Source organism: Phocoena phocoena, chromosome 8, assembly GCF_963924675.1.
Source record: "Phocoena phocoena chromosome 8, mPhoPho1.1, whole genome shotgun sequence".
Taxonomy (NCBI): Eukaryota; Metazoa; Chordata; class Mammalia; order Artiodactyla; family Phocoenidae; genus Phocoena; species Phocoena phocoena.
In genome coordinates, this window is record NC_089226.1 from 97,729,960 (window position 1) to 97,802,048 (window position 72,089).

Sequence of the window (72,089 nt, forward strand, 5' to 3'; positions counted from 1 at the left end):
GCACACCACAACGAAGAGTAGCCCCCGCTTGCCACAGCTAAAGAAAGCCTGCACGCAGCAACGAAGACCCAACACAGCCATTAATTAATTAATTAATTGAAAAAAAAAGAAAAAGAAATGTGTCTTGATGGTGTTGGTAATTACTAGGCTTCTTTTAATCTCCTCAGGGAAGTTGATGCTATATTTATATTCCTGGGAGCTTCCGTTGGGCATGAAAGTTTGATATACTTTATAGAGGAGTATGTGCTTCAAATGAAATAAGAGTCCAGGGACTCTTATTAAGCTTAGATTTTTCTTTAGTTTAGATGTCAGTACCCTGAGCCACCTGTTACAGCTGCAAATTTAGCTTTTTTTTTTTAAGCTGAAAAGAACCAAAAATATAAAAAACAGATGAGACGCTCTTTTTAAGCTGAGAAGAATACACAATTTAAAAAAGAGGTCCTGTGTTGGTTTTCTGATCACACCCTGTGTCGGGTGTGCTCTCATTGGCTGGTGAAGGCTGTGGAAAGCTGACCTCCTGAGCCCATGGTGTGAAGTGACCGCCTGGCACAGCGCCTTCTGCACACGGAGCAGGCCAACGCTAAACCAGTGGTTTTCAACATTTTTTTTTTTAAGCTTGGAAACTATTTCCTTAAATAAAATCTTGCCCAGATGCCCAGTAAGTAAAAAGAACTGAAGAGAGAGGAGCTACAGGGATGCAGCGTCATAGGTACCTTCAAAAACCTCCTGGAGGTTCTCAGCACAGTTTTAGAGAAAACAGAAACCCACAGTAAAGATTTGCTGTATTGTGAGAGAGAGAGGAAAAGAAGGAGGGGGCAGAGAGGAGATAGAAGAGAATTAAGGAGGAAGAAGAAGGCAGAATTTAGAAATGCTGATGGGACAACGTGATGCAGAATTGGTGACTATAGGAAAGGGGAGGTGGACAAGTGGCCAGAAGCCCACAGCCCAGGAACCAAGGATCCTCACTCTCCCTTAAAGCCCCCAAGGTCAAGGCTGTGTTTATCAGCTACCGTTTACTGAGCACATACCATGTGCTTAGCTGTCCTTAATACATCAGGGTGTCCTCACAGTAACCCTGAGGGCTACAGTGGAAGACATGGTAATGCCGAGAAGTTAAGTTTCTTCTGAGCTCCCAGAGTTATTGAGCCATCATGTAGCGGGAACCCAGCAGCCTGATTCCAGAGCACTGTGGTACAGTGGTGTTCATAACAGTTACCCAGATCATTGAGATGGCTGCTTTATTTGTGTTGCGCGTGTCTTTTTTTTTTTTTTTTTTTTTGCGGTACGCGGGCCTTTCACTGCTGTGGCCTCTCCCGTTGCGGAGCACAGGCTCCGGACGCGCAGGCTCAGCGGCCATGGCTCACGGGCCCAGCCGCTCCGTGGCACGCGGGATCCTCCCGGACCGGGGCACGAGCCCGTGTCCCCTGCATCGGCCGGCGGACTCTCAACCGCTGCGCCACCAGGGAAGCCCCTGCACGTGTCTTTTTTAAAGAAACGTGTGACCCGATGTAGAAATCTTTGCATCAAAAACATTTGATGTGAAGAACAGAATTGCAGAATGGACCAGCTCGCCTCAGAGCTGGATGGTGCCTTGCAGTCGTCCAGGCCAGTGTCTTTGAGTTCAGCCACCTCAAGCAGGGTTGTGGAACTGTCTGCAGTGCTGCCTGTGCTTGTATCAATATATGCTTAAAGCTGGAGCCCTGGGCTCTAGTTTCCCTGATGCTACAAGTAGTGCGCATTCTTGAGCAAGTCACCCTGCTGTTCTGAATCTCCATGTTCTTATCTCAAGATTGAAGGGAGTGGATGTCATCTTGGCCAAAATGGTTTGGTTTATGTCACAACCAGTCAAATAATGTGATAGAAAGAAGAGAGGGGGGATAGTAGAGACTGGAAATCTGAAAATTTCCCTTGGGGTTGGAATACAGGGAAGAGGGTCTTCGTTGAAATGTCTTGATACTGTGAAATATTATTTGTATTATCTGGAACTGAGACCTTTAGATGTAGCAAATGATCAGCTTATTCCTGATATCTAAAACAAATATTAAATGCTGCTGTTTAAAAGGGCAATTTAGAAGAGTATCAGATCACTGTTGGAATTAACTGTCATGGAGAACAGTTCAGATCCTAAAAAATTATGGCCCTAAGGTTTATTCTTTTCTCCTTTTTTTCCTGCATAATGATAAGTTTTCTCCCTGCTGTGCAATGATGGAACTGCACCGGACTCTGATATAATGGAAGTATTTTTAGTGGGTCGCATTGAAACATCAATGTCCCCAGTCATTCTTAATGAAAGGTGACTACAAGTATCTTATTCCATCAGTGCCCACTGTGTGTTTTTAAAATAGAGCCTCATCCAGTTTCTGGTCTTCGTGTTGTCTTCGTGGGTGTGACGCACGTTGCTCTTACCTGGAAGAATGATAACATCACTGACACCTGCCGGATGTTCCTTGAAGGAAGCCAGGAGTCGACTCAAAACTTAGCACTCAATATTTCAGACCTGAAGCCGGGGATTCAAAACCACGTCACCCTGTATCTTTCAAATAAGTCACAGAGTGACCCTCTGGTTACAGAAAATAGCTTAGGTGAGTTACAAAAGTGGGCTTCTGATCTGCCTTGCTGGTTTTGACTTTCAGTAACTTATAGTTAAGAAAAATTGTTCTTATAATTTGTACGGAGTTTCGAATTTATAGAGGTCTTCTCCACATTTTAGTTTGACCTCCACGAGTGTGTGAGGAAGGAGGGGAAAATGTTCTTATTTTACAGGTCAGCACAGTGAGTGTTGAAACTTTTTGGAGCCTGGCATCCAGGAAAGTAGCTGGGCCCTTTAGCTTCTTAAACTTTCGGTTGGGGGGCTTCCCTGGTGGCACAGTGGCTGAGAGTCCGCCTGCCGATGGAGGGGACGCGGGTTTGTGTCCCGGTCTGGGAAGATCCCACATACCACAGAGTGGCTGGGCCCGTGAGCCATGGCCGCTGAGCCTGCATGTCCGGAGCCTGTGCTCCGCAACGGGAGAGGCCACGACAGTGAGAGGCCTGCGTACCGCAAACAAAACAAAACAAAACAAAACAAACTTTCGGTTGGATAGATAACAGATGTGTTAACCCAAGTAGGCCCGCTGGAGGAACTTAACCGCATCCATTGAGAAAAGGGCTGCTTATCAGGCAAATCTAGCAGGTGTCTTCTGCATTGACAGTGGAGTAGTCATTTGCAGACTTCATAGGATTTTCAGGGGTAACCCTGTGAATTGAGAACAAGTACTCAATCCCCATTTTACACATAAGGAAACAGATGTACAGAGTAGGTGTCAGGATTCTTGATGGCAGGTGACAGAATCAGACTTGAAATAGCTTAGACTAAAAGAGCAACTGCTTGGCTCGTGTATATTTCCCCACCAGGGGCAGCAAGGCCTTGAAGGAGGAGAGGAGGTGACTCTTGTCTGTCTTTCCTGCTTCTTTCTTTTTACCAACTTTCCCCTGGTTCAGCGGTTCTGCTCGTTTCACCCTCTCTCAGCAGGGGACTGGTCCAGGGAAAGACTTCCTTGAGTGGGCTCTGCTTAGCCAAGTGTGAATCATGAGATTGTCCTGGAAATCCATGTTTGGAGTTGGGTGGGAGACGATGGTTTCTTGAAGGAAGCTGGGGAGAGATGCAAATCGCTGAGTTGGAGAGAGAAGCACAGATATCTGCGGTGCTACCTGGGCTAAAAGTGCAAAGTGCAATACCTGCCCCAAATCGGGACCCTTTCACAGAGAACGAACGTGCGGACACGGTGGAGGGGAAGAGGGGGTGGGATGAATTGGGAGATTGGGATTGACATATCTACATTACCATGTGTAAAACAGATAGCTAGTGGGAACCTGCTGTATAGCGCAGAGGACTCAGCTCCGTGCTCTGTGGTGACATAGATGGGTGGGATGAGGGGGGTGGGGTGGGAGGGAGGTCCAAGAGGGAGGGGATACATGTATACATACAGCTGTTTCACTTTGTAGTACAGCAGAAACTCACACAACACTGTAAAACAACTATACCCCAATTAAAAAAAAGAAAAGGCAAAAAAACTCACCAAACCCCCAAATCAGGGCCCTTTCAGGAGCATGTGTATCTCTGGGGGAGAAAGGGAACAGGTGTTTGTGGAGTCCCAGCTGTGGGTACTGTCTGATGTGTCGTCTTACGGTGGGGAGGGCACCGGCGCTGACAGAAGACAGGGATGCACTTCTGTCGCAGGTAATGTCTTTGCCTTTTGTGTTTGAAACAGATGCCAGCAACACAGACCGCTTTCTGCAGCCACCCAGGAGCCCCACTGCCCCTGGGTACAAATACGGACTTGAATCTGCAGCCCCGTCCTCTGACCCTTCTCTGCCCCAAGACACCACGGAAGTCCTGCTTTTTGGGTTAAAGTCTGACACGTGGTACAAGGCCACTGTTTATCCTCGAGCAGCGAATGGTGTGGAAGGACAGCCCCGCACCACAGAGTTTAAAACAAGTATGTTGAATTTTGTAAAGTGGCTTCAGCCAGAGTTTTCTAGCACAGAGTTTGTCTTCTGTGATTCTGGTTCTGAGTTATCTCTTGCTTCATAAGTAGTTTTGTTGCGGGAGAGAGTTTTCTGGAAGAGGTTTTGGACAGAGCAGATCCAGTGAGTTTCTTCTTAACTCTGTGGCCAAGACCCTTCTTTCCTTGAGCTCATTACAACGTACCTGCTCATTTCCTTGAACAGCTACCATGTGCAGATGCTAGGGGCTACCTCATTCTTTCTTTCATAGCTCTGCATACTGGCCAACGAGACAAACTGGCATAATGTTTTTCTCTTGTAACTTGATATTCATTTTGTCCATGTTGGTTAAGTATTTTCCCCTTGAGAGAAGAAAATGAGTTTCCTTTTTCGGCCTGAACTTGGAAGGCATACTGACCTTCCTGTGATACTTGCTGACATGCACGTTGCTGCTTTCTACCTATAATTTGTCCGCACTCCCACTCTGTAAATTGAACAGTTTTAGAGACTTTTTGGATTGGTGCTGATGAGGGGGTAAAGAATGGTTCCTACCCTCAGGGAATTGCAGTATAGATGGGGAATCAAGGCAAACATACATGGGAAAGCACACGGTCAGGCTCTGTGGGTTCAGGAACAAATGCTGTAGCCTTGCAGCTGTTGGGGGCTTGCTTGCAGGCAACACAGACTGACTCGGGTTATCTTATCCAACAATATCTCTGTTCTATATATGACAGTCTCTTTTCTGTACAGCAGAAGCTAACACCACCATCATATTTGTAAGTCAGATACACTCCAATAAAAATTAAAACAAACAAACAAACCCCCAAAATATATCTGTTCTGAAAGGCTGTCATAGATCCATAGAATGGAGGGAGTAAGGATGGAGGCTGGAGGACCAAGGACAGAAAACAGTCGAGCATCCAGGGAACTCTGGGGGGCTGGTCCGTGCTGGAGCTGGTGACACTCCCTCAGGATCCTAGGGTGGAGAGGGTGTCCTGTTGCTTTCTAGATGGCTGTGCTGGGGAAGGGAGCCGCTGTCCCTCCAGCTTCCACATGGGTGATAGGCACTTCCTCCCTACAAGGGGGATTGGGATGCCTTTTGGAAGAGGGACTTGGATGCTGGACAGGCAGCCCATGGTCACTGGGCACTAGAATGCCCACTAAGTGCTGTGGACATGGGAAGGCTGGAGCCTGATTTTAACATTAAGTCCCAAAGGAAGGCCTCTTCTACAGGGAGGATCTGAACTTTCTTTGAAGGGAGGATAGGATTTGGATAAATGGAGAGGAAGCGGAGGACGTGTCAGCCGAGGCGACGTCATGAGTGAGAGTGCAGGTGATGGATGCTGAGGTACAGAAGTGGAGAGGCACTGGGACTAGGTAACATCTCAGGGACTCTGATGATTCTGGAGGGGTTGATTCATTTCCCAGAGAGATGGTATATGTGTGTTTTGAGAGCTGCTCTCTCTTTTGGAGGGGCTGGGAGGATGTGCTATAGGACACCTGGGGGCAATTTTTGGCTGGGGGAGGAGTGGAGGGAAGGGACTCCTCCAGGGGTGCCATTGACAGTGGTGGGGCTGTCCTACATACAGGATTCTTGTGCAGGGAGGTGAGTGGGGCTGGAATCTGGTCTCTGGGTCTTTCACCAAGCCGCACACCCCGGGGCAGAGCCATCCAGAGGAGGGCCTTTTTGCCTCATCCTGCTAAAAGCGGCCTGTGGAGTAGTGTGGACCTGGGGTTCCCTGCTTTTTAAAGTGATTTGAGTGGAATTAAAGTAATAGCGATTGCATTTTTGGCTTTTGGTCATGTGGATATACACAAAGTCTGGTTGGTGTTGACCTAGTGTTTAATAAATAATAATAATATTATATAATATATACTACTATAATAATTATATTATAGACTTAACCCTCTCTATGTTGTGTGTGTACGTATATGTGTGTGTATACTCATGTGTACACACACACACACACACACACACACACACAGATACACATACATGTATGGTACCAGGCACTTTTCAAGTGACTAATTAGGTGGGATGGAGCTAAGGACACCATCAGAGGTTGTTGAGACGCCTGAGACTAGTCATGATAGGAAATTACATCCAAGGCTGAAGAGTAAGGGGGAGGAGATGGTGTTTCTGGAGCCGAGCGAGGGCTGGGGCAGTGGAGGACACAGCTATGTCAGAACAGGTGACCCAGAGCAGGAGGCGGTGAGGAGAAAGACTCCCAGCTGCTTTCTCCTCCAGCCCCCCAGTAGCGTGCCCCTATCGCTCACTGGTGGAACCTGGTCCCAGGCCACCTGGCAGAGTCTCTTACCCCCCACCCGTGCACCAGTGATGCAAGGTACAGGGCTCAGCCTCCCCGGGGCACAGAGCAGGCAGGAGAAGGACAGAGGGTGGATTGGGAGAGCGGGGTGGGCAGGTGGTGAGTAACTAGCGCTCCTGTGTTACCTTCTGTTGAGATAGGATCATTATCCTGACTTTATAGATGAGGAAACTGAGCTCGGTGATTTTCCTAAGATCCACCTGCCTATTCAAGGAGAGCTGACCTTGGAACCCAGACCTGCCTCATGTGAAAGTCTGTGATCTTTACTTGATCATGTAGAGAGTATAGTGTTCATTCTTGGATGGGTGCATGCTTGAGACCTTTTGGGGTCACCCAGCACCTAGGGGGGCATGTGTAGAGTCCATGTTGTTGTTTGAGGAGTCTGTCGCATCTCTAAGCGTCAGCTCACAAGAAGAGCGTAGAGTAACTATGCAGTTGCAATTGGCCAGGTCGTTTTCTTCACTGAAGATGCTGCCTGACTTTGGCTGGGACCGCCCTACACTCAGGTATGTTGCGTTAAATGGTGGAGAGTAGGAAGGAAGAACCGCTAAGAGTGTTTCTTAGATTAGATGACGTTCCTTGATGACAGCATCTCTCCCTCTCTCTGTCTCTTTCTGTCTGGCTTGGCCATTCTGGTGGTTGTTAACTCCTCTTGTGTCTTTGCAGATTCCAGTCAGGTGTTTGACATCAAAGTTGTGAACATCAGTGCCACAGGCTTGACCCTGACCTGGAAAATCAATGAGAATGAGTCATCTTCTGTCTATACCTACAAGATACAAGTTGCTGGCGAGACAGATCCCTTCAATCTCACTGTCCATGAGACTCGTGCCGTCATCACCCCACTCAACTCGAGCACGTTATACAACATCACGGTGTGGCCTTTCCCTGACAACAGTTCTGAGGGCATACCGGGCTTTCTCCAGGTGTACACCCGTGAGTCCACTCATTGCTTTGCTAACCTTTCTTGCCTGCCTGCTATGCACCAGGCGCAGATACAAGACAAATTCTGTTCCTGCCCTTGAGGAAAGCACAGCTCACCTGTGGGTCCACAGGGACTCTTACCACCTTCAGGATGTGTGATCTTATGACGGTGACCGTTGATTGACCCTGCCCACAGGCCCAGCGTCGCGTGACGGGCTTTCCTTGCATGGTCTCATTTAATGTTCACAAATCTGTGACATGGCACTGGCCTCATTTTATGGATGAGGAAGCCAAGGCCGAGAGAGATGCTATGGGCAGGTGTCAGACCTTGTGAGTGTCAGAGGTGGGATCGGACAGCTGGGCTCTCTCAGCTCTAGCCTGTGCTGGTGACAGCGATTCTAGTGTGCTAGCGACAGGGAGCAAGTTGATACATGGAGACAAAAAGAACCTGGTTATTCATGTCCCTTTGTCCTTTGGATGCTGACGTTATAAGGAAATAGGACACAGCTATGTCTTGTCTTTTCTTTCTTTTGATCCAGCTGTCTCTTAAAGACAAGATGTTAGGCAGCAGATAAAAACCATTCTGTTCCAAGGACGGTCCAATAATTAAAACAATAATGGTGTGCCAGTAGAGTAGTAATGTAATAATATAGTAATATCGGCTTTGCACCGTACCACGAGCTTTACATGTATTGTAGTGGTCTTCACGGTAGGTGTTAGGATGCCTGTCTTACAGATGAAAAGACTATAGCTCAGCACAGCTGAAGAGTTTGCCCAAGACCACAGAGCTGGTAAGCAGCAGGGCAGGGACTTGGACCCAGGGGTGCCTGGCTCTGGACCCAGGGCTCATCCCACCGGAATACTTTATTCGAGTGTCTGTTGCTTTCCAAGAAGCACACCTTAGGCATTCTTACAAATGTCTTCTGACTGGGTCTTTGGAGTAAATGAAATCTGCTTTTCTTTTCTTCACCTGTTACTTTTTTTTTTTTTACTGTTTAATCTCTCTATTAGTTAGGATCAGGTTCATTGTGAGTAACAAATTCCCCAAGTATCCAAGACAGGAGTTTATTTCTCTCTCATTATAAAAGAAGCCCAATGCTAGGCAGGATGGGATGGTTAGCTACCGCTCAGTTGCAAGAAACAGAAACCATGAGCTATTTTAAGCTGAAGAGGATCTTATCTTGGGAACTGAGCGTTTATAGAATCATTGGAAGTGCTGGTGTGTTAGTTTGCTAGGACTGCCATAACAAGTATGGCACATTGGGAGGCTTAAACAATAGAAATCGACTCTCTCACAGTTCTGGAGGCAAGAAGTCTGAGATCAGGTGATTCAGGCTTGGTTTCTTCTGAGACCTCCCGTCCTGGCTTTGTAATGGCCGGCTTCTCCCTGTGTCTTCATGTGATTCTCCTTTGGTCTGTGCATGTCTGTGTCCTAATCTCTCTTTTTTTTAAAAATTTTATTGAAGTATAGTTGATTTACAATGTTGTGTTTAATTTCTGCTGTACAGCAAAGTGATTTAGTTATACATAAATATATTCTTTTTCATATTCTTTTCCATTATGGTTTATCACAGGATATTGAATATAGTTCCCTCTAATCTAATAAGGATACTAGTCATAATGGATTGGATTAGGACCCACCTTAATGGCCTCATTTTACCTTAATCACCTCTTTAAAAATCCTACCTCCAAATATAGTCAGATTCTGAGGTACTGATGGTTAGGACTTCAACATATGAATTTTGGGGGGACACAATTCAACTCATAACATGTGGGGTGCAGCTTTAGGCTGGGATCCAGAAATGACTCCCAGCCTAAGGGTGCAGAACTCCCCATCCAGGGAGTCCCCAACTGTGTCACTGTCGGCAGCCCTGGCTGTAGCTGTTGGCTCCAGGAATGTACTGAGCTGCCGTCCTGGCATCAGGAAGCTGCAGCCACTGCCACATTGTTGGTTCTATAGCCAGGCAGCCTGAGCTGCAGGCATCACACCCACATTCCAGTTACAAGAAGGAGGAAGGATAAAAGGTAACGCTCCATCCTTTAAGGATGCTTCTTAGGAGCCATATGGTCCTTATACTCACATCCCATTGGCCAGAACTTAGCCTAGTAGCAAGGGAGGCTGGGAAATGTAGTTTTTCTTTCCAATAGCCGTGTACACTGCTAAGAATCTGGGGGTGTATGATTAAGGAAAACGGAGGGGGGAATGGATTTTGGGGGTCAACAGCAGCCTCTGCTGCACTTCCTTAAACAGAGACTCTGGAAGGCTAAGTAATGTATACAACATAGGCAGCCAGCAGTGGCCAAGGTCCTCCAGTGCCTGAGCCCTTGACCCATGAGAATTTACGCCTCTTCTCATTTCCTTTGAATGACTTTGTACAACTTAAACACCAGTTTCTGCACTCCTGTGGCCAAGTTTTCTCTTGTTGGTTAGAAACATGAGTTTCTGAGGGGCTTGTGTTGTAGGTGATAATACAAAAAAGAGAAAAAGAGAGGTTGGGTGTCCCAAGTGTACGTTTAATCTCATTGTAAATATTTTGTGAGGTTCAGTCACCCTTGTCTTCTGGAGAAATAGATTCTTAATCTAGTCATTTACTTTCTACCCACAGCCCCCAGTCCAGTTTCTGACTTTCGAGTGACAAGTGTCAGCACAAGGGAAATTGGCTTAGCATGGAATAGCAATGACTCTAATTCCTTTGAGATATATATCACACCGGATGAAGTTGGTCGTCAAACAACGACCGAACAAAGTATTGTCATTGGTGGCTTATCCCCTGGAACCGAGTATCGTTTTGACATATTTCCACAAGGACCAAATGGGACTAAAGGGGATTCCCAAACAGTTTACAGTACAACTGGTAAGCAAATAGGTTGTATTTTCTGAGAAACAGTCATGTTTCTTAAGGGAAATCAGTATAATTTATAAATGTCAAATTTTCCAAATATTGCTTTTCTTTTAATTATCTAAGAAAAACTTTTTAACAAGTTTATAATGACAGCAATGCATATTCATTATATAAAATACAGACAAGCAAAAAGAAAAATCACATGTAAACCAACAACCAGAGATAATAACTAATAGCTTTTGATGCGTGATGTTTTAGAATTTTAAGGTATAGAAAGGTGTGTATGTGTATATATATTTTAACAAATATTAAAATCCTGTACATGTGTTATCTGGTTTTTTTCATTTCAAGTTTATTATGACTATTCTTCCCTATTAGCATAAATATTTCTGCAGGATAATTTTTTTTCTTTATTAAATATCTTTATTGGATATAATTGCTTTACAATGGTGTGTTAATTTCTGCTTTATAACAAAGTGAATCAGTTATACATATACATATGTCCCCATATCTCTTCCCTCTTGTGTCTCCCTCCCTCCCACCCTCCCTATCCCACCCCTCTAGATGGTCACAGAGCACCGAGCTGATCTCCCTGTGCTGTGTGGCTGTTTCCCACTAGCTATCTGTTTTACGTTTGGTAGGTTATATATGTCCATGCCACTCTCTCACTTTGTCCCAGGTTACCCTTCCCACACCCCGTATCCTCAAGTGCATTCTCTGTAGGTCTGTGTCGTTGTTCCCATCTTGCCCCTAGGTTCTTCATGACCATTTTTTTTTCTTTTTTTTTTAGATTTCATATATATGTGTTAGCATACGGTATTTGTTTTTCTCTTTCTGACTTACTTCACTCTGTATGACAGACACTAGGTCTATCCACCTCACTACAAATAACTCAATTTTGTTTCTTTTTATGGCTGAGTAATATTCCATTGTATATATGTGCCACATCTTCTTTATCCATTCATCTGTTGATGGACACTTAGGTTGCTTCCATGTCCTGGCTATTGTAAATAGAGCTGCAATGAACATTTTGGTACCTGACTCTTCTTGAATTATGGTTTTCTCAGGGTACATGCCCAGTAGTGGGATTGCTGGATCGTATGGTAGTTCCATTTTTAGTTTTTTAAGGAACCTCCATACTGTTCTCCATAGTGGCTGTATCAATTTACATTCCCACCAACAGTGCAAGAGGGTTCCCTTTTCTCCACACCCTCTCCAGCAATTATTGTCTGTAGATTTTTTGATGATGGCCATTCTGACTGGTGTGAGGTGATATCTCATTGTAGTTTTGATTTGCATTTCTCTAAAGATTAATGATGTTGAGCATTCTTTCGTGTGTTTGTTGGCAATCTGTATATCTTCTTTGGAGAAATGTCTATTCAGGTCTTCTGCCCATTTTTGGATTGGGTTGTTTGTTTTTCTGACAATGAGCTGCATGAGCTGCTGGTATATTTTGGATATTAATCCTTTGTCAGTTGCTTCATTTGCAAATATTTTCTTCCATTCTGAGGGTTGTCTTCTCTCCTTGTTTATGGTTTCCTTGTCTGTGTAAAACCTTTTAAGTTTCATTAGGTCCCATTTATTTATTTTTGTTTTTATTTCCATTTCTCTAGGAGGTGGGTCAAAAAGGATCTTGCTGTGATTTATGTCATAGAGTGTTCTGCCTACGTTTTCCTCTAAGAGTTTGATAGTGTCTGGCCTTACATTTAGGTCTCTAATCCATTTTGAGTTTATTTTTGTGTATGGTGTTAGGGAGTGTTCTAATTTCATTCTTTTACGTGTAGCTGTCCAGTTTTCCCAGCACCACTTATTGAAGAGGCTGTCTTTTCTCCACTGTATATTCTTTCCTCCTTTATCAAAGATAAGGCGACCATATGTGCGTGGGTTTATCTCTGGGCTTTCTATCCTTTTCCATTGCTCTATATTTCTGTTTTTGTCCCAGTACCATACTGTCTTGATTACTGTTGCTTTGTCTGAAGTCAGGGAGCCTGATTCCTCCAGCTCCGTTTTTCTTTCTCAAGATTGCTTTGGCTATTCGGGGTCTTTTGTGTTTCCATACAAATTGTGAAATTTTTTGTTCTAGTTCTGTGAAAAATGTCATTGGTAGTTTGATAGGGATTGCATTGAATCTGTAGATTGCTTTGGGTAGTAGTCATTTTCACAATGTTGAGTCTTCCAGTCCAAGAACATGGTATATCTCTCCATCTATTTGTAATTTCACTTTCAGATTTTTCATCATTAGTGTATAGGAATGCAAGAGGTTTCTGTGCATTAATTTTGTATCCTGCTACTTTACCAATTCATTGATTAGCTCTAGTAGTTTTCTGGTAGCATCTTTAGGATTCTCTATTTATAGTATCATGTCATCTGCAAACAGTGACAGCTTTACTTCTTCTTTTCTGATTTGAATTCCTTTTATTTCTTTTTCTTCTCTGATTGCTGTGGCTAAAAATTCCAAAACTATGTTGAGTAATAGTGGTGAGAGTGGACACCCTTGTCTTGTTCCTGATCTTAGGGGAAATGGTTTCAGTTTTTCACCATTGAGGATGATGTTGGCTGTGGGTTTGTCATATATAGCCTTTATTATGTTGAGGAAAGTTCCCTCTATGCCTCCTTTCTGGAGGGTTTTTTATAATAAATGGGTGTTGAATTTTGTCCAAAGCTTTCTCTGCATCTATTGAGATAATCATATGGTTTTTCTCTTTCTGTTTGCTAATATGGCTTATCACACTGATTGATTTGCGTATATTGAAGAATCCTTGCATCCCTGAGATAAACCCCACTTGATCATGGTGTATGATCCTTTTAATGTGCTGTTGGATTCTGTTTGCTGGTATTTTGTTGAGGATTTCTGCATCTGTGTTCATCAGTGATATTGGCCTGTAGTTTTCTTTCTTTGTGACATCCTTGTCTGGTTTTGGTATCAGGGTGATGGTGGCCTCATAGAATGAGTTTGGGAGTGTTCCTCCCTCTGCTATATTTTGGAAGAGTTTGAAAAGGAGAGGTTTTCGCTCTTCTCTAAATGTTTAATGGCATTCGCCTGTGAAGCCATCTGGTCCTGGGCTTTTGTTTGTTGGAAGATTTTTAATCACAGTTTGAATTTCAGTGCTTGTGATTGGTCTGTTAATATTTTCTATTTCTTCCTGGTTCAGTCTCGGAAGGTTGTGCATTTCTAAGAATTTGTCCATTTCTTCCAGGTTGTCCATTTTATTGGCATAGAGTTGCTTGTAGTAATCTCTCATGATCTTTTGTATTTCTGCAGTGTCAGTTGTTACTTCTCCTTTTTCATTTCTAATTCTATTGATTTACATCTTCTCCCTTTTTTTCTTGATGAGTCTGGCTAATGGTTTATCAATTTTGTTTATCTTCTCAAAGAACCAGCTTTTAGTTTTATTGATCTTTCCCATCGTTTCCTTAATTTCTTTTTCATTTATTTCTGATCTGATCTTTATGATTTCTTTCCTTCTCTGCAGGATAATTTTAATACCTGCCTGACATTCCATTGTCTAAATCAGGAGTCAGCGGATAAAAATGGCCCATGGGCCAAATCTGGCCCACTGCCTGTTTTTTTATAGAGTTAAGTTTTATTGGAACACAACCATGCTCATTTCTTTATATAAAGTCTATGGCTTCTTTTGTTCTAGAAATGAGTAGTTGCCACAGAGAATAAGTGGCCTGCAAAACCTAAAATATTTACTCTGTGTTCCATATGGAAAAAGTTCGCTGACCCCTTGGTTAGATCAGTGGTCCTCAAAGTGTGGTCCAGGGATCTCTGGGAGTCCCCTAGATTCTTTCAAGGGGGTCTGTAAGGTATTATTATTTTTAAGAATTTATTTATTTAATTTAATTATTTTTGGCTGCGTGGGGTCTCTGTTGCTGCTTGCGGGCTTTCTCTAGTCGTGGTGAGCAGGGGCTACTCTTTGTTGCAGTGTGCGGGCTTCTCATTGCGGTGGCTTCTCTTGTTGCGGAGCACGGACTCTAGGCACATGGGCTTCAGTAGTTGTGGCTCTCGGGCTGTAGAGCGCAGGCTCAGTAGTTGTGGCACACAGGCTTAGTTGCTCCGTGGCATGTGGGATCTTCCCGGACCAGGGCTCGAACCTGTGTCGCCTGCACTGGGAGGCAGATTCTTAACCACTGAACTGCCAGGGAAGCCCTGTGAGGTATTATTACCATAATAATATGGGAATGCTATTTGGCTTCTTCGCTCTCATTCTCTCATGATGAGTGTACAGTGGAGTTTTCTAGATGCTCTATGACATGGGATGAGATCATTTTTCTGTTGGCTAATGGAATGCATGCTTGTGTATTCTTATGTTTTAAATATTTTCCCCATTAAAAATTTTCTATTACAGCATACATAAATGTAACCTAAATAAATAAAAATTCTCTGAGAGCCTTAATAATTTTTAAGAAGATAAAGGGGTGCTGAAACCCTAAAGTTTATAAATATTTAACTACTCCCCTATTGTTGGACAGGTAGATTATTTATAGTCTTTCATAAACAACATTGTGATACAGTAGTTTTGTTAGTTCTATGAGGCCTATTGATATTGATAAAAATATTTCATGAAAACTATTGCTCATTATTGTTTTTAAAATTTGAAATGAAATTTTTGGGAAAGCTTGGAAAACATACAGTATTCCCTGATCTTTGATTGCAAGGGAATTGAAATCTTTTCCACAGAAGGGAGGAATAAAGAAACGAGACTGATTCCTTGAGCCACGTGTGAAGTCATTTGGACTCTTGAGATTCTCCTTGTGTAGGTTTCTTCAACTCTGTTGGTTGGGTTAAGCACTGATAGCTACTAGGAAGATCTACTTCCAAAATATGCGGACTGCTAAAATGCATCCCTCAGATGAAGTGCAGTAATTCCTTTTCAAGTCTGAATTTCAGATTAGACTTTTGAGGTAGGGTCGTAGTATCAACATATATTTTTTTCTTTCTTTTTGAGAATGTTGCTAATGGTAAAGGCATCACCATTGTGGGGTCCCTTTGATATTGTATGACTTGCCAACGGCCAGAATTTAATGTAATAATAACATAATGTACTAGGGGTCTGCAAATGGCTGGGCTGTCATCCTGTATTTAAACATTTTGGACACAACTCCGTGAGGTAGGGACTATTATCATCTCTATTTTATAGGGTAGGAAATGGGGACTCTGTGAACTTAAGTAACTGGCCCAGGGTGGCAAGGTAGTGAACTGGCCTCTGTCTGACTTTGAAGACTGAGGTCTTAACAAGAGTGTGGACTGTACTTTGATATGTTGCAGCTGCAAAAGTAATTTAAGCCTATTCATAAGGAGAAGGCATCTCTTGTACTATTGCCTGTAATTGTCCGGTTGAATGGAAATCAAGAAGAGTTGTAATAAGGTACTAGACTCTTAGGGCATTACCATTCTATTATTGACCAATGTTCATTATTATTGGGGAGAATAAATGTAACAGCATTAAAGGCAATTTTGAAAAAGGGAAACAAATACCGTATGACCCAGCAGTTCCACTCCTACATGTATATATATTTCCAAAGGAATTGAAAGCAGGGCCTTGAACAGTTATCTCCGCACCAATGTTCATAGGAGCATGACTCACGATAGCTAAAAGGTGGAGGCAACCGAGTGTCCATCAACAGAGGAATGGATAGACAAGATGTGGTATATCCATATGATAGAATATTATTTAGCCATAAAAAGGAACGAAGTACTGAGACATGCTAGAGTGTGGATAAATCTTGAAAACATTATGCTACGTGAAAAAAGCTGGACATAGAAGGACAACTACCATATGAATCCACTTATATGAGATGCCTAGAATAGGCATGTTCACAGAGACAGACGGTAGAAGAGAGGGGCTGGGAGGAGGGAAGAAGGAGGGTTGTTGTTTCATGGCAACAGAGTTCGTATTGGGGATGATGAAATGTTTTGGGTACAGATGATGGTGGTGGTGACACAACACTGTGAATGTATTTAATGCTACTGAGTTGTACGCTTACAAATGGTCAAAATGATAAATATTATGTTGTGTGTATTTTACCACCACGAAAAGGCAGGGAGACAAAAAGAACTCCACTCTTCTAACCCAACTGAATTCCTTTTCTGTCTGTGTCCGTGGTCATATATTTAGTTTATATCACCGTAATTATTATATGAATTCTTTTATTTTGTATTTGAACTTTTTCTTTTAACTCCATATATATCATAACTTCCCTCCTGTAGTTGTTATGGTTTTCATGTTTTTAGTGGCTGCAGACTATTTCATTTTGTAGCCAGATCACAGTGTATATATAGCCCTTCCCTTTTTATGGAATATTATTTGTACTATTTTTATGTTTAAGGAAAACTGCTGTCTTTCATGGCCTTCTGTCTGTGGAGTCCCTTTAACATCAGGAATCCAGTGGTAGGGAAAGAAGATTCTCAGTTACCTTCCTTTAAGGAGAACCTGCTTAAAAATTAATTTTTGAGCAGATGGTACATGCATGTGGTGCAAAAATTTTTAAAGTACAAAGGGTTTTACTGTGAAAATGTTCCCCTCTTTTGTCCCCTATCTACTCAACTGGCCTCTTCAGAGGTGACCTTGGTTACTGGGTAAAGAGAGAAAAGTTTCGTAAGCAAGGGCAGAAAAGAGGTCCTGTTATCCAGTTGTTTCTGGGATCTGTGCGTTCATATTGCAGCTGGTTCAGTGTGTAGAGATGAGATGATCCGAGTACAGAACCCAGAGGACTCTGGGTGATATCACTCTGACTCCCAGCTCTGAGCGTGGAGGGCATGTGTGCTTTTTCCCTTCGTCACTCCAGCCTCAAATGCTCCCACTTGGTGGCAGCTCTATTTCAGTTTTGCTCTTCAGTATGCCTGTCTATGTTATAGAAAGATGTTTGCTTTGGAGGGAGTGATTAAAAAAAACCTACTTATTGGGATATAGTACACATACTGAAAAGCACACACATCCTAAATGTATAGTTTGATGAATCTTGACAAACAGCACCCATCTGGTCACTAGAACTCAGATCAAGAAACTGGCCATGATTTCCACCCCAGAAGACCCCTGAAGGGGGCATCTCTATGACAAAAGCAAAAGACCAGAAAACGATAGGATAAGCTGGTAAGTTCATCTGTGTTACAGAAGAGCCAAAATTCTGGAAAGAACTGAGTGTGTGTGTGTTTCTCACCGAAGTTTTAGAGTTTGCCCTGTGTGAACTCATTTGAGGGTTTGATGGCAAAAGAGCAAGTTCTCTTGTCAGACTCTTTGGAATAAAGCTGGACGTTATATGGTCATTAATAGACTTCCTTTTTTCTTCCTTTCCTCTGACCAGACCTCAGTGCAGTGTTTGATATCCGTGTGGTTAATGTCACCACAACCGACATGCAGTTGGCGTGGCAGAATACAGACAATGTTACTGGGTACATCTACTGTGTAGTGATACAGTCTGAGCACAGCTCTAACCAGACAAATAGTTCTCATGAAGCAATCACTCTCGGGGGCCTGATCCCGGGCACCTTATATAACATCACAATCTTCCCAGAAATGAACAATTTCAGGGGGAAACCCAACTCCACTGCACGGTACACACGTAAGTGTCTTAGAACACCCTCCTAAGGGAGTAGTCTCCCTTTCACTTGGAGGATGGGAAGTAAGCATTGGTTAAATGATGGAATAAGAGGCTCTCGTGTTTCTGGGCTCCAGGGAGAACGTGAAACTGTGTAAGCTGAAAACATCGGCCTCAGCAAACGTTCTTCTGTGCTCTTGGGGCACTTGGTGCTGAGCCATATGAACTTGGAATTGTCTTCTGAAGCAGAAAGGGATCCCATAAGCGTGGAAAACATGACTATTCATTCTCTAGTCTGGAATACAGACTAGAGGAGGGTCGCCCTGTCATGTTGGCATTGGAAGATGCAGCCCAAATGAGGCACTTTGCATGCAAAAGTGAGGGAAGTACTTTGGTAATATTTGACCTAAATATATGGTAGAAATGGTAGTTCATAATGCCTTTTTCGTATGTTTTTCTCTTTCGTTAATCATATTTCAAAAACAGATAGAAATTACATCTTGAAAATATATTTCAGATAAATTATTAAAAGAAGCCTGAAAAACTTTCATTCTTTTGAGATTTAATCTGTATAATTATATTCTGAATGTCTTTTTTGGGAAGCATTCCATCTTTCGAGTCCAGCAAACATTAGCTTAATTTATTCTTTCCCTAAGGGAGCCAGGCTATTTTTATTAAATTAAATTTAATTAATTTTCTGGCTATTTTTACATGCAAATAATAAAATGGTTCAAGCTAATCCGTGCTTTTTCTTTTTTTTTTTTTTTTAAAAAAACTAAGGGCCCAGCAATGTGTCCAACATTGAAGTAAGGACCAACACCACAGCAGCAACCTTAAACTGGCAGAACTTTGATGAAGCCTCTTTCAGGTACACCTACCGCCTTCTTATGGAGCAGGATGGAAATGCCAGCAAGGCCACACAGATAGTCACAGGCGTCGGCATCACCTACGCTACAGTCACCGAGTTAACACCTGGCTCCTCATACACCGTAGAGATCTTCACACAGGTGGGGAATGTCACCGAGTCACTGGCACCTGGCTGGCAGTCATTCTGTACAGGTGAGTAGTCCCACGTGCCTCTTGGACTCCTTCTTGTGTGATGCTGGCCTTGCACACAGGTTCTTGAAATAAACTCTAGTTGATTAGCTTTTGTGTGGTGTGTGATAACAGACCCCAAGCTCTCTGAGCATCCTATTAGCTTATTAGTGCTATCTTGCTGCCCGCATCATTTATTCATTCAACAGATATGTATTGAGCATTTACGATATGCCAGGCACTGTTAAAGGACACAGACAAGGCCCTGCCTTTCTGGAACTTTTATTCTGGTAGGGAAGACATAATAAACAAGATAAACAGGTTATTAGTTGATGATTACTAAGGAGGGGGGAATAAACAAGGATGGGGGAAATGAGATATTTATCTTGGGAAGGCTTCATTGAAAAGCTGACTTTTGAGTAAAGACTTGAAGGGTGTAAAGCAGGCCATGTGAATGTTGGGACGTAGAGCATTACAGGCAGAGGGGCAGCCAGTGCTGGGGTGCTGAGCCTGGAGCGTGCCTGCTGTATTGAAGAAAGAGCAGGAGGTCAGGGTGGCAGAGGTGGATCCATGGGAGCAAGAGGGGGAGGGGGAGGAGTTGAGGCCCAAGATGTAAGAGGTGATGGGCCAGGGCATGGATGACGTCCGGGCCTGTAGTTCATAGTTTGGCTTTTACGCTGAAGAAGACGGAAAGGATATTGTTAAAATGGATGCTCAGCTTTTTTGCCTTTCTTGATCCTGAATGTCTCGATGTAAAAGGTGTGATCTTTTAAAGGGAAGAAGAGCCCTGTGTTTAACTGAGGGAACTTTCAGAGAGTAATCGGGGAATGTTTTGTGGACGACTGTGAGTACTTCTGCTGACAGTTTTGATCGTGGGGCCTTTATTTTTTTTGTTTGTTTGTTTGTTGTTTTTTGCGGTACACGGGCCTCTCACTGTTGTGGCCTCTCCCGTTGCGGAGCACAGGCTCCGTGGCCATGGCTCACGGGCCCAGCCGCTCCGCGGCACGTGGGATCTTCCCGGACCGGGGCACGAACCCGTGTCCCCTGCATCGGCAGGCGGACTCTCAACCACTGCGCCACCAGGGAAACCCGATCGTGGGGCCTTTATCACCTCTGTGTCTGTGTAGCACCCTACTCCCTACCCTCTTTGCACCTGCTTCCTCCCTTCCTTAGACCAAGCCATTCAAATGTGTTTAGGCTGATTTGGAAGGGGAACAGCGGTCTCATCGGATCAGCCTCCCTGGTAGTGTAGGAGCTGGAACCTTGATGACCTCTGAGTTTTCACATGGAGTGGCTAAAGGGATCCCTGCAGCTTTGAGTCCCTTCTGCTAACTCAGGCTTCATTCACCAGGTCTAGACTCTGATCTTTGGTATTTGGGTGGCTTCCATTGCTAATGTTTATCTTAGCTACAATTATTGTAGCCTGTAGCAAAAGAAGGATATCTATGAGCCTTTATGAGTGGGGATGGGTGGAACAGGAACAGTGGGAGTAGGTATGCATTGGGCAGGTTACCTTTCCAGGCCTCAGGTGGAGAATGTGGGCGTTGCACTAGGTGACTCTTTAGAATCTTCTCCTGCTTTAAAACACTGCAACATTGAAGTAATGGTAATACTCCTCCCACCCCCGGTACATAAATACAGAGTTTCCCATTTACATCAGTTTTTTGTTGGCCCTGAATAAAACGCCATTGGCCCTCAGATAGGTAGAGACAAATAACACCACATTTTAGAGATGAAGAAACCGATACCGTTTACCATTGATTATTTAGCCTGTTGTATGTGTAGAAAACACGCTGGACTTGGATTTAGAAAACCTGAGATCCAGTTTTGGCTTCGCCACTGACCAGCCATGTCATCTTTAGCAAATTGCTTAATCTCTCTAAGCCTCAGTTGATTCATCTGCAAAATAGGACAATATTAACCCTGCCTCTTCCAGAAGGATTATCAAGTGGGCCCCAAAATGAGGTGCCGCAGGCGAAGAAGTTGCTACTGCCTCCACTGTATTGTCGCTACCTCTCATGGAGCCCTGTGCTCTTCCAGCCTGGACCCTGACAGCCACTGTTTCATTTAATCCTGAGACAGCCCTGCAGTTGAGGCTCAGAACAGTTGGGGGACTGACCCAAGGTCACACAGTTCAGTAAGGCCCTATTCAAGGTCAGCCTCTGCCTCTTCTGTCATGCTCCATGGCTGTCTCCTTATCACCAACGGGCCAGGAACCTCCTGCTCCCCAAGTTTCAGTATTTGCAAAGGCAAAAGTCCAAGAATTGGGCTTCCCTGGTGGCGCAGCGGTTGAGAGTCCGCCTGCCGATGCAGGGGATGCGGGTTCGTCCCCTGGTCCGGGAAGATCCCACATGCTGTGGAGCGGCTGGGCCCGTGAGCCGTGGCCGCTGAGCCTGCACGTCTGGAGCCTGTGCTCCGCAACGGGAGAGGCCACAACAGTGAGAGGCCCACGTACCGCAAAAAAAAAAAAAAAAAAAGTCCAAGAATCTCATGATGTACTGTTCTTGCCTTGCAGACCCTGCACCAGTAACCTCCTTCCACTGTGAAGTGGTCCCCAAAGAGCCAACCTTGGTCCTCAAGTGGGCCTGCCCTTTTGGAATCAACACAGGCTTCGAGCTGGAGGTCAGCCACGGAGACTGGGAGAATATGACGAACCTGGAGAGCTGCTCCTCGGAGAACGGCTCTGAGTACAGGACAGAAGTCACATATTTGAATTTTTCTACCTTGTACAACATCACCGTCACTGCCCGGTCCTGTAACAAGATGGCATCGCCCACCCAAAACACCTGCCTCACTGGCATCACAGGTGGGCTTCAGGGAGGGCAGGGTGGCCAGGTGACATTGTGGTCACCTTGGAAAGCTGACCCAGAGGCTCTGCAAGTGTGGCCTAGAAACCTGTTTCTAAAAAAAATTAATCCAAAAATATTTGTTTTTGTTGGCACGGACTGTTAACCCAATTCTACAGAAATCTAGTCTATATATTCTATAGAATCTGTATAATCTATAGAAATCTAGTGAGAGGGAATATTTTACATTCCAAAAGTTTCCTTCGTTTTACAGAATAATTTGTTGCCACCTTTTCTTTTAAGTAAGTTCCCCTAAAATGTTCAAATATACACAAAAGCAAAGGACAGTATAATGGGATCCACGTACCCATCGTCACTCAGTTGAACATTTGTGAGCATTTGACCAATCTTTTTCGTTTATATCCCCTCCTCCCTTATTGGACTTCTTTGAGACCAGTCCTGGTTATTCTATAGTTTTATCTGTAAGTTTTTCAGTATGTATTGCTGCAAGACAGGGACTCCTGTTCCCTTTCTTTCAAACATAACCACATTACTATTGACATTACCCTTAAAAATTTAACAATACTTTTTTTTTTTGGCCATACTGCATGGTTTGCAAGATCTCATTTCCCTGACCAGGGATTGAACCTGGGCCACAGGAGTGAAAGCCCGGAATCCTAACTTCTAGGCCACCAGGGCACTCCCAACAATCCTTTTTTTTTTCTTTCTTTTTTTTTTTTTTACTATTATCAGATAGATATTCAGTCAAGATTCATATTTCCCTAGAATCTGTATTAATAAGCTCTCCAGCTGTTTTGGGAAATGGGATCATTCACAAGAGATCCCCCTAGTTAATCTTTTCATGACCACCTTTTATTTTGAACTTGGAAAAAATTGCTTCTTTGCTTTTTTTTTTAAATTGAGATATGGTTGATTTACAATATTATATTAGTTTCAGGTGTACAACATAGTGATTCATGATTTTTATAGATATACTGCATTTAAAGTTATTATACGATATTGGCGGTATTCCCTGTGCTGTACAGTATATCTTTGTCACTTATTTATTTCATACATAGTAGTTTGTACCTCTTAACCCCTACCCCTGTCTTGCCCCTCCCCCCTCGCCTCTCCCCACTGGTAACCACCAGTTTGTTTTCTTTATCTATGAGTCTGTATCTGTTTTGTTATATTCATTCTTTGTTCCATTTTTATCTGTCTTTCGCTCCCTGTGTCTTTGCCAAAATTATGTCTTAGGTCAACCTGGTGGAGTTGGTTTTGCTTTGTGCTTTTTGAATCCTGGATATACTATTTCCTTTAGGGTATCAGAATGTTTCCAAACAATTTCTAAAGAATTGGTGGTTGAAATAGTAAGAAGAAAAGGCTTCTTACTTCAGAGACACTGACTTGGAAAATGGCTGAGGGATTCTACTGACAGAGCCTTGGACTTAGGCAGACCTGGGTTTGATTGTAAAGTCTACCTTTTACCAGCTGTGTGATCTCAGAAAAGCTGCTTAACCTCTCTGAGCCTTGTTTTTCTTAGTTGTAAAAAAGGGGAAATAATACCTACCTTCCAGGACTGTTAATACAAATTAGATGAGGTAGTGTAGGTGGAAGATCACTTCAGAGCTGCCATGTATGGCTAGTCAAGTTGTGCACTGCATAGTTCCATGGGACACCATTCATGTAGTCTACTGTGCGCGTGGGACTCCTTGGAGTCGTGTAGTACACAGTTATATAGGATGGCCCTGGGTCACAATCCTTTGTGTTTCTGCAGCACTCTGCAGTGTAATAGAAACAGTGAACCTTGTTGGGTACTTTTTTGTAGTTCTCTGTTTTATGATGTCATCTCAGTGGGTATAAGCCACTGAGGAACATAAACCATATCTGATCCGGTATCTCCAGGGCTGAGCACAGTACCTAGTGAAGGGAAGGAGCTTGTTAGAGTTAGTTGTTTCCGAAGCTGAGCAGCGCGTGGTAGGGTTAGATAGTGACCACTCAGCATTTAGTCCAGGGATCCTCTCACTTTTTAATCTGTAGCTCCCTTTCCTCAGATGAATTTTTATGTACAAATTTAGCAAGCTTTTTAAATGTACAACTTTGATACTTTTTTATTTAACATAAAAGTGGAGCTGCATTTTCTCTGAGAGAGGCAGGAAGTGCTGGTGGGATGGGTAAACCGGGGAGAGTTGGAGCGATGGTCTTTTAGCCAACACTGGTTGGTTGCTTACTGTGTGCCTGGGTGAGGGACACTATGGTGAGCGTGGCCGGCGAGGTCCCTCTAGTGTAGGACTGAGATAAGCAGTGAGAAGGAAAGGATTTCCAGGCTTTGAGGTGGGTGGAGCTGTCTTGGGGCAGGGAGCTGGGGACTCCTCGCTGGCCCGCTAAAAGGCATAGAGCTGTGGACGGAGTGGGAGCTGGTGCTAGGAAGTGTCTGTTGAGGCAGCTGACACTTAGACGATGGACAGCGCCTCCAAGTGGCCACTGCGGTCAGTTACTTGAGAGGTTGCTAAAGGATGGTTTAGAGCTGTGCCTTCCAATAGAAAATCATGTGAGCCTCCTGTATAATAAAAACTTTTCTAGGAGCCCCATTAAGAAACTGTAAAAAGGAGCAGCTGGAAATTCCCTGGTGGTTCAGTGGTTAGAACTCTGTGCTTTCACTTCTGGGGGCCCGGGTTCGATCCCTGGTCGGGGAACTAAGATCCCATAAGCTGGCTGGCATGGCCGGGAAAAAAAAAGAGGAGGAGCTGAAATGAGTTTTGATCTGAGTTTTGATCACATTTTATTTAACTCAGTATATTAAAAATGTTATCATTCCAACATGTAATTTGTATAAAGTGAGTTATTAATGAGATACTTTATGTCCAAACTTGGGCCTGTCACCTTTCAAGCGCTCAGTGGGTACATGTGGTTAGTGGCTGCCATATTGGACAGCATACATTTGGAAAATTGTGTTATGGTCTTTTTTTTTTTTTGGAGTTCAGTTTTCTCAGTCTCCCTGCATCTTGGTTATAATAACAGAAACACTCAAACTGTATGTGGGAGACCAATTTAGGTAGAGAGAGTGTGGAGAGAGATCATCTTGAATTCACCTTTTCCTTCCTTTCGTGTTCATTTAGAGAGTGGCTTCACAAGCTTAGCTTGGGAAAGGCGAGGCACAAGATCATGAATGCCACTCACGGAATGTTCCTGTGTGGGCTTTTCTGGTTTCCGGGAAGAGGGTCAGTTGGATTTCTCTAGGCAGAGTTTTAAACCTACCCCAGCAAAAAACAAGGACTTCGGTGTGAAGGGTGCAGAGCCGGCATGCAGCCAGGTGTCAGGAGAAAGTATGTTCTCTCCATGTCATCTTTCCTTCTTTCTGGGTAACTATCTGCTTCATCATTGTGCTCTGACCAGCCAGTCCTGGGGCCAAGTCCATGTGCCGGCAGATGTCTGCTTTCAGCTCCCAAGTTCTCACCTTGGAGTTCTACCCACACAGTCTGCGTCTTGTTCTCCTTCTTCTGCCCCCATTCTCAAAATAAGGAATCTGGGCTCTCTGGGTCAGGAGGGACTGGGGGAAGATAGAAAAGGCACGTTATCTTCTACAAACAAGGCTGCCAGGAGGCCACCCTGGCAATGTGGCTGGACCCACTGAAGGGGTCATTGTCAGTCAGGCAGGCTCCCCAAGGACTTGCCATCTTTGTTCCCCACCAGTTCCCATCCCTGCCCTTTGCTTCTAGATTTGCTTTGCATGAGCCAAGCACACAGCTTCCAGAGCAAGGGCAGAACTTGAGTGGGGCACTGCAGCAAATCCTCTCCTTCATAATTTTGTTCCTTCTGTGGTTTTAAAAGTTGGGTGATCATGTTTTCTTTTGTTCTGTTTCAGACCCTCCTTCTCCAGATGGATCCCCTAATATTACATCTGTCAGTCACAATTCTGTGAAGGTCAAATTCAGTGGGTTTGAAGCCAGCCACGGACCCATCAAAGCCTACGCTCTCATTCTCACCACTGGGGATGGTAAGGAAGGGGTCATTATGGGTTAAACAGCCAGTGGGTGATGGCGTGACTGGGTGCCATTTTTGTGCCCACTGAAACGCATTCATGAGACAAACACACGTCTGGTTTTATACTGCGACCCACGCTTTGGCACTCACCCCAGGGTGGATGGGTGTAAGCCATTTGCCTGATGAGCTAGGTCAGAGGTTGACAGACTTAGTGTAAAGGGCCAGATAGCAAACATTCTAAGTTTTGCAGGTCCTACAGTCTCCTTCTCAGCTATTCAACTTTGCCGTTGTAGTGTGAAAGCAGCCATAGAAGATACAGAAAGAGTCAGTATGACTGTTCTAGTATTTACCAAAAGGGGTGGCTGGCTGGATTTGGCCCATGGCCGTGACTTTCTTACCTCTGATCTACGTTTTTCATCTCTTTTGCAGCACAGGGTCTTTTAGGTGGCAGAATATTAGTTTTAACCAAGTTTGTGTCACACACACACACACACACACACACACACACACGAACATGCACGCACAAATCATCCTCAAAGGGTGACTTTCTCTTGGAAGAAAAAAGGAAAAGATTTGCATTTGTAGTGGGAACTTGCAAAGAGCGTTGTCATAGCTGAGAGAGGAGGTGGATTAAATGCTGCTTTTCCTTAAAGGGCTCCATTACATTCCCTGGAAGTGAGACGGGAATGATTTGAGGGTGTCTCTGTTAGCTGTGTGTGGGTGCTTTGCCCAAGGTCTGGGTTTAAAGCGGTGAGTTTTGGAAATTCCCTGGCAGTCCAGTGGTTAGGACCCGGTGCTTTCAATACCAGGGGCCCAGGTTCAATCCCCGGTCGGGGAAATAAGATCCCGCAAGCCATGCGGTGTGGCCAAAACAATAAAAAAGTGCAGAGTTTTGCTGTTCCTGGTGATTCTTTAACTGTGAATTATGCAGTGCCACCCTTGCCCAGTCTCACAGCCTGTGATGCTGTCCTCATCTCCCCAAAGAAGACAGAGCTCAAACACACTGTCAGGGCTGCGGGAATCCAGGAAGACAAGGGATTTGCTGGTGTTGAAAACCTGCAGCTACATCTCAAAAAGAGACATTGAGATCTCTCTCTCTCTCTCTCTCTCTTTCTGTCTTTTGTTTGGGGTCTGTTTCAAACACCTAGTCATTTTGCTGTGAAGGTATTCAGCAAATCCCAAGCTCAGACCTTTGCTGAACAGGGGAGATGATATTGCATGTTGACCAGCCTGACCAGTACCAGCCTGTGATGGATGAGATCACACCCTCCGCGTCAGGTGGTCTGGGTTAGAAATACGACTTTACCACGTAGGCAGTGCAGCTTGGGGCCCAGGTCTTTTTACCTTTCTGTGTCTCATTTTCCCACCTGTAAAATGGGGGTAGTAAGCCTATGTGATGAGATTATTGTGGGGATTAAATGAGTTAATGTAAGTAAAGCCCTTAGAACTTAATATAAGGAAAACCTGGCAGAGAGAGCATATGTGAGAGATGGCAGCTGTCACCACCATCACCCTGGTCATTATTTAGAAACGAGGGAGACTTAAATCTCTGCAATCACTTTCTTATGGCTTTCCTTCTGTGTGCCTTTCTTAGCTGTTCATCCGTCAGCAGATGTATTGAGATATACGTACGAAGATTTCAAAAAGGGGGCCTCGGATACCTATGTGACATACCTCATAACAACAGAAGAAAAGGGATGTTCTCAGGGCTTATCTGAAGTCTTGAAATACGAAATCAATGTTGGGAACGAGTCCACCACACACGGCTATTACAACGGGAAGCTGGAACCTCTGGGTTCCTATCGGTAATGCCTTGTGGTTTTTGCCCTTTGGGGGCTGGGCCTCTGAGTGCAAAACTATATGTGCCTGGGCCATCAGACACTTCTCAGCCACCCCTCTTTCCTCTTGTAACCCCACAGGGCTTCTGTGGCTGGCTTCACCAATATTACCTTCAACCCTCACAATGATGGACTCATAGACGGGGCTGAGAGCTACGTGTCCTTCAGTCGCTACTCAGATGCTGTTTTCTTGCCCCAGGATCCAGGTAGAGGAGCATCTTAGCAATGCATTGACTTTTTGCTTCCAGTATCCACAGGAGCATGGGGGTCTGCACACCTCCCTGGGGCCCCCAGGAGGGTAGGAGAGCCTGGTCTGTCCTCTCAGAAGCTGAGATGTCACTGGGCCATCGGGACCCAGCTCAGCTTCCTCTTCTGAGGTCCCCACAGGCCCCGCCCACCACACTCCCTTCTCTGAATTCCAGTTACACTTCCAATCGGCAAACACTGTTTGGTTCTTTTTTCTCAGTGTAGTCATTTGTGTGCCCATGTACCAGACACACATGTGACTTTTAGGGCATGGAACCCTTGAATATTAGGATCAGAAGGAGCCATGGGAATCATCTTGTCCAACTCCCATTTTATTTTATTTTTAAAAAGTTTATTGAGAGAGAGCAGACAGCAGAAGCAAGAAGATCTACAATCCCGCAGCCTGTGGAACAAAAACTACATTCACAGAAAGAGAGACAAGATGAAAAGGCAGAGGGCTATGTACCAGATGATGGAACAAGACAAAACCCCATAAAAACAACTAAAGGAAGTGGAGATAGGCAACCTTCCAGAAAAAGAACTCAGAATAATGATAGTGAAGATGATCCAGGACTCGGAAAAAGAATGGAGGCAAAGATCGAGAAGATGCAAGAAATGTTTAACAAAGACCTAGAAGAATTAAAGAACAAACAAACAGAGATGAACAATACAATAACTGAAATGAAAACTACACTAGAAGGAATCAATAGCAGAATAACTGAGGCAGAAGAACAGATAAGTGACCTGGAAGACAGAATGGTGGAATTCACTACTGCAGAACAGAATAAAGAAAAAAGAATGAAAAGAAATGAAGACGGCCTAAGAGACGTCTGGGACAACATTAAACGCAACAACATTCGCATTATAGGGGTCCCAGGAGGAGAAGAGAGAGAGAAAGGACCAGAGAAAATATTTGAAGAGATTATAGTCGAAAACTTCCCTAACATGGGAAGGGAAATAGCCACCCTAGTCCAGGAAGCACAGAGTCCCATACAGGATAAACCCAAGGGGAAACATGCCAAGACACATAGTAATCAAATTGGCAAAAATTAAAGACAAAGAAAAATATTGAAAGCAGCAAGGGAAAAACGACAGATAACATACAAGGGAACTCCCATAAGGTTAGCAGCTGATTTGTCAGCAGAAACTCTGCAAGCCAGAAGGGATTGGCATGATATACTTAAAGTGATGAAAGGGAAGACCCTACAACGAAGATTACTCTACCCAGCAAGGATCTCATTCAGATTCAATGGAGAAATCAAAAGCTTTACAGACAAGCAAAAGCTAAGAGAATTCAGCACCACAAGACCAGCTCTACAACAAATGCTAAAGGAACTTCTCTAAGTGGGAGACAGAAGAGAAGAAAAGGACCTACAAAAACAAACCCAAAACAATTGAGAAAATGGTCATAGGAACATTCATATTGATAATTACCTTAAACGTGAATGTGTTAAATGCTCCAACCAAAAGACACAGGCTTGCTGAATGGATACAAAAACAAGACCCATATATATGCTGTCTACAAGAGACCCACTTCAGACCTAGGGACACATTCAGACTGAAAGTGAGGGCATGGAAAAAGATACTCCATGCAAATGGAAATCAAAAGAAAGCTGGAGGAGCAATACTCATATCAGATGAAATAGACTTTAAAATAAAGAATGTTACAAGAGACAAGGGCACTACATAATGATCAAGGGATCAATCCAAGAAGAAGATATAACAATTATAAATATATATGCAGCCAACATAGGAACACCTCAATACATAAGGCAACTGCTAACAGCTATAAAAGAAGAAATCAACAGTAACACCGTAATAGTGGGGGACTTTAACACCTCGCTTACACCAATGGACAGATCATCCAAAGTGAAAATAAATAAGGAAACAGAAGCTTAAAATGACACAACAGACCAGATAGATTTAATTGATATTTATAGGACATTCCATCCCAAAACAGCAGATTACACTTTCTTCTCAAGTGCGCATGGAATATTCTCTAGGATAGATCACATCTTGTGTCACCAATTAAGCCTCAGTAAATTTAAGAAAATTGAAATCATATCAAGCATCTTTTCTGACCACAACGCTATGAGATTAGAAATGAATTACAGGGAAAAAAATATTAAAAACACAAACACATGGAGGCTAAACAATACATTACTAAATAACCAGGAGATCACTGAAGAAATCAAAGAGGAAATCAAAAAATACCTAGAGACGAATGACAATGAAAACACGACGATCTGAAACCTATGGGATGCAGCAAAAGCAGTTCTAAGAGAGAAGTTTATAGCTATACAAGCCTACTTCAAGAAACAAGAAAAATCTCAAATAAACAATCTAACCTTACACCTAAAGGAACTAGAGAAAGAAGAACAAACAAAACCCAAAGTTAGCAGAAGGAAAGAAATCATAAAGATCAGAGCAGAAATAAATGAAATAGAAACAAAGAAAACAGTAGCAAAGGTCAGTAAAACTAAGAGCTGGTTCTTTGAGAAGATAAAAAAATTGATAAACCATTAGCCAGACTCATCAAGAAAAAGAGAGAGAGGACTCAAATCAATAAAATTAGAAATGAAAAAGGAGAAGTTACAACGGACACTGTAGAAATACAAAGAAATACAACGGACACCGTAGAAATACAAAGTTACAACGGACACCGTAGAAATACAAAAAATACAACGGACACCATAGAAATAGACTACTACAAGCGACTCCATACCAATAAAATGGACAACCTGGAAAAAATGGACAAATTCTTAGAAGGTATAAACTTCCAAGACTGAACCAGGAAGAAATAGAAAATATGGACAGACCAATCACAAGTAATGAAATTGAAACGGTGATTAAAAATCTTCCAACAAACAAAAGTCCAGGACCAGATGGCTTCACAGGTGAATTCTATCAAACATTTAGAGAAGAGCTTACACCCATCTTTCTCAAACTCTTCCAAAATATTGCAGAGGAAGGAACACTCCTAAACTCATTCTATGAGGCCACCATCACCCTGATACCAAAACGAGACCAAGATACTACAAAAAAAGAAAATTATTGACCAACATCACTGATGAATATAGATGCAAAAATCCTCAACAAAATACTAGCAAACAGAATCCAACAACACATTAAAAGGATCATATACCATGATGAAGTGGGATTTATCCCAGGGATGCAAGGATTCTTCAATATACGCAGATCAAGCAATGTGATACACCATATTAACAAATTGAAGAATAAAAACCATATGATCATCTCAGTAGATGCAGAAAAAGCTTTTGGCAAAATTCAACACTGATTTATGATAAAAACTCTCCAGAAAGTGGGCATAGAGGAAGCCTACCTCAACATAATAGAGGCCATATATGACAAACCCACAGCAAACATCATTCTCAATGGTGAAAAACTGAAAGCATTTCCTCTAAGATCAGGAAGAAGGCAGGGGTGTCCACTCTCACCACTATTATTCAACATAGTTTTGGAAGTCCTAGCCACGGCAGTCAGAGAAGAAAAAGAAATAAAAGGAATCCAAATTGGAAAAGAAGAAGTAAAACTGTCACTGTTTGCAGATGACATGATACTATACATAGAGAATCCTAAAGATGCCACCAGAAAACTACTAGATCTAATCAATGAATTTGGTAAAGTTGCAGGATACAAAATTGATGCACAGAAATCTCTTGCATTCCTATACACTAATGATGAAAAATCTGAAAGTGAAATTAAGAAAACACTGCCATTTACCATTGCAATGAAAAGAATAAAATACCTAGGAATAAACCTACCTAGGGAGACAAAAGACCTGTATGCAGGAAACTATAAGACACTGATGAAAGAAATTAAAGATGATACCAACAGATGGAGAGACATACCATGTTCTTGGATTAGAAGAATCAATATTGTGAAAATGATTATACTATACTACCCAAAGCAATCTACAGATTCAGTGCAATCCCTATCAGATTACCAATGGCATTTTTTATGGAACTAGAACAAAAAATTTTTAATTTGTATGGAGACACAAAAGACCCCGAATAGCCAAAGCAGTCTTGAGGGAAAAAAACGGAGCTGGAAGAATCAGACTCCCTGACTTCAGACTATACTACAAAGCTACAGTAATCAAGAGAATATGGTACTGGCACAAAAACAGAAACATAAATCAATGGAACAAGATAGAAAGCCCAGAGGTAAACCCACGCACCTATGGTCAACTAATCTATGACAAAGGAGGCAAGGATATACAATGGAGAAAAGAGGATATACAATGGAGAAAAGACAGTCTCTTTAATAAGTGGTGCTGGGAAAACTGGACAGGCTACGTGTAAAAGAATGAAATTAGAACACTCCCTAACACCATACACAAAAATAAACTCAAAATGGATTAGAGACCTAAATGTAAGACCGGACACTATAAAACTCTTATTAGAGGAAAACATAGGAAGAACACTCTTTGACATGAATCACAGCAAGATCTTTTTTGATCCATCTCCTAGAGTAATGGAAATAAAAACAAAAATAAACAAATGGGCCCTAATGAAACTTAAAAGCTTTTGCACAGCAAAGGAAACCATAAACAAGATGGAAAGACAACCCTCAGAATGGGAGAAAATATTTGCAAACGAATCAACGGACAAAAGATTAATCTCCAAAATATATAAACAGCTCATGCAGCTCAATATTAAAAAAACAAACAACCCAATCCAAAAATGGGCAGAAGACCTAAATAGACATTTCTCCAAAGAAGACATACAGATGGCCAAGAAGCACATGAAAAGCTGCTCAACATCACTAATAAGAGAAATGAAAATCAAAACTACAATGAGGTATCACCTCATACCAGTGAGATGGGCATCATCAGAAAATCTACAAACAACAAATGCTGGAGAGGGTGTGGAGAAAAGGGAACTCTCCTACACTGTTGGTGGGAATGTAAATTGATACAGCCACTATGGAGAACAGTATGGAGGTTCCTTTAAAAACTAAAATTAGAATTACCGTTTGACCCAGCAATCCCACTACTGGGCATATACCCAGAGAAAACCATAATTGAAAATGACACATGCACCCCAATGTTCACTGCAGCACTATTTACAATAGCCAGGTCATGGAAGCAACCCAAATGTCCACCGACAGACGGATGAATAAAGAAGATGTGGTACATATATACAGTAGAATATTACTCAGCCATAAAAAGGAACGATATTGGGTCATTTGTTGAGACGTGGATGGATCTAGAGACTGTCATACAGAGTGAAGTAAGTCAAAAAGAGAAAAACAAGTATCGTATATTAACACATATATGTGGAACCTAGAAAAATGGTACAGATGAACCGGTTTGCAGGGCAGAAAATGAGACATAGATGTAGAGAACAAATGTATGGACACCAAGCGGGGAAAGCGGTGGGGGGATGGTGGTGGTGGTGTGATGAATTGGGCTATTGGGATTGACATGTATACATTGATGTGTGTAAAATTGATGACTAATAAGAACCTTCTGTATAAAAAAATAAATAAAATAAAATTCAAAAAAAATTTATTGAAATACAGTTGATTTACAATGTTGTGTTAGTTTCTGGTACACAGCCAAGTGATTCAGTTATACACATATATATTCTTTTTCATATTCTTTTCCATTATGGTTTATCACAGGGTATTGAATATAGTTCCCTGTGCTCTACAGTAGGACCTTGTTGTTTATCCATCCTATATGTAATAGTTTTCATCTGCTAATCCCAAACTCCCAGTCCTTCCCTCCCCCACCCTCCCTCCCCGTTGGCAACCACAAGTCTGTTCTCTGTGTCTGTGAGTCTGTTTCTATTTCGTAGATAGGTTCATTTTTGTCATATTTTCAATTCCACATAAAAGTGATATCATATGGCGTGTCTTCCTCTTTCTGACTGACTTCACTTTAGTATGATCTTCTCTAGTTGTCTGTGAACACCTCTTGAAGTGGCTCCCATTTGGACTTTTCCCAGGTGTCATCTGTGGAGCAGTGTTTGGATGTATCTTTGGTGCCTTGGTTATTGTGGCTGTAGGAGGCTTCCTCTTCTGGAGAAAGAAAAGGTGACTATTGCTTATGTTAACAATAATATCCTACTTTTTTTTTTTTTAGTTTTTTTTTTTTTTTTTTGCGGTACGTGGACCTCTCACTGTTGTGGCCTCTCCCATTGCGGAGCACAGGCTCCAGACGCACAGGCTCAGTGGCCATGGCTCACGGGCCCAGCCACTCCACGGCATGTGGGATCTTCCCGGACCGGGGCATGAACCCATGTCCCCTGCATTGGCAGGCTGACTCTCAACCACTGAGCCACCAGGGAAGCCCAATAATATCCTACTTTTAAAGGGAGCTTTGTATTGTGGGTAACCAGACAGTCACACAGATGGAAGGGATAGTATAGTGAGCCCCCAGGTCCCCATCATCCAGAGTCTTCACTGTCTGGCCAGTCTTATTTCATCTCAGTCTCTGAGCTGGAGGGTTTTCTTTTATTTATTTATTTATTAAAAAAATTTTTTGTTAAGCATTTATTATTTTTTTAAATATATTTATTTATTTGGTTGCACCGGGTCTTAGTTGTGGCAGGCGGGCTCCTTAGTTGCGGCTTCAGGGCACATTAGTTGTGGCATGCATGTGGGATCTAGTTTCCTGACGGGGAGTTGAACCCAGGCCCCCTGCATTGGGAGCTCAGAGTCTTAACCACTGGACCACCAGGGAAGTCCCTGTGAGCTGGAGGGTTTTAAAGCATTAGGTCATGATAAACACTGCAACAGAATGGGCTGCTTTCAAACAGGCGTTCTAGTTCACAAACCAGAGTGTTAAGAGATGGCGTTTTAGAGTCAGCTAAGTTTGAACACATGCTCTGTCTCTGACTGGCAGTTAGGGAGCTTGGCTTTAAGGTCTTGGTTAATCTATGATACGGGGATGATAACAGTGCCTAACTTGTGCCGCCTAGGAGCATTAAATGAAAAAAAGTGCTTTGACAGTATCTTATACCTCTTATGATATTATTATTTTATCTGTACAGTTACTCTTTGGGGTAGTTAAATAGTAAAAATAGCAACTCTGTCTTGAGCACTTACTGTGTGCCTGGACTTGTGCTTTTCATGAATTCTGTCATGCATGAGGCCCTATGAGGCAGGCCTCCCAAGCCCCATTGCAAGGATGCAGAAGCTGAGTGTAGGAGGTGTGGAAATGGACTTGGACCTGGACTTTGCTTTTCATTGCACACCCTCCTGCCTGACCATGCAGGGTGTGAAGCCTGTGTATCAGCTGGGATTTATTCACTGTTATCGGGTGCTGCCAGCCAGGGGATTTCATCCGGGCCCAGGGTTTCTAATGCATCCTACACCTGGTCTTCTGCCACCGCCTTGCTCTCGTGGGTTGACAGGCAGTGCCCGTATTACATCTTTTTGCATTAGATTCTGATTTTTTTTTTCGAGGGAGGGGTCAAAAACAGCTTTATTGTTTCTTATTAAAAGAAAAGTTTTACATATTTACGGCAAAAAGTTAAAAAACAGAAAAGAAGGGCAAAGAAAAGAAATAATCCATAATCACACCCATACAAAACTACTCTTAACATCGATGTGATTACAAAACTCACACAAATACACACACGCATCCCCACAAACAGAATCATATTATACATATTTTCTGGCCTGCTTTGTTCACAAGACATCGTGGACGGCTTCAGATCTTCTTCATCTTAAGTGGCTGTTGAGTATTCAGCTGTATAGAAATTATTCAACCAAATTCCTGATGTTTTCAGGTATTTTGTTAGTTTGTTTGTTTGCCACAGTTGCTTATCCTTGTGTGTAAATCTGGGCATATTCATGATTACTCCCTTAGGCTAAATTCCAAGCTGGGAAATTGCTGGGTCAGTGGGTATGCATGTTATCAATTTTGATACGTGCTGCGAAATTGCCTTCCAGAAAGTTTTTTTCTTTTAACGCCAGCATGGGGTTTAGCCAGCAGTACAGAAGAGTGCCAGGTGCCCGACCACCTTGCCGACACTGGGTGTATTTTCTGGTTTATTACATTAACTTTATCAGAAAGCCTTTCTCAAAGCCGAAACCAAAACCAAAGCCAAACGAATAACAAACCAAGAAAACAAAAACCAGAGCACTAAAGAATGAGTGTGGCTTTACGCTGGGGTGGTGCAGCTGGTGTGTATTTACCCAGAGGAATTCCTACACATTGCTTGAGTAAGATTCTTCAATACTTTTAGATGGTATAAAAGAGAGTAACTTGGGCTTCCCTGGTGGCGCAGTGGTTGAGAGTCCGCCTGCCGATGCAGGGGACGCGGGTTCGTGCCCCGGTCCGGGAGGATCCCGCATGCCGCGGAGCGGCTGGGCCCGTGAGCCATGGCCGCTGAGCCTGCGCGTCCGGAGCCTGTGCTCCGCAACGGGGAGAGGCCACAACAGTGAGAGGCCCGCATACCGCAAAAAAAAAAAAAAAAGAGGCTTATACTCAGCATTTGCTGCTTAGACCGTTAAGTCTAGTATTTGTGAGCAGGAAGTAATGCTGTGTATGAACTAATGCTCAGCGAAAAGGCATTTTGTAGATACGCAAAGGGGACAAAGCACAGAATTAAGCTGTTTTGATCTAATGGGTCTTTCTTTTTCTTTCAAAACAGGAAAGATGCCAAGAACAATGACGTGTCCTTTTCTCAAATTAAGTAAGTCTCTAGAGTTGTGCGTCTTAATGCATTGAATCCCTCAATCTGTTCAGTGCCTATTTTGAGGTTTTTTGTTTGTTTGTTTGTTTTTGATGGAAACTGTTGCCACTTTTCCCGATCGACAGGTTTGGACCTAATCCTCCAGAAGTCCTTATTAGCCTTGTTATTCTGCGAGGAACCTATGTTTCCTAGTCTCCTGAAGCTAGCTTCCTTGCCATGTTGTACAATGGCAAGGGGAGCCATACTTTTGCCATATAGTCTACCCACAAATATATATTTTGTGATTCAAAAAAGGTTATGAAGATCTAGGAGGAGAGAACTTGCTCAAAGTCCCAAAACCAATCAGTTATATAACAGGGTCTAGAAGTCAGATTTCCTGATTCATATTTCATTGTTTTGTAAATAACATAGTGCCACCACCTGCCACCGCCCGCCCGCCCGCCTCTTGTACTACAGGTTTTCTTTGGGAAGATGTTTGCTATCATCTCCAGAGTCATGGTTGAGTCATTTTTTTCTAACTGCTTATTGTTTTTCTTTCCTTTTCTATGATGAAGACCTAAAAAGTGAGTAAACTCTCCACTTTTTAAAAAAATAACTTGTATTTTTCTATTTTGAGTGTGAACTTGGTTGAATGCAAAAAATCCTGTTTTGTTTTCCTAGATCCAAGTTAATCAAAGTGGAGAATTTTGAGGCCTACTTTAAGAAACAGCAAGCTGACTCCAACTGTGGATTTGCAGAAGAATATGAAGTATGTGGCTATAAATGTTGTGTTTTTAATTGCTCTACGTTTGTCCCGAAAGTTGGAAAACTGCCTGTTTCCGTTTTATGGTGAAGCTTTGGGTGAGAGGCAGCCCTCTTTGAGGGGAGAGAGAAGCTCTTGCATGTCCCCTGGGGGCCCCTCTGAAACCTCTTGGGGAGGATCCCTCCTTGCTTCATCCAGCTTCTGGAAGCCCCAAGCATTCTTGACTTGTGGCCATAGAACCTCCATCTTCATATGTCTCCCTTGTGTGTCTGTATCTCAGTGCTTTTTCTCCTCTTATAAAGGCACCAGTGATATTGCGTTAAGGGCCCTGCCCTACTGCAGTATGACCTCATCTTATCTTGAGTACATCTGCAAAAGCTGTATTTTCAACTCAGATTTCATTCACAGGTACCAGGGGTTAGAACTTCTGCATATCTGTTTGAGGGACACAATGTTACCCATAACATCTCTGCATTCCCACTCTGTTCTGTCCTACTCTCTGAGTAGTATAACATTTGAACACTGAATAAATGAACAACTCATATGTTCTGTTTTTAGGATCTGAAGCTTGTTGGAATTGGTCTACCTAAGTACGCAGCTGAACTGGCTGAGAATAGAGGAAAAAATCGCTATAATAATGTTCTACCCTGTAAGTTGTTTTTTCCACATTACTTTCCCTTTTTTCCATCACTGGCATCACATCTCTAACAGTAGAGGGGAGAAGAATCCAGATACGAACTAACCACTTCCATAGCCATTCCTTAGTCACCTTCTGTGTGCATATGCCATTGAATTCCGTCCTCACAATAGCCTTATGAAATAGGTAGTAGATGAGGAAAATGAGGCACAGAGTGGCTAGGTGATTTGTCCAGAGTCACACAGATAGTCATGGTGGGACCAGACTTGGACCGAGTCTGTCAGTTTCATTCAGGGAAAAGGCCAGAGTCTGTGCTTTGAACCCCTTTATTCCCACAGCTCTTCTATTTCAGTTAGTATAGCTCTGGAATGAAAGAGAGCAGGATGAGGGCAGGCAGGGAGTAATGCTTTCTGTTTGTCCAGACACGTCTCTGGTCGGCTGAGTACATTGCACGGCTAAATGTGAATTACATTTGGGTTCATTCCTGTCTTTTTTTTTTGTTTTTTTAAATTGTCTGTTTTACTTGAAGTTGTGTTTTTCTTTCCTGGCCTGAAATGTTAACTTCTGTTTAGATTCAGGATTTTCTAGCTCCTCCCTTCGTTCTCTTCATTCCTCGCCACCCCTCCAGCACTTATATTGACAGCAGACATTGACTCACGCGTGTGCTGAGAGAAACGCTTTTAAAACTAGGTTGTCGGGATCTGCCTCAGCTCTGCGCTTTGAGGGTTAACACAGGATTATTGGCCCGTTCTTGTGGATGTCTGTGGAGATTTTCAGATCCAGAGTTTGGCTGTTGTTTTTATTGGGAAGATTTCAGGCTGACACTCATGTTGGTAACCGGGTTTAGAATTGTTGTTTTTTTGTTCAGGGGAGGGTGAGATAGTGGATAGTCAAAGACAGGGAAACATAGGAGCTGCTGCTTATAGCTCAGGCTGATCGTTGAGATTTTAAGGATATTATTTCATTTCTGGAGTTGGACAATTTTGTGTGTGTGTTTTTTGAGATGACAGTATATAGGAAACATGAGAATTTTATGCTTTACGTCCTTCCACTTATAGTAGTCTTTTTTAAAAAAATTGTTCTTTTCCATCATGGTTTATTATAGGATATTGAATATAGTTCAGTATAACTGTGTTATACAGAACCATGTTGTTTATCTGTTTAAATCTGCTAATCCCAAACTCCTAATTTATCCCCCCACTCCCTTTCCCCTTTGATAACTATATGTTTGTTTTCTATGCCTGTGAGTCTGTTTCTGTTTTGTAAATAAGTTCATTTGTGTCATATCTTAGATTCCACATATGCCACTTACAATAGTCTTATGCATTCAGTTTATTCTTGCATTTGGGACTGTCTTTTTATAACAATTTTTTTTTATGAGAATAGAGAAAGTGTGAAAGTCTTAACTGAGTATCTACCCTGCTATAGTGGAAAGGGCACTGGATTTGAATTCTGACTGCCATTCACCAGATGAAAGTGCTTGGAAAAATCACTTAATCTCTCTGACCCTCAGTTTCCTCCTCTTTAAAATGGGCGCAGAAGCTTGTAGTGTGGTTATAAGGAATAAATAACATTGCTGAGGGCCTTCCCTGGCTCATGGCACTCACCCAAGAATGCTAATAGTTGGTTTCTCCTGAGAAGGCGGTCTGGAGTGGTTAAGACCTTGGGACCTGTTGCCAGGCTGCCCGGGTTCTAACTGTGGCTCTGCCACTGACTAGCTCTGCCCAGGTGATCATGTAACTTGTCTGTGCCATAGTCACATCTGGTGACTGTGGGAATGAAATAAGGTCGTGGATGTAAAACGCCAAGCCATGCAGCTTCAAGGTGTGATGGAGCCCCTGTGTTGCCACACAGGGTTGGGTTGCCACACACAAGGTTGGGTTCTGCACCCATTTCTCGCATCAGAACAGGTTATCATGCAAACGAAAGGCCATTGCTTATGAATGCAAATAAACTTTATGGTGCTTTTGAGCCCAGGGCCTCACCCATGGGACATTCTCCTAAATATCTGTTAGATAAATGAAAACGACAGTTTTTTCTCTTGTATTCAACTCAACTCACACCTTTGCTTCTATTCTAACATGGAACTCTTTTCTTTGAATGTCACAGATGATATCTCCCGTGTCAAACTTTCAGTCCATGCCCATTCAACTGATGACTACATCAATGCCAACTACATGCCTGTAAGTGGAGAGCAGGGCCCATAGTGCTGGCTGGTTAGGAGGAGGTCCTCCTGCTGTCCGTCTCTTTGAGGTTGAATACGTGCTGCTTTCCATTTTTAGGGCTACCATTCCAAGAAAGATTTTATTGCCACACAAGGACCTTTACCCAACACTTTGAAAGATTTTTGGCGTATGGTTTGGGAGAAAAATGTCTATGCCATTGTCATGTTGACCAAATGTGTTGAGCAGGGAAGGGTAAGTATCTTTTATTTTTATTATTATTCAGTTCAATTCGTTCGTTCATATTTACTGTGGTGGGAGGGTATCTTAAAAATGATTTGTCCTTTTTTAAAAATACACTCCCCCAAATATTAGCACCTCTGTTCTTAGAAGTGTGTTTTCTGACTTTTTCTCCTCTAAGAGGAAAGTTTTAGAAAAATGTTTAAAAACTCTATGTTATCATTGCTTTCCTTTGTGGACAGAGAGCAATGTTCTCTAGTCATTAAGTCACTGCTGCTGGCATTAATGAGCAGCAGGGGCTGGGTTAGTGAGGCGGAAGAAGTCACGTGCAGCTCCGTTGTTCATCAGCTCTGTGGATGAGTGCAAGCCGACCTGCCTCCGAGCAGCCAGCTCTACCTGTGACATGACCAATTTGACCAACCCAGTGATTTTCAAACTTAGTCTACAGCATTGCGACCCTTTCTTTATGCAAAATTTCTGATGTATCCCAAGAGAAGTCTCAGCAGTTCTCTCTCCCTTCTGATGGCCTGGAATCCTCCCAGCCACTTCCATCCAAGATAAGATTTCTTCTAGTAATAAAATCCCATCTTTCCATAAGTGGACCAAGGAGAATTGAAAAACATGGGCTAAATTCAGAAAGTCTGTGCCTGAGGAATAGGACCTAATGTGCTTTGTGAATTTTTTCATGTAGGTTTGTTACTTAAAGAATAGGATAGGAGGGCTTCCCTGGTGGCGCAGTGGTTGAGAGTCCGCCTGCCGATGTAGGGGACGCGGGTTCGTGCCCCGGTCTGGGAGGATCCCACGTGCCGCGGAGCGGCTGGGCCCGTGAGCCATGGCCGCTGAGCCTGCGCGTCCGGAGCCTGTGCTCCGCAACGGGAGAGGCCACAACAGTGAGAGGCCCGCGTACCGCGGGAGAAAAAAAAAAAAAAGGATAGGAGTCAAGTCCCTTTTCTTTTTGGGTTATGCTAGTTCCCCAACCAGGGATTGAACCTGTGTCCCCTGCATTGGAAGGGCAGAATCTTAACCGCTGGACCACCAAGGAAGTCCCAAGGAGTCAAGTCCCTAAGCCAGTGGTTCTGAAACTTTAACGTGCATCAGAGTCACCTGCAGGGTGGCTCCGCCTCCAGAGTTTCTAATTCAGAGGGTCTGTGCTGGACCTCCGAGTTGCATTTCTGACAGTTCCCGCTGCTGCCGCTCCAGGATGCATGCTTTGAGTAGCACTGTCCCGGAGATAGTGCCAACCTGTCAGGCATCATTTCTTTTTTTTTTCTTTTTTTAATAGTAGAGCTTTTATCTATTTAATTTTTGGCTGCGTTGGGTCTTCGTTGCTGCACGCAGGCTTTCTCTAGTTGTGGCGAGCGGGCTCTAGAGCCCAGGCTCAATAGTTGTGACGCACGGGCATAGTTGCTCCGCGGCATGTGGGATCTTCCCGGACCAGGGCTTGAACCCGTGTCCCCTGCATTGGCAGACGGATTCTTAACCACTGCGCCACCAGGGAAGTCCCTGGGCATCATTTCTTTTAATGTTCTGTTCTTTCACTTTAATTTAGCAGATGTTTATCCAGCCCCAAGTATGTGTAAGGTCCTGTGCTAGGGGCTGGGGTTGGAGGAAGGAAAGGTAACAAAGAACAGTTAAGAGGTGGTTCCCTTCATATTATTTGTGACACAGAAGGTTGGGCTCTGCACCCATTTCTCGCATTAGAACAGGTTATCATGCAAACGAAAGGCCATTGCTTATGAATGCAAGTAAACTTTATGGTGCTGTTGAGCCTGGGGCCTCACCCATGGGTCGTTCTCCTAAATATCTGTTAGATAAATGAAAATGACATAGTTAAATTAACAAAGAACAAGAAGATGAATTTAATGGGTCCTTGTTCATCATCAGGCGGGAGAGAAGTGGATGTTACTGACCCTGGGTGACAGGGGAAGAGAGCCAGTGTATTTTCTGCACTAGATTCTCCATATATGTTATTTTTTCCTATAACAACCCTGTGAGGTGTTATTATTTTATAGATGGGGAAAATGAAGCTTAGAGTTTAAGAACTTGCCCACAAGGTAGTAACATAAATCCAGCGGGTAAGAGACAACCTGGGCAAAACCTCCATGTCAGTGTGTGTCCCAGTCCTGTGTTCTATCTTGGAGCAGTGGTCCAGAAGCCGGGATCTTTTAAAAAATACTGATCCCTGGGTCAGAGTCAGCATCTCTGGAGGTGGGAAGCAGGCATCTGTTTTTAAAGCAAAACAAACCTCTGAGGTGAGTCAGATATCAGTCAGGGTTAGAAACCATTACAGGAGAGCACACTTTGGAAAGTTTAGAGAGAGAGTGTGTGTATATATGTGTGTGTGTGTTTTCAGTCAGTCTTGAGGTAGTCTCAGAGAGCAGTTGTTTCCTGATTTTTATTTCTGTTCACATCTGCCATTGACTTTATAAAAATCAAAGACCCCCAAATGATTTAATCTGATTCTCTTTACTGGTGTCCATATTTGTATTGCAATTAGTGTGTATCTAAAAGTATTGGGGAAAGTTCTCATTTCTTCTGCTGCTTAGGGTTATAGGTCAGTCAGAGAAGTTTAGTTCAGGGAGCAGTTAGTGGAATGGCTGCCGTAGGCCTGGGGGAGCTGGGTGGGCGTGGTGTCCCCTGTGAAGGAACAGCTGCTGCTTAGTTCTGAGTCCGTTTTTGTGCAGAAATGGGGGCTCAGTGTTGGCTAGATCTTCTGATTTTTCAAGAGAAGCTAGAAATCTGGATTTTTATGGGAAAACTCCCAAATTTAAAAAAGTTGGCAGGAATCGTAAATTTTAAAAAACCCAAAATTCCAAGGGTCAGACAGAACCCACCTAAGGGATGGATTCAGACCCCGGGCGATGCTAGTTTTCAATATCTGGTCTCCTTGTGAGGCTTTCGTGATGGTAGGTGGTTTGATCTGAGTCTTTGTATAAAAACACATTTTATTCTAGACCAAATGTGAGGAGTACTGGCCCTCCAAGCAGGCTCAGGACTATGGGGACATAACGGTCGCAATGACGTCAGAAATTGTTCTACCAGAATGGACCATCAGAGACTTCACAGTGCAAAATGTAAGTAAGAGGTCAAGAAGGATAAGTCTCATATAACATTAACATATATAAACCTTTGGTTGGTACTTTTTAGGTTGGTATTAACCAATTTTTTTATGCATCAGAATTATATTTTTGCTTTTTTCTTTACAGAATAAAACAATCCATATCTGCATATACTCTAAGGCAGCCCTTTGGCTTTGCTTTCTTAAAGAGAATTTCCTAAGTTGTTCTTAAATAAAGTGAATCTTGAGAGCATGGCTCAGTATCTGTACTCCTTTCCTTTCACTTCCACGTGACCTGCTCATAGAATTTTTGTTACAAATCAAGGCCGTTTTGGATTATTTGGTTGGAAATATGACATCAGGAGTGGCCATCTGCTGTTGGAATAGTTTATAATGACAGTTACAATAATAGGATTCCAGGACATATACACATGGCCTCCCTTCCCCCCAAATGTTATGAAAACAAATGCAGTTAAATTATGTAGGCATTCTGGGAAGTCAGTTTATGTGTCCTTTTAATTTTTTAAAGGATGTTTAAAAATAGAATCAGTGTCATGAGCAACACTGAAATCTTTTGATGGCTGCATAAATCAATATAGCCCTCTGCAGTTTGTATCAAAGGCATAAAAATCTCCGTCCCCCTTTGATCTGGTGGTCCCAAGTTTGAGAATCTGCCCTAAAGGAATAATCTGAAATATAGGAGAAGGCTTATTATTCATAAAGATGTATCTGAGTATTATTTATAATGGGGGGAAAATTTGGAAACTGTGCAAATATCTAGCTTTTGGAGTATAGATAATGAAACTATAGGTTATCTAGTCACTGTATCATTATTCAGCTATTAGAAATGATGGCTATGGAGACTGCATAATTACCATGAGGAGAAGTTAGAGTGTAATTAAGGGAAATATACTAGGAGACAAAATTTTATGCACATCATGAATAGTGCATAAAAGAAAAACCTGGAAGTAGATTTAGTAGAGCTGCATTTATGAGGGGCTGGTGGGCTGGTTTCCAGTTTATGAGAATTATCCTTGAAGATTTCATAAGTCATTTCATGCTACACTGTTGTAGTATATTAACTCTTTGCTAATTGCTGTGTCTCAAAGGCTCTGGCCTTTGAAAATAAGTAAATAATTTGAAAATAAGTAAATAATTCATACTTATTTCAATTCCTCTCCTGGAGATGCCGTCAAAGCAGTTAACCATGTATTGAATGGGTCACATAAATAATGCAGTTCACCATAGCTGAGAATCCCTTAAAATGTCATACTTATTTCTATAGATTTCACCCATTTTAAACAGACTGGCTTATCCTTGATTGCTTTCCCTGCTTGGAGTCTGCCCTTGTGGAGGAGAATTGTGGGTAGAATTGTCCACATCATTAAAAAATTTACTATTATTATTCTTTTTATTAACTAAACTCCAGACTTTCTTCTAATTTCATAGTTTTCCACTAAAGCCCTTTCCAGTCCAGGATCCAATCTAGGATACCACATGGCATTTAGTAAAATATTATTTTTAATTGTACAAAATGCATGAATATATTTTCCCTTTAAAAAGTGGGAACATAACTGATAGGGCTGAAAGTGTCCTTTGCCTGCCACCTCTAACCTGAGCCTCTTTGCTCTTCAGTGGAGATAATACTGAAAGTCTGACCTTCCCCTCAGCTCTCTCCTTCTCCCCTCTTTTCTCTCATGGCTGGTTTCTTTCTTTGGATGAGTACTTATAATTAAATCTGTGAATGTTATGTTCCTGCGTGACGGGACGTCACAGTACCCTCCTCCCTCACTGCCCTTTTCTCTTACTGTCTTCCACATTTTGAATAATGTGAAGGTACTGCTTTTATAATGTATATACATTAACAACAACAACAAAAAGCTTCCAAGGGTAGCTGTCATAAAGAAGACGGAAATGCCAGCAGTCCAGATGTAGGTACACGCAGGTGAGGCCGGTGCCCAGGTGCAGGCATAGTGAGTACAGTTGAATCAGGAATGGGAATGGCCCAGCCTGGGTGGAGTTCTGATAATTAAAGGTATGTGCTTTGGTCCATGTAGGAAACCAGTCTGCATAATAACTAACTCTGTTATAATAAGCTTCACTTTCTATTGTCTATCTGAAGTCGAAATAGATGCCCTTTCTCAAACCCCTACAGTTCTAAGTATTGACTTGGCGCTTGCCAGTTGCCTATCACCTTATTAAATTCTTTGTAAGACGTGAATTATGAGGCACTTCTTGCCCCGAAGGCACTGACTATCGTAGTTGTATTTGTACAGATTTATTTTTGGTCAGTGACATTTCCAGGTGGGCTCGAGGGGTGGGGTTTATGAATCTCTAAGGACGTGTAGGTGTAAGAATGTGAGCACATTATTGGCAGGAGGCTGGATTGGAAGGGGAAGATTCTGAACTCAAAATCGAAGGATGAGAGACTTCTGCCTCTGAGCTGAGTGTTAAGAGAAGTTGTTTCACTTCTTGGAACCCTTCTCCTCCTTCTTGAAAGGGGGATAATAAACCCTCCTGCTTGGCACGTTATGAGGATTTGATGAGTACGTCGAAGTCCCCGCAAGCACTTTATCAGCTGTTGTACCAACGTACCATTCTAATTTGTGGTCATAACCACTTCTGCTGAGCTGCCTTTCAGCTGAGCCGTGCAGTTCTGTCTTCAGGTACTGCTTGATCTAGCTTGCCTTTCTCTCTGGATCTTACAACTTTTCTTGGCTTTTAGATCCAGACAAGTGAGAGTCACACTCTGCGTCAGTTCCATTTCACCTCCTGGCCTGACCATGGCGTTCCCGACACCACTGACCTGCTCATCAACTTCCGGTACCTTGTTCGTGACTACATGAAGCAGAGTCCTCCTGAGTCACCGATTCTGGTGCACTGCAGGTATGCAGATGGCTGTCCATGTGTGACAGATTTCAAACGTACTTATACGTATGGACACTTTTGAAAAAAAAAAAAAAAACCCTAAGAGGGAATGCAATAGGTATTTACAAATTCAAGAAAGGTTTGGATAAGGGACCAATGAGGAATTAGGGCTTATTCCCTAAGCCTTCGACTTCAGAACGGGGGTTGGCAAACTATAGCCTGTGGGTCAGATGTGGTCACCTGCCTGTATTTAAAAAAAAAAATCATAATATATTTAAATTTCTTTCTTATTTATAATATTTTGTTTTGAAGTATTTCAACCTTACAAAAGTATGGAGAATAATAACAATTTAATCAGGCACAGCATGGTGCCATATATGTTTCTTTTTGTTAATGATACATTACAGATATAATTGAAGTCTCTGCTTACTAGTCTCCTATCCCGTTCGCCTTCTTACATAGGTGAATGTGGTCCTAAAGTTGATCTGTATCCTTCCCTTCTGTGCTCTTCTATTTTATTACATATGTACGTAACTCTACGGTTTTATATACTTTAAACTTTGACCAGATTTTATAATGTATACATCGTTCTGCAACCTGTTTTGTTTAGCATTTTGGTTTGCTATTTAGCAATGTTGAAACACATAACTCTGGTTCATTTTATTTATTTAAAAATATTCTTTCCACATGTAAAAACTGCATGTAAATTAATGAATACACCGTAATGAATACAGCAGTGAGGAGTTTGGAGATGAGTATACCTCTGTGAAACCATCACCGCAGTCTATTTGGCTGTCTGTTTTTGTAAATACAGTATTATTGGAACACAGCCATGTCCATGTGGTTACATATTGTCTATAGTTACTTTTATGCTGTAGTGGCAGAAAGAGTTGATTTGCAAAGTCTGCGAAGCTGACGATATTTACTCTCTGGCCCTTAACAGAAAAAGTTTGCCACCCTCTCCTCCGGAACAATAGGAAATTAGCTTTGAAGCTGAAGGAATTGATTTTAGGACAGAAGAAGGGAGGGACTTTGTTGCCCTCTGGGGAATAAATTGATGGAATTTGCCAACCTAGATACAGTGGCGACTTCAATGGGACTGAGATTCAAGATGCTCTAGCAAGGTGTTTTATTTGTGGCATTTGACATGAAAGTCACTTTAGGACTTGGGCCCCAGTTCTAAGCTAGTACAGTCTGACTTGAAAGGTTTCAATTGAACCAATTGGTAATGGTCCTGGGCTTGACCCTCAAAGCCTGATAGTGGAGGAGAGTAAGATATATGTATAAATGGGGAAATGGGAGTTTTACAGTAGAGATAACCCATGCTGACATGCTCATTTCATTTCCCCTTTTTTTCAGTGCTGGGGTGGGAAGGACGGGCACTTTCATTGCCATCGATCGTCTTATCTATCAGATAGAGGACGAGAACACTGTGGATGTGTACGGGATTGTGTACGACCTTCGAATGCACAGGCCTTTAATGGTGCAGACAGAGGTGAGCCCAATGTCTGTGTCTGACAATTCCCCCTTCCCATCTGTGTTTAAAAGATGGCATCATGTCACACACTTGTGTTAAAATATCCCACCCTTCCAGATCTTTCTGGCTCTTGGCTGTGAGGTGGATTTCTTTCAAGGCCTAAAAGTGATGTGGGATTGAACTCCCCCACGATACCCGACGCAGCGACATAGTTGTCCTGATAGCAGCAATGGAGCTACAAACCGAGACAATATCAGGATTCCTCACCTTGCTGCCACTGACTCACCAGATAATCTTAGCAAGTCTCTGAACTTTGGCTTCCGGGTTTTAAACTCATAAAACTGGTCTTTTCAACTCTTGATTTCTAAGAAGGTCTGACCATTCTTAAAATAAGCTAATGAAAGGGACTTATCAAATATTAATGATACGAAATAGGATAACGCCGCTTTAAGCTTTAACACAGCAATATATCCTTACCCTGCCTTGTAAATGTTAAAGAACATCAGTCATCATGGCTGCGGGAGGATGGTGACCAATCGGGAACATGCATGCTTAATATCTACAGTGTCATTTATGTAAAACTGTCGGGTTTGGCTTTCCCTGAAATGTTCCTGATGAACTATGTGTTCAAGGCATGTTCTCAACACGTGTATTGGGAAATAGCCTTCCTCAAAGCTGTCGGGATGAACGCTCCCTGGCCAGGATAGAGCAGAATATTAATCTTGTATCAGGCCGTCACCCTGAACCAATTCAGAGCTCTATGAGTATGTGCTGTGTTTCTGAGTCCAGCAGGGAATGTTCTGGAGGCCTGGGTGCATTGTGTGCTTTGGGGTGGCGCAGCATGGCTGTGGTGGGAAGAGCGGAAGTCACCTCCTGCGTTGGTGGGGACAGAGATCTCCTATTTTCTGCTGTAATTAATAGATAGAGTCGTCGTTATCAATCTTTTATCTGCTTTTGAGAAACACAGAAATCTTATACCTGCTTACAAATGTTCTCATCCCTTTTTAAAATATTTTGAAAATAATATAACTTTGTTCATTTCAAAAAAATTTAACAGTGCAGGATTATACAGAGGACATTTTTCTCTTTTACTTTTTCTTCCCCAAATCCACTCCCTAGAGGTAGCTAGTGTTTACAGCTTGCATATATCTTTACAGGCTTCTTTATGTACCTCTGTTAAAAAAATGTATACACGTACACACACACACAGAGCATATTTTAAAAATTGGATCTTATTTTGTAGGTAATGCTGCCCTGTGATGTTTTTCTCCTCTAACAGCATTATGGATATCTTTCAGCATATACCCTTTCTTCCTCTTTTTTTTGCGGTACGCGGGCCTCTCGCTGTTGCGGCCTCTCCCATTGCGGAGCACAGGCTCCGGACGCGCAGGCTCAGCGGCCATGGCTCACGGGCCCAGCCGCTCCGCGGCACGTGGGATCTTCCCGGACTGGGGCACGAACCCGCGTTCCCTACATCGGCAGGCGGACTCTCAACCACTGCACCACCAGGGCCTTTCTTCCTCTTTTTAATGGCTACCTGCAGATTCCGATGTGCTTGCCTGAAGCATGGGGACCTTCAGGTCTACCCCAATCATTACCCCTGTCTCTACACCCCCTTCAGGATGGGGACCCCCAACTCGGTCCTGATCATCCCCCTTTAACCCACCCCCTCTGCTGAGAATCACAGCTTATTCATTCTCCACATCCTCCCTAGCCAAGAAAACCCTGCTGGACTTTTTAGTGCATTATTTCCTCCACGTTCTTTCTTTGCCCTTCCCCAAGATTCTGGTACTATTCCTTGGTGCAGGGAGGTGCGGGGAGTGCACCGCTCTCATTGAGAACCATTAATGATGAGAACCTTGCTGTCAGTGGTTTCAGATTTCACCACTATGTTATTACCCCTTGACCTACGTGAACTTGGAGTGTTCACTGCGGGTTGGGTGGGGTTGGAGGGCGGTAATCTGTTTGAAAAAAACCTTGGGTGCGCATCTTCAGGACCTGTGCTCATTTGTTTTCTCTCTTTCTTCTTCTAACAGGACCAGTATGTTTTCCTCAATCAGTGTGTTTTGGATATTATCAGATCCCAGAAGGACTCGAAAGTAGATCTCATCTACCAGAACACAACTGCAATGACAATCTACGAAAACCTTGCACCAGTGACCGCGTTCGGAAAGACAAATGGTTACATTGCCTGAATTCCAAAGGAAAACCTTTCTGGAGTTAACTAGACCGTCACACCCACAGCAAAGGAAGATGCCCCGATGTGACATGTTTTTTATATGTCTAGTATCCTAATTCTTTGTTCCGTTTTGTTAGAACTAATTTGAGAGTGTGAAGCTACACATGTAAAACATGACAAATGAGAAGTTGGGGCTGTCAGGGGCTGTGGATGGGTAGTGAGCAAATCAACTATGTTTCTGATTATCAGTGGGATGAGTTCGCTTTTTTTTTTTTTCTTGAGAATTACAGAACACCAGGAAAAGTGAGCTATGATTTTTTTTTCTTTTACAAGACGTTCTTTTTTAAAAAGACTATTTTATATGATTCACATGCTAAAGCCAGGATTGTGTTAGGTTGAATATATTTTAAGTATCAGAGGTCTATTTTTACCTACTGTATCTTGGAATCTAGCTGATGGAAAATACATAATAGTGGACGATTATCATGTAGGGAGGGCTACATGGTACCCCCCCTGCCTGGGTTTTCTATTTGAACATGTGCCTTTTCTGAATTATGCTTCCACAGGTAAAACTCAGTAGATCTCTATTTTTGTATTGAATCTCATAATTGGACTATGTGGAATATTTAAACAGTAGTTTAGTATCAGAGGTTCAGCCTTCTTAGTAACATTCCTGTTCTCATTTGATTAGAGGAGATCCTCCCCAACTTCCTCCATCCCCTGTTTTGTGCTCTATTCTTTCTGCCCTTTTCCCCTCCTATTTTTCCCCAAAGACACTTCTGATGGCCACATCTTCTGCCCATTGGCTGGGCAAGAGTGGAAACTAAATTATCACCGTGAGAATTTCGGGGTGGGGGAAGGTCGGGGGGAAGCAGAGGAACCCTTCAGTGACACAATAATCTTTTATTGTCCCCCTTTGATCTTTTTTCTCATTTCTGTGTGTGGTAAGAAGGATTATTTAAAGGTGCAATATGTGACTTAGTAATTCATGATGCTGTAGGTTTTTAGTAACGTTTTACTCAGGTTGGCATTTTATGTGTCTCTGTGTGTCCGTGTACGTGTGTGTGTTTTTAAAAGCGTGGCAATCTGCGAACACTTCCGTGTGAAAACAGTGTCAGATGAATCCCTCCTTCCGTAGAGTCTACTGGCTTTAGTCTGTATCTGCAGTGACACATACCCGTATCTGCTGTATATATATATACTAAACTCTTAAAACAGTCATTCCTTGGAACTGAGGTGTACAAAGTTCAAATTTGTATCAAAGATGTAATTATTATTTTTAAAACTTCTTTTCACTATACTGCTGCTGTAATTACTTTGATTTTTTTTTAAAGTGTAGATTGATTTTTGTTGTTGTTGTTTTTGGCTTTCAGGTATGTGTATCCACCGAGAATTTCAGAATCTATGTGGATTTATTTTATTGGTACATAATCTGTAAACTTCTCAAGGCATTAACATGAAAGGATTTGTTTCTTTTTATTTTATATTGTGGCTCAGGTTATATTTTGAAGATGTGTTGAGTTTCTCCTCCAATAGGCAGTGAAGTGTACAAGGTCTTATGAAGGAATGACCAAGTCCCTGGAGTCCTGTGGCCTTTTCCCACAGTCATAAATCCTGCTGTAAACATAGGACGATGTGTCCTATTGAAAACGGGAGTGGCGTGCCCTGGTCACCGTGGATCTGTGGGATCCTGTCTCCTGACCCTGCCATGCTCCTTAACTCACCGGCACTTTGATCACTGACTGGACAGTTGGGTATCTTAGGGTCACGAAGGGGGAACCACCGCGTACAGAAAGCCCTTGATTCGGTTCAGAGGTCGGGTGCTGCACGTCTTTTGTCTCCCTCTCCCTTTGAGGTACTGAAAGGAATAAAGGAGAAGTGGTAACGGTGTCGTGTTTTGAGAGAACCTTACTTCCCAAATGGAGATTGCACTTTTTGCTGAATCCTTTGCTCTCTTTGGTAGAAAGCAGTTTGTTCAGTATCAGGCCCTTCGAGGAGTGGGCTGGCCTGGCCAGGCCAGGCCAGGCTGGGTCCTCCTCTTCGGCTCTGAAGGTCTGCATCAGGGAAGCCGTGCTGTCCCGGGGTGTTGAGTGAAGCTGGGTTTGGGCGATTGCTTCCAAGCCTTCACACTTGGAAGGCTGCCCCTTGCACGCAGATCTTGGAGGGTTCCGTAACTTCTTCGGTGGTCCCTGTTCAGGTAGCAGTTCTGTGGGTCACACCCCTTCCTACTCCAATCTGTCAGGAAACCACGGTGATGGGTGCCAGTGTACCAAATCCCATGTAGATGTACGCCCTGCCCACATCACTGCCGCTGCCGTGGAGAAGTCGGAGGGAAGGACTTAACTCGAAAAATTCCTTTAAAAGATGAAAGCAACAATAATCATAAACATATTGTGTCAAAATGCAAAACCCAGAAATCTTCCTCCCTTCCGCCCGGGATGATCTTGGGAAATGGGCAGCAGCCACTCTCAGACGTCATTCCCAATCCTGGGAGGAAGGCTTGTGGTGGAGAGGCCTGGATTCCAAATGGGCGGGTCACACGAAGGTCACGATGCTTCTCTGCATCCTGAAGAGACCTGGCGGTGGGCCAAGGGTGGGGGGGCGGTGCTGGTGAGGGTATTTATAGCACAGTGAAAAGGGAAGATTAATGTGTAAATATAAAGGACACCCGGGCTGGGGGTTGGTCCCAGAAAAGAGAAAGTGCTTTTGAGTTCCTGCCCCCAGCCCTTCCAGGAGCAATGGAACAGTGAACAATGAACCAAACTTTGAGGAGTCCAGTGGAATCGTGGGGATGGTGTGATCGCCCTTGCTTAGTATTTGACAGTTGCATACAGAAAACCAGCCAGGATGGGATGAGTTAGTTTGGGGGATCTGGGCCATTGATATCTTCTCCCAAGAGCAAGGACGTTTTGTCTGCAAAGTTAAATCTCATGATGATTGGCACCAGTAGGAAGTGACATTTGGGTCTGTTCCCTGTGGCCATGTAACAGCCATTAGATTTTGGCATAATTGACTCCGCTGGATTTGGGCGTCACCAAGTCATAGGCTCCCGGGTTTGGGGCCAACTATGCAGACGATTCATGTTTGCTTTTCATCTGGGATGAAAAAGCCTGGTTTTCTTTTGAAATGCTTGATTGCACTCGCTGAGCTAACAAGTCTCGGTGACTGATGTCGATTTGCCTCCAAAGTCCAAGTTCTGAGTTTTCAGACTATGTGTAGCAGTCGAGTATTTAACATACTGTAGCTTTTTTTCCCTTGGGGACACCTATGAATAGGATATGTTGATGTGGACTCTAAAGCTGTAATTTTCTTGTAACAATTTTGGAATGATGCATATTTCTAATGTTTGTTATACTTGTACAGAGTATTGCTGTTGGTTGCTTTTCTTTGGTTTGTTTTTTAAGGAAAAAAATGGCCTGAAAATAAATTTTTTTAAGAGACATAAATACCAAATATAAAAAATGTCAACACATCATGCCTCTGTTTGACTCTCCCCCTCCTTGCTTTACGTCCACATCATTTCACTTATGGAGCCGTTTAGTCTCCTGCATTCAGCTGGGGTATCCTTAACAAAAACACGTTTCCCTTGGGATTTTCCCACATCGTTTTGGTTTGCCAGGGCTGCTGTAACAAAGTACAACAGACTGGGGGGCTTAAACAACAGAAATTTATCATCTCGCAGTTCTGGAGGTTAGAAGTCTGAGATCAAGGTGTCATCGGGTTAGTTTCCTGCGAGGCCTCTCTCCTTGGCTGGTGGACGACCATCTCCCCCTTTGTCTTCACATGGTCGTCCCTCTGTATGTCCTAATCGCTTCTTATAAGGACAGCAGTCACAGTGGATTACAGCGCACTCTAATGACCTCATTTTACCTTACTTACCTCTTGAAAGAGTCTGTCTCCAAATACAGTTGCATTCAGAGGCACTGGGCATTAGGACTTTAACATATGAACTTTGGGGGCACATAATTCAGCCCAAAACACACATGGAGGGTGGTGAAGTGGAGACCTGGGGGAAGTGAGTATGCAGCTAAGGTGTGGCTGCCTGCGCTCACAGAGGGTCGGACGTGGGTCTGCAGGTGGACAGACACCTATGCCTTAGGCAAGCCTCCAGAATTTTTAGAGGGTTTTCTGGTTGATGGATTTGGGGAATCTCAGAATTGCTGGGAGACTGTGGTAGTTTGGGTACGTTTTCTTTCATCTCGCTCCCTTATGCCTGATGCAAACTCTAAGTAGACGGAGATGATTCTAAGATCTCTCTTATTCCTCTTGCCCGAAGCAAATTAATCCATTCAACAGTGATGTACTGATTACCTGCTATACACCAGCCGCTATACACACCTTGGTGGCTGAGGGTTCTACTGTGAACAAAATGGACAGAAATCTCTGCCCTCATGGAACTTACATCCTGATAAGAGGAAGCAGACAAACAACATACATAAATAAAATCTTTAGTTTGTTAGATGATGAAAATAAGGAGAAAAACAGCATTTCACACCCAGATGCACCAACTGGCTTTCACACACAAGGCAGTGCAGCTACATCGTGTCAAGGAGAAAGTGTCGCAACACGCTGTCCACTCGACCCCTGACTTATTTACTGTTTGGACGGCGGCAGTGCCCACTCCTCGGGTCCATCAGGGACACAAAGGGTGAACGCAGCACAGGTCCTGCCCGTAAGAAGTGGACAGTCTAGAGGGAGTGGCCAGGGGCACGTGTGATGCAAACACACCACAAACCCCACGAAATACTGGCGGCGATAAAGGAACAGGTGACAGGGGTCCCAGGAGCGTAAGTGGGGGTGGCATGTGAGGCAGGTCTTAAGCAGGATTTTAGTTGGAGGATATAAGGGGGGAGGCAGGGGTGAATGTGCCCTGTTGGAGGATGGTGAGGGCTTCAGGATGAGGGCGTGCAGGGAGGGGTGAGGTGAGGTGAGCTGAGGTTGTACCTGATGACCCTGGCAGGGAAGAGCCCTAGGATTGTAAGCCTGGTTGATTAAAACCGTCTCACCTTTAAGACGTGGGGGGGGGGGGGGGGGGTGTACGTAAGTAAACTAACACACAGACATATACACACACAGTTTTGCCCTCTCTATTTTCTTTGCATGGAAACTGCACGGTGGTCACAAGGGTGAGTGACCACAATAGGATGGGAGGAAGGGCACCACCAGACCCTTGACTGGTTAGTGGGAGTAAAGGCTATACTTTCTTGCACAGAATAGGCCACACTGTGGCACGTTCAGCGGGAGACACGTTTGCCCGGGGCTCCAGGTCCCCCTAGGTTCTCAGTGGTCATTGCCATCGGGCAGAGCACGCGGGATCCTGTCAGATCTTTCATTTCCCTTTTTGCTGATCGCACCCTCTCAATCCCTTTCTCTCTTTCCCCACCTCTTCCCTTTCTTTCTCATTTCTCATCCTCCTTGCCTGTCCCAACCATCTGGAGACTACAACTAAATGCTGGCCTGCTTGCCAAGTCAAAATAACTACTGACAATTCCAGCACATTCCTGAGTTGTTTATTTGAAATACTGGGCGAAATCAGGTCCGTTTTCCAGGCATGGATTCCCATAGTATGTCCAGGTCTGCCCGAGATCCCTTGCTGTAATTACTTTCCTGATTAGGCAAAAAGCACAGATCTGGAGCATACGACAATGGAATTATTCCAGACATGATTACTTGCCTCATTGAGGATAGAAAATATTTTGCTTTTAAAGAGATGCTTCCAGATATATGGTGGTAGGAAGGATGGTGCGGGTCCAGAAGCTTGGAGGCCTGAGCTTTAGTTCTCCCCCTGCCCAAACTGACTGAGTGGAAATCACAGAACTTTTCTACTTTTGATAAGCATCTTTAAAAAACAAACTTTTTATTTTAATTGGAGTATAGTTGATTAACAATGTTGTGTTAGTTTCAGGTGTACAGCAAAGGGATTCAGTTTTACATATACAAGTATCTATTCTTTTTCAAATTCTTTTCCCATTTAGGGATTGAGCAGAGTTCCCTGTGCTATACAATAGGTCCTTGTTGGTCATGCATTTAAAATATAGCAGTGTGTACATGTCAATCCCAAACTCCCTAACTATCTTCCCCCACCCCCCGCGCTTCCCCCCTGGTCACCATATGTTCGTTCTCTTAAAAAAACAAAACGAAAAAGATGATAAGCAGTAGATGACAGAGAGCTGAAGTTTGCCCGAGGTGTCTGGAATGCAGCGTCTGTGGCTTGTTGAATACACAGCCCTGAGTGCCTGAGAGGAGTTGGGTGCTGGTGGATGTCTTCTTGTTAAAGCTGAGGAAGTTTAGACACTCAGTTCCCTAAGAGGCCATCTTCCCACAAGTGTTTTGAATGGTCATCTGACCATTACAAGTTCAACTGGGAAGGGCCCATCTTCATGTCCCAGCAGAGAGGGGCCTTGAGGGTAAGTTCAGGAAGAAAGAAGATGGCAGGTAGGAGTGTGGTTATACTTTTGATGCTGTAACATGCTGAGACACTCAGCGTACTGCCTGGGATATATTAAACACTCAGTAAGTGTAGCTATTTATTTATCGACTTAAATTTGTATTGATCATGTCCTACAGGCTGGCAGTGGGCCCTCGGTGTGTACATTTGTGAACAAAACAGGCATGATCCCTGTCCTTGTGGAATTTAAGGGCCTATGGGAGAGACAGGAAATTAAGAAGGAATTGAACCCGTATTCTATCGTCACAGTGCAGCTGGAGTGAGAGGCCAGCCGCGGAGGGAGTGGGCAGGAGGGGCAGTGTGCCAAGACCCTGAGGCAGGAATGAAGCTGGCACTTCTGAATAGCAGTGAGAAGGCTGTGGTCTTTAGGGCCTCGCTGGTGAGGAAGCTAAGGGCACAATATGAAGCCGGAGACAGTCGGGAGTGAGTCGGGCTGCGTGAGCCGCGTCGGGAGGTGGGAAGTTAGCCTACAAGCCGTGGGAGGCCATCAGAGTTTCCACAACAGAGTGTGCTGATGTGCCGGTCACTGCATGGAGAATGGGTTGTAGGAGGGGAGCCTGGAAGCAGGGGAGCCTGTTAGAGGCTCTGCCTTAGGGATGGTTTTGGAAATAGTTGATGGTCACTTGTGAGGGAAGTGGCAGTGAATTTGGAGAGATGGGTAGATCTGAGACATGTGATGATGGTGGCCTGATGCATTCCCTCTCCTTTGTTTTGGACTTAAGACAAGGCCGCCCTGCAATTTGCTTTGGCCCATAGATGTGAACAGAAGTACTCATTCCAAATCTAGTCCATATGAGATTTTGCTTGATTTTGTTCTCTCTCTTCATTGCCATGAAAATAACCTCCCCTGGGCAGCTGCTCCAAGAGCCTGGGCCCCAGAATGAATAGAGCTGCCCAGCCAAGCCCGCCAAGACTCTACCTTGGAGCAGAGCTACATGGCCTAGCCCCGTCTCGGTCAGCTGGCTCCTAAGTGATCCATGAGGATAATTTATTCCATGAGAATCTATGACTTTGGGGTCATTTGTTATGTGGCATTTTTGTGGCAATTACTAACTAAAACACAGCCCCATAACTAGTAATAGGCAGAACTGGAATTTGAATCAACTCCAAAGTTTGGTTCTTAGTCATCTCTTTCAACAGTAGATGATTTCGTTTAAAATGTAGTCAGTTTCTTAGCACAGGCAATTAGGAACAGAACCTGGAGGTATCTGACATGTGAGAGAAAACAGTAAGAATCTGCCTACATCTCTATCCTAGAGGCCTTCACTAAAGATAATGTTATAGTTAGTTACGCTGGGCTTTTTTTTTTTTTTTGGCCACACCACGTGGCACGCAGGATCTTAGTTCCCTGACCAGGGATGAAACCCGTGCCCCCTGCAGTGGCAGCGTGGAGTCTTAACCACTGTACCACCAGGGAAGGCCCTCTGCTAGGCTTCTTTCTGGGCTGGGGGAACAAATCCACATTCTTCATGCTTTAATTCAGGCCAACCTTGTCCCAGAACTTTATGCATATACTGTTGGTTTGGTCCAGGCAGGAAGGTACGAGCAACCTTCACATTCTCTCAGTGGCCTGTTGTTAACTGGATACTGTTCAAAAACCAGGCTAAACTGCAAAACGGGCCAGCATTCAAGTGTTGCCTTCTTCTAGCACTTAATTTGATAAAGAACACCCAGGTGTAGCCTAGAATCTGCGGTGTCATGGTGTTACTGAACTCAGGTTCAGCTGCTCATCCCTCAAGAATCCAATACTGAGAAATAGGTGCTGGGTAAAAGGAAAGACAGTTTTATTGAGGAAGCTGGCAATGCTGGGTAGAAGGTGGACTCGTGTCCCAAAGAACCAACTCCCTGTTGCCAACTGGGGGCAAGAGCTTTTAAGGGGGAGTTTCCAGGGTGTATAGGCAGGGGATGGGGGGCCAACGTGCAGAACAGCACAGTCAGCTCTGACAATCATCTAGACATTGGTCATATGGCAGTTTTTGATCAATGGCATCTTGATTGTTTTAAGTACAGTCAATCTTCAGTTCCAGGGCTGGCTTGTTCCCATTTCCTTGAGGCCAGTTCTCGGAGTTGTGCAGATGGAGCTCTTATGTCATGGCTACAGTCTGGGCATCAAGTAGTTAACTTCGTTTACCAGGTGGGGGTTTTAATATCTGCAAAACAACTCAAAGAATATGGCTCAGAATATTCTCTACATCCCTTGAGGAGGAGCTAAATGTCCTTGACTTTGTTTCATGGCTAAACTATCATTATTTTGTCTTGTTTGGCTGTTGTTCTTTGCTTCTGCCTTTTCTCACTTTTCTGATTAAATTTATTCTTTGGGTAAAGTTTTTCTACAGACAAGAGGCAGGCAGAGGACATGGGTGGGTGCGGGGGGAGTTGGGGAGGTCTGACCTAGGAAGACTCCATAGGGTCCCGCTCAGCTACAATGGGAAATAAAAATCAAGTGATCACCTGGGCTGCTATAACATGTAAAGCTGAAGTGAGAAAAACAATTTATAGATCTATAAGAAAATAATTCTAGTAAACAATTAGGTAAGCACGTAAGAAGACAAGAAAGACAACTCCAGAATAATGTAACCGTGGGGTCCTGAGTGGCTTTTATTTTCACTTTCCTAAACTTTCTAATTTTCCCCAATGAGTATGGAGTACTTGTTGAGACTAATTAAAACTTCAGCATTTTTCTTCTTGACTCAAAAAAATAAGCTGCAACATATTTCAAAATATATTTGTCCAGCTTTACAAAGTTCTTTAAAATGAGCACAAGGCTTTTTGGAGTGCCTTTCAGCTGCAGTTTGTTAAAAGTGAAAGTTAAGTTTCTGGATATTAGATTCTGAGCCGTTCAGCTGGAGGAAACAGGGGCCCACCTTGTTGCTCCTGGCTGAGCGTGGCTCTGCCAGGGTGGAAGGCCTGGTCGGCATCTGGGGAAACAGAAGGAGGAAGCAGGGAGAAAAGAGGATTAGCCCTGGTCCTCCAAGTTCTTACAGCCCTTCCGTCCCTTCTGGGATCCCACAGCTCCCCTCGCGGATGAATGTGGAGGATCCCTGGGCCCTCTGAAGAAAAACACGAGACCCTAGGCTTTACCCCCGAAAACGATGGTTATATCCTATCTATCTCGCTTTCCCGCAGGCAGCTGAGACCTTTGGACTCACGCGTTCGCAGCTGTCAGCCGACAGCAGTGATTCTGGATGCCACCAATAGATGGCGCCAGAGGACTGTGCTGAGAAAGCAACTCCTGGTCAGGCTGTGAGAGGGCAACGGAGGAAAAGATTAGAAAAGGAAATCAGAGAGCTGGATCTGAAGCGAGCGTAGGTCATGTTGTCCCCGAGGGTGTGCTAGCAGCTACCACCTTGGTGGGAAGCTGGGCTGGAGGTGGAGGAGCTAGAGTCAGAGCCAGGTGTGAGGCAGGAGTTCTCGGGTGCTCACTGGCAGTCGCACGCTATCGGGGGTGCAGGTAGGGACCAAGGTGTTGGAGCAGAAACCCTGAGGATCAGGTCTGACCTGGTTCCATTCCAAGTGAGTGCACACTCCTTGGCCATGGCACTTCCACCCTAGTGAAAAACAGCACGTGGAGTGAGAGTGGCTACAGTGGCCTCCTAGTGCGTGTTGGGCTGCATACTGGAGCAGCCGTGAGAGACCAGCCAGAGTCCCAGGCAGTTTTCAGTCTGCTTTCTCTGTGCTGTTCCCAGGAGTAAGCAAGCGCCTGTGCACGCTCTTTACGAATGAAGTCTCGGTTTCCTACAGCCCTCCTGTAAGTCCCACTGGTTTTAAAATCACCTAACACATATATATGGAATCTAAGAAAAAAAAAATGTCATGAAGAACCTAGGGGTAAGACGGGAATAAACACTCAGACCCACTAGAGAATGGACTTGAGGATATGGGGAGGGGGAAGGGTAAGTTGGGACAAAGTGAGAGAGTGGCATGGACACTACCAAACGTAAAACAGATAGCTAGTGGGAAGCAGCCGCATAGCACAGGGAGATCAGCTCGGTGCTTTGTGACCACCTAGAGGGGTGGGATAGGGAGGGTGGGAGGGAGGGAGATGCAAGAGGGAAGAGAGGGCTTCCCTGGTGGCGCAGTTGTTGAGAATCTGCCTGCTAATGCAGGGGACACGGGTTCGAGCCCTGGTCTGGGAAGTTCCCACATGCCGCGGAGCAATTAGCCCCGTGAGCCACAACTACTGAGCCTGCGCGTCTGGAGGCTCCGCAACAAGAGAGGCCACGATAGTGAGAGGCCCGCGCACTGCGATGAAGAGTGGCCCCCGCTCAACACAACTAGAGAAAGCCCTCGCACAGAAACGAAGACCCAACACAGCCAAAAATAAATAAATAAATAAAATTAAAAAAAAAAAAAAAGAGGGAAGAGATATGGGAACATATGTATATGTATAACTGATTCACTTTGCTATACAGCAGAAACTAACACACCATTGTAAAGCAATTATACTCCAATAAAGATGTTAAAAAAAAAATCAGCTAAGGGCACTCATCTTCTGTGCCCAATATGTGGGTAGAACCCTCACTCCCCAGGGAGGGTCTGCAAGACTGTGATATCCCCCTCCTCTTCTGTGTCCCCCTGCTAAGGCATGGGTCCCGACCTGATCACCTCCTATACCTAACTCCGTATCAATCTTTCTTTTTTAAAATTTATTTATTTATTTTTACATCTTTATTGGAGTATAATTGCTTTACAATGGTGTGTTAGTTTCTGCTTTATAACAAAGTGAATCAGTTATACATATACATATGTTCCCATATCTCTTCCCTCTTGCGTCTCCCTCCCTCCCACCGTCCCTATCCCGCGGCTCCAGGTGGTCTTTCTTTACAGTCTTGTAATTATTGTTAATATATCCTTGTGAAATTGGTGACAAAGTTGGTTGAAAAGGTCATTTTGGCAATGTCAAAGAGGAGATTTGGTGGAAAGAAGATATAGTTTAACCGGATATTTCCTAGTATCTTTTGGTCTTTATCTTTCAGTCATGACCAAAGGTAGATTTCCCCAATATGTAGTTTGTCAACTGACATAATTTAAAAACAAAAGTTACTGATGATGATGATAAAAAAAAAAGAAAAGGAACTCAGAGGTTGATAGGAGATGCTTAAAAATCAACAGCAGGGCTAAGGAAGTGCCCTTTCCAGCAGCCAGTAGCTTTTTTCCTTATAATTTAGCATATATGTTTATGGTAAAAAAAATTTAGATATGAAAAAGAAGGAAAAAAAAAATCCCATGTGGTCTTCCCACCAACAAGATGGCCCCCAATGCCACTTGGTATCCAACCCACCGTTTTCCTCTCCCACATTGTGGTCTGTGTGAGCAATAGAATTCGGCAGAAGTGATGGTATGTTACTTCCAAGATTAGGTTGTAAAAGACTCTGCAGCTTTTCTGTCTGTCTGTCTGTCTGTCTCTGTCTCTCATGAACAACCAACCCTACAAGAGGCCCACGTGGTGAGGAACTGAACCTCCTGCCAGCAGCCAAGTGATCTTGGAAGCAGAGTCTCCAACCACAGTCAATCCTCAGATGACTGCAGCCCCAAGCCAACAGCTTGTCTGCAATCTCCTGGGAGACCTTGAGCCAGAACTACCCAGCTAAGCCACTCCCAGCTTCCTGATCCTGAGACACTGTTTTAGGCTTTGGAGTCGGATGGACCTGATTTGTGTCCTAGCTGGCCACCTACTAGTTGTGATACTGCAGACAAGCCACTCCACATCTTTGAACCTCTTCATCTGTAAAATGAGAAGAGTAGTATTTACTCACAGCTTCAAGTAACATAATGTGTGCAAAATTCAAGACGCTGCTTCTTTATGTAGGTAGAGGCAGAAGGTTTCCTTGGAGTAGATGTCTTTGTTCTAAGTTAATTGAGTGCCCTGATTAAGTACGCAGATGTAGTGTGTATAGGCACTTCTTATTATTACGTTTTTCCTGAGGGAAAGCAAAACCTGCTTCTCCCCTTGGTTTGCACAATTTTCATACAAATCGTTCAAGGGGATTTCTGGGAAGGAAAGGGTTGGCCCCTCCCCCAACTTTTGGTCTCTGAGGTTTGCAATTAAGGAAACCTGTTTTGGTGGTTCGGGGTTTTGGCAGACATTGACCATAATCCATAGCAGACATTGGCCAAATCCATTTGGCAGACATTGGCAGACATTGACCATAATCCATAAGCATAAAAGAATATTAAAAGCACGGAGAGGGAGCCCACCATGAGGGGAAGGGGGACCTGTGTTGGTGAAGCAGGTTCAGCACTGGGCTTTGGGTAGCAGGCTTGGTTTTGCGCAGCACGTGCCTGGGGCTGGAAGCCCCTCTCGGTCCAGCCATTCTAGTCCATTGTGTTTTGGGGAGTACTAGCTGAGCGTGTGGCAGTGGGCAAAGATAACTATGACCTTGGAGCTGAAGGATGGAGCCACGCTATGGCACGGCAGGGCTCCAGACCTGCAGCCGCAATGCAGCAGTCAGCACACACCCATCAGATCATGCAGGACCAGTTCCATGGCTATTACCAAAGACAACGCCGGGTCAGAGCTTTAGTTCTTCCTCCCTGCATGGCCCTTGGAAGCAGGAGTCCTTTGCCCTGAATGTCCTTGGACACTTTGGTTTGAGATGGGGTCCAGCATCATGTGAGAGATGAAGGACTTCTGCTATCAAGGCAGAGGTAGCCTCGAGCCATTCGTTGGGTAAAATAAAAGGTGTGATTTAAGTTGTATTTTCCAGTTGGCGAAATAGATTGGCTGAGTTGGGTAAGCTAACTGGTCTTATAACAAACAACTCTCAGATCTCAGTGGTTTAATACCTATGACACAGTTTAATGTGGCTGGCACCATTCAAGGACCTAGGCTAGCACAGGCTTCACCACCTTTAACCCAAACCTGTCAAGGTCATCCAGAGTGCCACCATCCAGGTAGCAGATGAGGAAGAGAAAGTGGAAGACAGTGGGTGGGAGGTTTCTACAGGCCAGGTTTGTAAGTGACATATATCACTTTCACCCACCTTCCGTTGGTGGGGGAATAGCATTTGGCCATGTACCCTGGCAGAAGAGAGCTGTGGATCTTGGTGAGCGCTGGCGTTCGGTGCCACATCGGTCTGACCAATGGATAAAGTGCTCAGCCCAGCGCCTGGCACCTAGTAGGTATTCCATAAATGATGGTCTCCTCCTTCCTTCCAGAGCCACCTGTCTGGGGAAGGGGCAGACGGGAAAGAAATGGCTTCTGTCCTCCTGCATTGGCATGGTGACCCAGCTGCTTCTAAAATGTATGGTTTTGTGGACCTAACAGGGATACCGGGAGATGCTGTGTCCTGGGTTTGGTCCACAGTATGGTTACAGGAGTTGGGAACTGTGAGCTCATTAGCGACTTGCACATGGAGTGGGGATGTGTTCTTGTAGCATCCAGTCATGCCTTTAATTACTTACCTGAAGCTTCTGGGGAATCGAGGTGAAAGAAATTCTTAGCTCTGAAGAACCCCCAAGGGATGACACTAATTGCTGCTTTGCAAACTTTTCCTAACTCTTTGCCTCAGCTCCCGACACCTGCGGTATCATCGTGCCATAAAGCCGGAGCGTGGCCTCCAGAAAGTGGAGGACTGACTGATCATCCAACTCACAGAACAGAAAAATAATTGTCTCTTTTTCTTCCTTTGATGATTATTGTGGCAGCAGAGAACTTTTCCTATTAAATGTGAAGAGGCCAGCATAGGAGTTGTGGAGCGTTAGTGGAAAGAGTTGAGAATACATGAATTTGATCAACACTTTTTTTTTTTTACATCTATGCTATTATATTACACATACTGTTTTTCAACTTTTTAAAAAAATTAAATATTTTGGAGCTCTTTCAGCATCAGTGTAGGTAGATGTACTCATCTCTGTTAGGTCTAGTTGCCATAGCAAAATATCAGAGTGGGTGGCTTAAACAACAAGAATTTATTTCTCATAGTTCTGGAGGCTAGAAGGCCAAGATCAAGGTGCTGGTGGATTTGGTTCCCTGGTGAGGTCACTCTTCCTGGCTTTCAGAGGTTGCCTTCTGGCTGTGTCCTGATATGGGAGAGAGAGAGAGACAGAGACAGAGACAGAGAGAGACAGAGAGAGACAGAGAGACAGAGAGACAGAGAGAGGGAGAGGGAGAGAGAGAGAGAGACAGAGAGAGAGAGACAGAGAGAGAGAGAGACAGAGACAGAGAGAGGGAGAGGGAGAGAGAGAGAGAGAGACAGAGAGAGAGAGACAGAGAGAGAGAGCTATTCTTCTTCTTATAAAGCTGCTAATCCCATCATGAGGATTCTACCCTCATGACCTCCTCTAACTCTAATTACCTCCCAAAGGCTCCATCTCAAAATACCATTACATTAGGGATTAGGGCTTCAACATATGAAATTTTGGCAGACAAAATTCAGTCCATAGCACCATTCTTTTTTCTTTCTTTTTCTTTCTGTACGCGGGCCTCTCACGGTTGTGGCCTCTCCCATTGCGGAGCACAGGCTCCAGATGCGCAGGCTCAGAGGCCATGACTCACGGGCCCAGCCGCTCCACGGCATGTGGGATCTTCCCAGACCGGGGCATGAATCCGTGTCCCCTGCATCGGCAGGCAGACTCTCAACCACTGTGCCACCAGGGAAGCCCTTTATTTTCTATTTTTTATTTCAGCTTTACTGAGATATGATTGACAAATGAAATTGTAAGATAATTAAAGTGTACATGGTGGTGATTTGACATACATATACATTATAAAAGGATTCCCCCATCTAGTTAATTGACACATCCATCCCCTTGCAAACTCACATATTTATCTTTTTTTTTTTTTCTTTTTGGTGAGAACATTTAAGTCCTACTCTCTTAGTGAATGTCAATTATACAATACGATGTTGTCAACAATAATCACCATGCTATACATTAAATCCTCAGACCTTATTCATCGTATAGCTGAAAGTTTGTACCCTTTTACCAACCTCTCCCTATTCCCCTCCCCACCCCCAATGCCTGGAAACAGCTTTTCTACACTGTTTCTGAGTCTGACCTTTTATTTTAGATTCCACATATTAACCTCTTTATTCCTATATCATGATGTGTTTTTTCTCTTGTTACATTCTTTGACTTAAAGTCTATTTTTTTCTGATATAAGAATAGCAACCCCTTTTCCTCTTTTGGTTTCCATTTGCCTGGAATATCTATTTCCATCCCTTCACTTTCAGTCTATGCCTTAAACTTGAAGAATACAGGTTGCATATAGCTGGGGCTTGTTTTCTTAATTCACTGAGCCACTCTATGTCCTTTGATTGGAGAATTTCGTTCATTCACATTTAAGGTAATTATTAATTGGTATGGACTTACTATTGCCATTTTGATAATTATTTTCTGGCTGTTTATAATTCCTTTGTTTCTTTCTTCTTCTCTTGCTCTCTTCCTTTGTGATTTGATGATTTTCTGTAGTGGTATGCCTAGATTCCATTCTTTTTTATCTTTTGTATATCTACTATAGCTTTTTGCTTTGTGTTTACCTTGAGGCATACATAAAACATATATATAATAGTCTATTTTAAGCTGATAACAACTTAAGTTCAAATGCATACTAAAGCTCTACATTTTTACTACTCCCCTCCATTTATGTTTTTGATATCACAATTTACATCTTTTTACCATGTGTGTCTGTTAACAAATTATTGTAGTTATAGTTATTTTTAATACTTTTATTTTCGAGCCATCATACTAGAGTTATAAATGATTTACTCACTACTCTTACAACATTGGAGTATTCTGAATTTAACTATATATCTACCTTTATCAGTGAGATTTATATTTTCATATGCTTTGCTGGTACTAATTAGAGTCCTTTCACTTGAGCTTGAAGAATTCCCTTTAACATTTCTTATAGGGCTGGTCTAGTGGTGATCAATTCCTTCAACTTTTGCTTGTCTGGAAAATTCTTCATCTCTCCATCTGTTGTGTAAGACAACTTTGCTAGGTAGAATATTCTTAGGTGGCATTTTTTTTCCTTTGGCACTTTGAATATATCATGTCGCTTCCTTTAGGCCTGCAAAGTTTCTGCTGAAAAATCTGCTGATAGTCTTATTGGGGTTCCCTTGTACATAAGAAATTGTTTTTCTCTTGCTGCCTTTAAAATAAATAAATAAAAAAGTTTATTTATTTATTTATTTATTTCTGGCTGTGTTGGGTCTCCGTTGCTGTGCTCAGACTTTCTCTAGGTGCGGTGAGCAGGGGCTACTCTTTGTTGTGGTGCATGGGCTTCTCACTGTGGTGGTTTCTCTTGTTGTGGAGCATGGGCTCTAGGGGCATGGGCTTCAGTAGTTGTGGCACACGGGTTCAGTAGTTCTGGTGCACAGGCTCTAGAGAGCAGGCTCAGTAGTTGTGGCACATGGGTTTAGTTGCTCCGCAGGCTAGAGGAAGGATTCCAAAATGGCACTTGCCAGCACCAGTGTCCTCATGGTAGAACAGGCTCCCTGACATGGCTGCTGCTAGTGCCTGTCTCCCCAGGGTGAGCTCCAGTTCCCTCTGCCTCTCTGGGAGGTTCTCCAAGATCAGCAGGTGCCTTTGATCCAGGCTCCTTCCAAATTACTGCTTATGCCCTGGGTCTTGGGTCATGTGAGATTTTGTGTTCACTCTTTAAGAAGTGAAGTCTCTGTTTCCTATAGCCCTCTGGCTCTCCTGAAATTAATCCCCACTGGGCTTCAAAACCACATCTTGGGCTTCTCTGGTGGCGCAGTGGTTGAGAGTCCGCCTGCCGATGCAGGGAACACGGGTTCGTGCCCCGGTCCGGGAAGATCCCACATGCCGCGGAGCGGCTGGGCCCGTGAGCCATGGCCGCTGAGCCTGCGCGTCCGGAGCCTGTGCTCCGCAACGGGAGAGGCCACGGCAGTGAGAGGCCCGCGTACCGCAAAAAACAAACCAAAAAAACAGATCTTGCGGGGGCTTGTCATCATCCTGGTGCAGTCATCTTTTGTTTGGATGAAGCTTATCATGTAGTAGATTCCTCGTAAAGGATACTTATGTACAGTATTTACTGAGTTATTGCATAATTAAAACTGTTTTTATAGTTTTGTTTATTGAAGAACTACTTGGCTGGGTGTAAGATTCTGGTTTATACTTTCTTGATTTTCTTTAAAATGTTGCTACACCGTTGCCTCGCTCTGCATGCTGTTTTTGGGGAGTTGAGCACCCCTGGAATTCTCCTGCTTTTGTAAGTTATTTCATCATTTTGCCTAGAATTCTTGAAGATTTCTTTATCTTTAATATCTCATAGATTTACTAGAGTATGACTTGGGGTTGATTGTTCTATGTCATTTTTTCCTGGTATCCAGTGTATCCTTTTAATGTGTACATTCACGTATTTTAAGAACTTATGGAGTATTTTTTTTTGTATTTAATTAATTAATTAATTAATTTTGGCTGTGTTGTGTCTTTGTTGCTGCCCCCAGGCTTTCTCTAGTTGTGGTGAGCGGGGGTTACACTTCGTTGCAGTGCACGGGCTTCTCAGTGTGGTGGCTTCTCTTGTTGCGGAGCACGGGCTCTAGCCGCATGGGCTTCAGTAGTTGTGGCACGTGGGCTCAGGAGTTGTGGCACACGGGCCTAGTTGCTCCGTGGCATGTGGGACCTTTCTGGACCAGGGCTCGAACCTGTGTGCCCTGCACTGGCAGGCGGATTCTTAACCACCTTAAGCCCTTATGGAGTATTTTTGGATTATAGGGGTTTTTTTGGCCATGCCACATGGCTTGTGGGATCTTAGTTCCCCAGCCAGGGATTGAACTGGGGACCTCGGCAGTAAGAGTGTGGAGTCCTAATCACTGGGCCACCAGAGAATTCCCTGGATTATAGTTTTAAATATTGGTTCTATTCCATTGTTTTAATCTTATTTATTTAGGGACATCAAGAATATATGTTGGGCTTCCTTGGTCTAACTTCTATTTCTACCTCTTTCTTGGTCTAACTTTTATTTCTACCTCCTCTCTGACACTTTTTCTTCTTCTTTAAATCTTGTTTTTTTTCCTTTGGTTGATTATCTGATTTACTCTCATGCCTTTTATTCTATTTTCATTTGACTATTCTCCTTTTTGTACTTTAATTTTCATTACTGACAAGATTTTGTCCTTTTATTTTTTTCCTGAGTTTAATCAACTCTCATTTCACCCACTCACTTAAAAAATCTTTTTCTGGTCTTAGTTTTTGTATTTCTGACTCAGTGTTTTATTTTCATACCCATAACTGTTTGAGTATATTTAGTTTGGCTTTGAGTACTATGTTGCAGATATCTTTCACTTTGGGGTTGCACTTTTAATGGAGAATTTTTGGCATTTTCATCAGCAGAAGTACTTTGATTCACATTTTCAGATTTCTTATGGTACTTTTGTTTAGATATAGCTTTTTTCTTCTATTCCTATGAATTCTGTGGACATGGGTTGATTGCAAGAGTGTTATAGCTCCTGCTCTTCTAGTTGCATGTTTACACTGTAGGCAGAAAGAAGGAAGGGAGAAGAGTAAAGGGTGATGAGCGAGGTGCTAATTGGGCTCACCAATTAAGTTTGAGCTCTTTAAAGAAATTTCCAAAAGTTACCTTTGCTTACATTTTATTGACCAGACTTGGATCATATGGCCACGTCTAGCTGCAAGGGAGTCTGGGAAAGTGACTATTTTCCTCTGGGCAGGATTAGAAAGGAGTAAAGGAAATAAAGTATTAGGAGTATCTGTCACCAAAAAGGAGGAAGAAATGTTTTTATCACTTTGTTTCATAAAAGAAATATTTGTAATTATTTTTGGTGCTACTGATTTGATTTTTTAAAATAATTTTTATTGGAGTAGAGTTGATTTACAATGTCATGTTAGTTTCAGGTGTACAGCAAAGTGAATCAGTTATACATATACAAATATCCACTCTTTTTTAGATTCTTTTCCCATATAGGTCATTACAAAGTACTGAGTAGAGTTCCCTGTGCTATACAGTAGGTCCTTATTAGTTATCTATTTTATATAGAGTAGTGTGTATATGTCAATCCCAATCTCCCAATTTATCCCTCCTCCCTTTTCCCCCTGGTAACCATAAGTTTGTTTTCTACATCTGTGACTCTATTTTTATCTCTTGTAAATCAGTTCATTTCTACCATTTTTTTTTAGATTCCACATATAAGTGATCATATGATTTGATTTTTAATTTAGTGTTACTCCCCCTATAAAATTTGATGCAAAGACCTATACATTAAACTGAGTAATAGTCCTACTACATAATTCAAAAATCCTAATTAACATTTATGGGACACTTACCATGTATCAAGCATTGTGTTAGATAAACTTTTTTTTTTTTTTTTGCGGTACATGGGCCTCTCACTGCTGTGGCCTCTCCCACTGCGGAGCACAAGCTCCGGACACGCAGGCCCAGTGGCCATGGCTCACGGGCCCAGCTGCTCCGTGGCATGTGGCATCCTCCCAGACCGGGGCATGAACCCGTGTTCCCTGCATCGGCAGGTGGACTCTCAACCACTGCACCACCAGGGAAGCCCCTAGATAAACATTTTAACACAGGTTATTCCATTCCACATTCTAACAATCTTGAAGGTATATATTATTATCTCCATTCAACAGATGAGAAACTGAGACAAAAAGCTGTTAACTAAGTTGTCTAAAGTTACAAGGCTACTAAGTGGTAGAAATAGAATCTGAAACCATTATTTTTTCCTGATGCAGTCTCTCCATTATTCTATGTTTTCTTTTATTTTTAATTTTTCTTATGCTATGTTTTCTTTTAAAACTCAACATGTTTTGAAGCTTATTTTTAGTCATGACAATATAGTGTCTCAGTGCTATTAATTTTTTCCAGAAGTTTCCTTTCCTCATGGGTATGGAAGTCATCCCATATGGCACCTGCAATATTCCTCCAAGAACTGGCACCTACTTTTCAATGTGTAATTAAAGTTAGAGAATGATGCAGCTCAGAGAATTCATGAGACTATTGGGGTTGATATTATTACCAGTCTGCAATTACCAGAAACAGGTATGGGTAGTAGGAAACTGTCAATCGTGTGAACTTATAATGAAGAATCCTATGAGATTTTAACCTGTTTCCTTCCTGAGTTTGCATAGTATAGTCTTCAAATCTGGAGTTTATATTTACGATGTCTCTGGGAGTCACAAATTTCTCTGTTTCCTTTTTCCCACAGCTGTTTTTATTTGATTTTGTAGAAGAGTTTCCTGAATCTTAGGAATAATTTATTTTTAAAAAAGATTTGTTCATATAAATATTATAGATATTTCAGAAACACTTGGAAGCTACCAAGAATAAAGAATTCTTAACACACATAACACAATTCGCAGAGATAAACATGAATATGAATATGAGTATATTAATTGAGTTTAAATACATCTTCACTTTTGGACTTTGGTATTTTCATTTCCCTGGTCTCAGTTTTGTCACAACATTTTCTGGGGGGACTTGCATTGGGAGGATAGCATTGGGTAACCTTGCATAAGTAGTAGGCTTCTCTCAGACTCAGAATTCCAACAGTAAGAGGAAAATAATACTATTGTACCAGTTATAACACTTTATGATTCAACCGACAGAAAATCCTATTCCATGTATTTAAAAAAGTAATGGAATTCATTATCTCATGTAACTGAAGACATCCAGAGGCAAGTGAGGCTCCAAGTGAGACTTGATACCGTGGCTCAGATATTACCACAACCCATGAAAGCTCACGATTCCTCTTTGTCACAAAGTTGCTGCTGCAGTTCTAGACCTCACAGACACACCCACTCAAAACTATTTAAAGCAAATGTTTCTGTCTCTTCTGATATGTTCTGCCCAAGATAGAGTACACTTCTTTCCTGTGACCCCCCTCCACCCCCGAACTAATATTGTAGTCAAGGGGTGGTTTATGTACATCTGCTTAAATCAATCAAAACCTGCCTCTAGGTGATCAACATCATCGAAATTACATGGCTGGGATTGGGGTGGTGTGGTTTCTCCAAAGCAAAATCTGGGTAGTTTTGACATGACTGGAGGAAAATAGATGCTGGGGAGGAAACAAAAAAGGCTCAAAAAGAAAATTTGCCCTGTAGGATTGTTGTGACTATTAGAGACAATGGCTACAAAATGTCTGGTATAGTGCCTGGCGCATGGTAGGTACTTAATAAATGGCAATTATTATTATTGTGATCACGATCACCATCATGGCTTGTGTGGTGCTTAAGTCTAAGTGACCTTGAAGCATAGACTGTTAGAGTGAGAAGGGACGTGAAAGATAATCTAGTCCACTTCGGTCATCTTATGTCTGTAGAACTGCAAACCATAGAGATGAAGGAACTTGCCTAAAGTCATCCAGTTTGCAGCCCCTTCCCCTGGGCCAGTCCTTTTTCTCTTCTCCTTTTGGACTCATACTCTCATGGTAACTCAGAAAATTGGGGTGAAAAACTCTCTTAATGTCATGTTTTTAGCTTCCCTCTTTCAGAGCATAATTACTGGATGTTTGTTAACTTCTAGAAGTTCTCTACATTAATTGGCACACATTTTGAACTTTTTCCTAAGTCTGTTTCTTGGAAAAGTTTCAGCCTAGAGACAAAACATCATGAGGAATTTGGTCCCTTGATCACAGCATGGGGTTCAATTTATTTTAAAT

At 43.2% G+C, this 72,089-nt stretch overlaps 1 protein-coding gene across 1 annotated transcript; it reads left to right on the forward strand.

Annotated features, from left to right (window-relative positions):
* The first annotated feature begins 1,558 nt into the window (after nucleotides 1-1,558).
* On the forward strand, nucleotides 1,559-50,058 carry PTPRJ (protein tyrosine phosphatase receptor type J). Its single transcript, XM_065882435.1, has 22 exons — nucleotides 1,559-1,586; nucleotides 2,346-2,582; nucleotides 4,251-4,478; nucleotides 7,479-7,745; nucleotides 10,340-10,588; nucleotides 17,885-18,142; nucleotides 18,899-19,177; nucleotides 21,669-21,959; nucleotides 25,805-25,936; nucleotides 27,518-27,728; nucleotides 27,843-27,967; nucleotides 33,983-34,070; nucleotides 36,638-36,679; nucleotides 37,234-37,242; nucleotides 37,340-37,427; nucleotides 37,980-38,070; nucleotides 40,168-40,241; nucleotides 40,341-40,475; nucleotides 43,415-43,534; nucleotides 46,244-46,404; nucleotides 47,746-47,881; nucleotides 49,900-50,058. The coding sequence occupies exons 1-22, from the start codon at nucleotides 1,559-1,561 to the stop codon at nucleotides 50,056-50,058; spliced, it is 3,408 nt and encodes a 1,135-aa protein (XP_065738507.1).
* Nucleotides 50,059-72,089: the final 22,031 nt, after the last annotated feature.

Coding starts and splice junctions, on each gene's coding strand:
- PTPRJ (XM_065882435.1), top strand. CDS start 1,559: ATGGACCAGCTCGCCTCAGAGCTGGATG. Junction 18,143..18,898: donor CTCCACTGCACGGTACACAC/GTAAGTGTCTTA, acceptor AAAAAAACTAAG/GGCCCAGCAATGTGTCCAAC. Junction 46,405..47,745: donor CCGATTCTGGTGCACTGCAG/GTATGCAGATGG, acceptor CCTTTTTTTCAG/TGCTGGGGTGGGAAGGACGG.